Source organism: Sus scrofa, chromosome 15 (assembly GCF_000003025.6).
Source record: "Sus scrofa isolate TJ Tabasco breed Duroc chromosome 15, Sscrofa11.1, whole genome shotgun sequence".
Classification (NCBI taxonomy): domain Eukaryota; kingdom Metazoa; phylum Chordata; class Mammalia; order Artiodactyla; family Suidae; genus Sus; species Sus scrofa.
Window position 1 is genome coordinate 111,256,194 of NC_010457.5, and position 56,435 is coordinate 111,312,628.

Consider the following 56,435-nt stretch of genomic DNA (forward strand, 5'->3'; position numbering starts at 1 on the left):
AGAAAACTCTTCAGCTGAGTCCAAAAATATGGCAATGGCTGATGGCAGCCCTGGCATCAGTTATTCAAAACTGTGCTTGAAAGTAAACAAAGCTACAGTTCCTTCTACAGTCTGATCTGGCTTTTTGCGAATGGTCTGCCCTTCACCACTCATCTGTGACCCTCTGTGGCCAACGAACACTCCTTGGGTCAGAAGGAAACTGCTGGAATGTTTTCTCATGGTCCTCAGCTGAAAGCCTCCTTCCTCCCCATTCACCCTCTCCCATTTCTCTACCGCATCTGCCTTTCTTTCTCAAACAAGCTCTCTCTTTTCTCCGCCCCTACTTTGGAGGCTTTTTCAAAACTCATTCTACTTTGAAGTCCATCTAGGACAGATCCCTCCCCCTTTTATCCACTCAACCTTTAACCGCAAGCATCACAGGTGAATGAATGGGCACACGATGAAAGAAAAACAGAAGCCAGCGATTGCCAATGATACAGACTAAATACTTTATTAGTTCCCAAAGGAGAAAATGGTAGCTGTGAACCTATTTTAGTATAAATCCACCACCCTCCGCAAAGAGCCTGCCTTCGCATCCACGGCCCCCCAGTCCTGGTAGCGCCTGTATTCTTGGGGCCGCAGCAGGTACTGCCGGCCACAGTAGTTGGGCATCTCGTAGAGGACCCAGCAGCCCTCCAGCACGTGAGGGAGCGGACCTCGCTCAGGTGGAAGCGGTCCTGGATGCAGGAGCAGTCCTCGCTCAGCTCCATCATGAGGCCTTTGTGATCCTCTCGCTCATACAGCCGCAGCCTGTGGGAGCTTGTCTGCTCGGTCCACAGGGAGAAGGAACAGACAAAGCAACCAAGCAAGAGATGAACTTGGCAGGTTGGGGCATGAGATGGTCAACGTCAAAACTAAGACTCTGAAATAGCTGTGAATGCTATGTAGGAATCTGTGTTCTACTAGCATTTAACAAATATTTGCATGCTTATTTTTGATTTCTTCTGTAGGAGATGGAATTTTCAAGGTCTGGGTTAGAATCCATCAAAAATGCAAGTATATTGATTCCTAACTCTTAATTCCCTAATTTTTTGATTCCTAGGTAATAACTCAAAGCTATTGTTTGGGAAGAAAATGCATTTTGCCTATATTTTAATATGCATATAACCTCCCAAATTTATACACACACACACACATTTACCACTAAAATAGAATTTTTTAAAAATCACATCCTTCATTGGAAAATTTGTTTAAATAATCTGAAATGAGAATTTAACTGATTTTCCAAATTGATAAAGATTACCTTTTCCACAATTGGCCAATACTTTTGAATAGCCTATACTAACCATGGCGCTTTCCGTGTTTACTAGTCTGCAGTGGAAACTAATTTGTTCACTATCAATTCCTTTACTATAGTTCGAAATTAATTGGTTAGAAGTATTGTTGCCTTGTATGCCCAACCAGCTTCCCACTTGCAAGTTTTGTTTTATATCCCACTATGACGTTACATTTGTTACAGACAAGTTTTGATGAACCCAATGGCAGCAAAAACTAAAAACAAAACTGACTCCCTAAGTGAATTCTTCCTCATATTCTCTGCTGTTTTCATGGCTGTATCTACCTGGGCTTTGGCAGCTACCTAAAGCCCATTTAACCCTTCGGTGTTTTGAAAGGAAAACCTCCCTCACCCTAACACCCATCATAGGCGCTCAGGGGGCAAGATTGGAATCAAGCCGGACTCACTTGGGGGATGAGGCGGCAGGAGCGGATGGAATCATTGACGCCCATCCACTGCTGGTAGTCGGGGTAGTCGCCGCGCCGCAGGAAGTACTGGTGGCCCTGGTAGTTGGGGCGCTCATAGAGCATCCAGCAGCCGCTGTCCACGCGGATGGAGTTGCAGCGGCTGAAGTAGGGCTGCAGGTTGGGACAGTCGCTGCTGCACTCGTAGCAGCGGCCCTGGAAGCTCCGGTCCTCGTAGAAGGTGATCTGCAAAGGAGGAATAATTCAAAATTAAATCATTTGCTCCCCATAATAGATCTTGTATTAAGGCCTTTTCTTCTTCTTCTTCTTCTCCATTTCACTCGTGTTCCGCTTACCTTCCCCATGGCTGGATGACACGGGTGACGCGAGTTCAATGGGATGGGGCCCCGGCAGCGCGGCGGGTCTATATAGCAGAACGGCTGCTGCGTTGGCAAGAACAACACAAAAGGGGCCCCTGGGGGTGAGTAAGGGGATTTTATGGATCCCTTTACACGCTGCATTCAGTGGAAATGCCTGTCATTCTCTAGTATGTTCTAACGCTGTCCTGTACGGGTTCTCGATGAGTCCCTAGAGTTGCTTTTATTTGGATTCATGGTGTTTTGTAAATTTATCAGCACATCTGTCTGAACCTTTGACCTGAAACTCACCTCTCTATACATATGATTCAATTATGCCCTGTGTATTTTCTGGGAAAAATCTATGCCTTTGTGGAAGAGGCTCAGAATTCCAGAGAACCTGTGGGTGAAGCAGAATACCTGAGGCACTAATTTTCCTGAACGACAGAGACCACCAAGCTCTTAAAACCTCTTTCTTTACAGGATTTGTCAATCCAGTGCAGAACACAAACCTGCATTCTGATCTTTGCTAGTTTTAACTGTGTTGACCCAAGTCTTTTAAGACATAACTAATCAGTTCCTCTTTGGTAAGTGCACTTTATGTAACTGAAAATCACCTCCTGGTAGCCAACTCGTGATAGGAAAAAAGAACAGAAAAGAAAGGTTTTTAGGGCCCTTGGGTTCAAGACTTAGAGATATATTGCTTTATAAATTGCTTTCCCTTTGCTGGGGTAAGGCAGTCAAGTGGTGGATTCAGAATGTCCACTCAGTAGCCGTGTGAACTTGGCAAGGCACGTGGACTTTCAGAGCATGGGTTATTTCATAGTACTTCTCTCATGGGGCATAGTATATTGCATGAGAAAGAGAGAGAGAGGGAGGGAGGAAGGAAAGAAGGGCAGTCTCTAATATTTGGAAGCTGGCCTGACCCTCAGAGCTAGGCCATATTTCCCCATTAGACATAAACAATCTCACAAAACACTAACTTCAGGCCAGGTTACCCTAAGACCATGATGAAATGAAACATGAGAAGGCCACTTCATGATTCTGTCTAAGCACAGGCAAAAAACAAAGCCAACGTGCCACCCACAAAATACCAGACGCCTCCTCTCTCATGGCTACTTCTTTTCAAGGGCAGCTTTATCCTAGCTCTTTGCTCCCTTCCCCAGGAGTAGATTTATCAAGATACCCAATCATAAAATTACCCCTGCAGTCTGACAACACCCAATCCACAGGGAACTTGCCTGCCTTTTTGGACACGCCCTCAAGTCAGCCAACCAAAGTACAAATCCCATCATAGTTCTTTCTAACAGCCTCTTATGAGCCAATCCATGCCTCCGCATGGTGTGTGATCCCCTCACTGTAACCGGTTAACAATCCTGCTTGCTTCACATCGGGTGTTTCTGGTGGTCTTTGGCTAAAGGACACTGACATGAATAAATGGGATTATGTGCTTCATGTTTTTAGCACACACCTGGGCACAAATGAACACTGAAGGGGTGTTTGATGGCAGTCACAGTGAGATGTTACTAAGGATGACTTCAGCCTATTGCTCTCTCTCAAAGATATTCCCTCTTCTCAAAGGTGCCTGAAAAATGTCTCCACTACAGAGCCATTTTGTGGTTTGAAAAAAAAATGGTTAAAAGAATTTGTAAGGAACATTAGAAATCACCTAGTGATTTTCAAACTCTAGAGTGCATAAGAACCACCTGTGCTTATTTTAAAAAGTAATTACCAGGCCCTGACGTCTTCTGAGATTCTGCATCATTAGATCTGGAAAAGACTCTAGGAATCTGCATTTTGAATCAGCACCAGATTGTTCTTGGAACAAACTTTGAAAAACTCTAATTTTTTCCTTCCCGCTCCCTTTTTAAAAAAATGTATAGTTGATTTACAATGTTATGTTAGTTTTGAGGGTACAGAAAAGTGATTCGGTGATATATGTGTATATACATATCCTTTTTCAGATTCCTCTCCATTATAGGTTATTACAATTCCTCATTTTTTTGATATGGAAAACATGTTTTAGCTATCCCCAGTTAATGTTTTATTAGCAATGATATATTCTAATATTCTTCTTCTACCTGTAGGCAGAAATGCTCTCTGCTTTGTTCTGAAAAGTCTCACATGTATATGATGAGTGGCTCAAAGCAGAGGTAACAGCACGTAAGTGACTGTGCTGGTAAAAACAGGAAAAAAGATAAAGGGGTCAGAAGGTGAGTATTACTGAACCTTAGCCTTGCCTCAGAATGGCATAGTCTTGACATTTCTCCCAGGGTGATGCCAGGATGATCAGGAGCAAAACACACAGAGTCACACTACCGCTGACTGACCGAATGTTTATTTCCCCCCAAATGCACATGTTGGAAGCCCAATCTTTACCATGATGCTATCTAGAGATGGGGCTTTTGGGTGGGAACTAGGTCATGAGGGTGGGGCCTCCTGATGGGGTCATGGGAAGAGCCCTGAAACAGCTTTTTTTCTCTCTCTGGCAGGAGAGGAACAGGCAGGAGCCTGTCTGCAGACCAGGAAGTGGGTTCTCACCACCACTGGATCTGCTGGCACCCTGATCTTGCACTTCCAGCCTGCAGAACTAGGAGGAATAAATGTTTGTTGTTTAAGCCACTCAGTCTATGTGTGGTCCCACTGTCTACTTGGTTCTCCAAGCATCTTGTTCATACCAGTGTAATGGTAGTTATCACTTATCTACCATTTTATTTAGACATCTATTCTTTGAAATACATGAAGAGAGTCCCATGAGGGCAAGGACTACTCCATCTCTACTTTTTCTTTTTTGTCTTTTTAGGACTGCATCTGTGGCATGTGGAGGTTCCCAGGCTAGAGGGTCGAATCAGAGCTACAGCTGCCGGCCTACGCCACAGCCACAGCAACACAGGATCTGAGCCATGTCTGCAACCTACGCCACAGCTCATGGCAACGCCAGATCCTTAACCCTCTAAATGAGGCCAGGGATCAAACCTGAATCCCCATGGATGCTAGTCAGATTTGCTGAGCCGTGACAGGAACTCCAATCTCTCTTCTTTTTCTTTCTGTTGAAGTGTAGTTAATTTAAATGATGTATTAGTTTCAAGTGTACAGTAAAGTGACTCAGTTATACACACACCCACACCCACACATGTATATATTCTTTTCAGATTCTTTTCCATTCTAGGTTATTACAAAATATTGAGTATAGTTCCCTGTGCTCTGCAGTAGGGCCTTGTTGTGTACCTAGTTTCTTAAGTTTAAATTTTATTGAAGTATAGGTGTGTTTACCTCTTTTATGTAGTAATATATGTAACTCCTAGTTTATCTCCATTCCCACCCTCCGCACCTCCCCGCCCCCGCCCCATCCAGCCTTACTTTTGTATTCTCACTAACTGGCAAACTGAACTGGCATGTAAAGGTTACTCCATGAATGTCTGGGGGCTATGAATCTTGTTGCCTCATCTGAAATGCATCATTGTAATAGTCCACGGGACCTATTTCAAATGCTCGGCACAACAGGCCTACACACTCACATCAAAGTTCAGCATTTGCATCTCAATGTGTAGGATGACACAAACACCCCACATTTGATCTATTTAATGAGCCTTTATAACAGGCAAGATGAGCAGGCAGAACCCAGAAAACAGAAACGTTGTGTTGTCCCCTAAGTCCTCCACTCCTTCCTAATTCTGTCTAGTTTTTATGTCTCCCGAGATGCCAAATTCGTGTTACAACAGCAGTGACCGATTCCAGGATTTTGCTAGTGTCCGAGGTCCAGTCACCAGTTGCTGACTTAACCACCCACCTGCTTGCTTCCTAGGACTTAATGCAGCATTTGTATCATATGTGTGCTTGGCTGAATGAGAAGAAGTCATCTGGTTGGCAGCCATGTAGAACAAACTCTCCCAACAAGTAGCTTGGGTAAAGGCCAAGGACCACCAGCATAGTACCAGCCTCTGGGTCTCTTTCTCAGCTCATCTTGATGACCATTGAATAGCTGACAAGAAGATACGAAGCAATTATTGGCCTACCTCCGCTTAACTCCTATGGCTATTCCTCTTGGGACAAATAGACTTTGATGTTAAAAAAGTATCCACGAGGATGCGGGTTTGATCCCTGGCCCCGCTTGGTGGGTTAAGGATCCTGCAATGCCATGAGCTGTGGTATAGGTCACAGACACAGCTTGGATCTGGCATTGCTGTGGCTGTGGCATAGGCTAGTGGCTGCAGCTCTGATTCGACCCCTAGCCTGGGAACTTCCATATGCCACAGTTGTGGCCCCCCCAAAAAACTTTTATTTACACACACACACACACACACACACACACACAGAAAGAGAGAGAGTTCCCACTGTGGCACAGTGGGATAAGGATCCAATATTCCCGTAGCTACGGCTTGAATTCAGTCCCTGTGCTGGGAACTTCCATATGCCGCAGGTGTGGCTTAAAAAAAATAATACATTTCTTCTTGCTTAAGCAATAGGTGGTTGTGATTGCCGGTGTTGCTTTAACAGACCCACAAAGAAGACAATTTGAACTCTGAAAGTCTGGAGGGGAGGGAAGAAGACACCTACCAACATTGGGACCTAATCCTATATGGCAGCAGGGCAGGAAAACTGGAGAGGGAACCCATACGAGGGGGATGTTTTGAGCGTGTAGCTCAATGAAATTGGTCCTTGATACTCTTTTATGGAATAGCTGCTACTTCAGTTTCTTTGCTTGGAGCTTGTATAAAGTTAATCAGGCCAGAAGACACTGTAGATTCAAAGGAAGAAAAGAGGGAAAAAAGAAAGAAAAACATTTAATATCTGGATTCACTACAAACTAGGAAATACAGGAAATGCCAGTGTGTGTAGGGTATGTAGGCTGCTGCCTGGGTTGTCTTGAATTGTTGCTTCATCTTAATGGGGAAGATGTTAGTGGAATCTTGTAGATATCCTTTCTCTGCTTTCACCTCTCCAAGGTCCCAGTGCTGAGAGAGAAGACAGAGAGAAGGAAAGAGGGTAGATTAGGCGTTAGTTTGGGAGTTCCCACTGTGGCTCAATGGATATGAAACCGACTAGCATCCATGAGGATGCAGGTTCGATCTCTGGCCTCGCTCAGTGGGTTAAAGATCCAGCATTGCTGTTGCTGTGGTGTAGGCTGGCAGCTGCAGCTCTAATTGGACCCCCAGCCTGGGAATTTCCATATCATAGATGAGGCCCTAAAAAGCAAAAAAAAAAAAAAAAAAAAAAAAAAAGGAGTTAGTTTGGGCATAATCTCTTCCTCTGGCCACTCCCCATGGTTGACCTTTTTTTTATGCTGGGGTTGGAGGGTAGATAAGATTCTCTTTGGCTGGAGTTCCCGTCGTGGCGCAGTGGTTAACGAATCTGAGTAGGAACCATGAGGTTGCGGGTTCGATCCCTGGCCTTGCTCAGTGGGTTAAAGGATCTGGCGTTGCCGTGGGCTGTGGTGTAGGTTGCAGACACGGCTTGGATCCCGAGTTGCTGTAGCTCTGGTGTAGGCTGGCGGCTACAGCTCCGATTCGACCCCTAGCCTGGGAACCTCCATATGCCTCGGGAGCGGCCCAAGAAATGGCAAAAAGACAAAAAAAAAAAAAAAGATTCTCTTTGGCTGAGCCCCAGGGAGAGAAGCAACTTGTAAACTCAATTGATAAATCCAGGATCTCTAATTTTATGCAAGCTTTTGGTTCAGGTGTTTCAGGACAATTGCCATGTCTGAAGTCTGTGATTTTATGGCTACGGGCAAATAATGTAAAACGGCACTCTGAGAAGCTTTTGGCTTTCTAATTCATGTTTGCTGTGCTATTATTGGCAAACAGAGGACACTGGCTACCGTCTCTAAGAAGCCAACTGTAGTGTTGGGAGTTTAAAGGTTAAAAAACTGGAATTTCAGAACAATAAATACCAAATAATACAAGAATCTGACAGTTGTGCAGGGGAGGAACCTTTATAAATAGCCCGCCCATATGCCCCAGTTTGCCTGCAACTGTCCTGGTTCATGCCTCTTACCCTAGGGTTTGGATGTGGAGACCTTGAGTGTGTGGGATGGAAGAAGACTCTACAGAAATGAACAACTATGTGAATACAGCTAAGAACAAAGAGAGGAGCAAGGAAGGGAAGGAAGACCAGGCCATCCAGCGGCAGGTTGGAGCTTACAGACTGACCAGGGCTGGGCCGTCTCATATGAAACTTGATATTATTGTGCTTTGATGATCTAAACATGCATCTCTCCCCCAACAATGTCTGTAATAAACCTGGCTGCACACAGAAATGCTTTATGGGAGAGGTGATGCAGGAGTTAAAGGAAAAGGCACTATGCGTCCCATTTGGGTCCGTGTAGGGGGAGGGGAGGGAGCGGGCACATGTGGGAGATCAGATGATCCATCCAATGATGAGGCAGGAGTTGGGAGTGGAGAGTGACTGGGAAAAGCATAAACAACTCATTTTCTCTCCAGAATACAAGACACATCGGGAGAAGTGGGTACACAAAGTCTTCCACCTGCTGTGAGATGGGATTTGGGCCACTTACTAGAATCTCCAAGAATGGGGTATTTCAAATGAATTTTGACCTGAAGCCATCAGCTTCGTTGAGGAATTTTTTTTCTTTTTTTTTGTCTTTTTGCCTTTTCTTGGGCCGCTCCCGCAGCATATGGAGGTTCCCAGGCTAGAGGTCGAATCGGAGCTGTAGCCGCTGGCCTAGCCACAGCCACAGCAACTCGGGATCCAAGCCGTGTCTGCAACCTACACCACAGCTCACGGCAATGCTGGATCCTTAACCCACTGAGCAAGGCCAGGGATCGAACCCGCAACCTCATGGTTCTTAGTCAGATTCGTTAACTGTTCGACAGGAACTCCTTATTGAGGAGCTTTTTTTTTTTTTTTTTTTTTTTTTGTCTTTTTGTTGTTGCTATTTCTTGGGCCACTCCCGCGGCATATGGAGATTCCCAGGCTAGGGGTTGAATCGGAGCTGTAGCCACCGGCCTACGCCAGAGCCACAGCAACGCGGGATCTGAGCCGCGTCTGCAACCTACACCACAGCTCACGGCAATGCTGGATCCTTAACCCACTGAGCAAGGGCAGGGACCGAACCCGCAACCTCATGGTTCCTAGTCGGATTCGTTAACCACTGCGCCACGACGGGAACTCCGAACGCAATCAGGGTTTTCTTTTTCTTTTCTTTTCTTTCTTTCTTTCTCTTTTTCTTTTGGTTTTTAGGGCCGCACCCGCGGCACATGGAGGTTCCCAGGCTAGGGGTCAGTCAAATAGGAGCCGCAGCGATGGGGGATCCCAGCTGCATCTGCATCTGCCACCTGTAACCATAGTTCATGGCAACACCGGATCCCAGCCCACTGAGCGAGGCCAGGGATCGAACCTGCATCCTCATGGATGCTAGTCGGATTCGTTTCCGTTGCGCCACGATGGGAACTCCCTCATTGAGGAGCTTTTTAAGAAACAGCCCTAAGAACTGAATCTAATGACTGCAGGATGTTATCAAGGACATTGTTTACTCAGTATCTTCCTTCCTAGGACCCACAAGAAAATTTTCCTTTATGTTTCAGTACTGGGAATGGTTTGGCTAGTCTTGAATGATGGATTTATTTGTCTTACAGACTCTGTCAGTCATGGAACTGAACTTGTTTTGCTGTCTGTGTCCAAATCTGGCTCTATCTTCAGCCAACGAAGTGCCTTATAACACCCAGTTTGGGCTCAGACTTCACCGCTGGCTCCCTCTCTCTCCTCTCACTCTCTCACTCTTGTTTTTCTTCAGGCTCAATTGCCTCATTCACCTGTTTTTTATTTCTTTCATTTAGTATGTTGTAGTTTTTTTTTTATTGTTACTGACTTTAATCCATTTTTTAAAATAAAGGAAACAAATCAATCAGACTTCTCCAGGAAATGTCAGTGTCTTATTTTTGATTTAGTATTATTATTTCCCATCAATGGTTGTAGTACTTTACTTTCTATTAAAATGATAGGAGGCTGCATTTTTCCTATGTGCATGTGGTTTTCGTAAAAATCCTGCAATTATTCTACAAAGCACATGCAGCAAAGAGAAGATGAATTCTGTTTGGATGTCTGTTTGCAGGTATTGGGGATGGAATTGGGAGAAAGGGGATGGAGGCTGTTAGAAGGGTAATGGATGCAGTAGGTGAGAGCGACCGTTTTGCCGATTTGTTTGTGGAGCTAAAGTAAGAGTCTAGATGCTGAGAATGACTTTCCTTATCACTTAAGACTTCGGCTCATAGGGAAGATCACCTAGAGGGGATAATTTGAGGTGTGTTTTTTTTTCTAATTTATGTCTTATTTTCTTTTTATGGCTGTACCTGCAGCATATGGAAGTTCCCGGACTAGGGGTTGAATTGGAGCTACAGCTGGAGCCTATGCCACAGCCACAGCAGCACTGGATCCTTAACCTACTAAGCAAGGCCAGGGATCGAATCTGCATCCTCAGGGATACTCTGGCAGGTTCTTAACCTGCTGAGCCACAATGGGAACTCTTGAGGTGTTTTAATAAGTACTTTCCTGTCATCATAACCAGATATACCGTTGTGAGACTAACCACAAATGGCTTGAACCCAGTCAAGCTGAACTTTGAGCCTACATGATCTAGTCTTTACAAGAAGGCTGGCAATAACATCCTCTACTTAATTCCCCTTATTAGATGTTTTTTGCTGTCTTGAAAACATGTGTCATCATGTTTGGCCAAGTGCCATTATTGCTTATGGAGGCCGAAGAGATGAAAAGAAAGGCAGGACTCTTTTAGTGCCAGAAACACAAACTAAATCTTTTATTAGCTCCTAAAGGAGAAAAATGGAGAATGTAAATACTTCAGTAAAAATCCATCACTCGTCTTAAAGAACCAACTTTGGCATTCATGGCCCCCCAGTCAAGATATCTCCTGTACTCCCCAGGCCTCAGCAGGTACTGCCTTCCCCTGTAGCTGGGCATCTCGTAGAGGACCCAGGAGCCCTCCAGCACATTGAGGGAGTGGATTTCATTGAGGTGGAAGCGGTCCTGAAGAGAGAGACAATCATCTGTGATCTCTGACATCTGTCCCCTGAAGTCGTCTCTCTCGTAGATCCTCATTCTATAAGTGCCGGGATGCTGGGGTGGCAGACAGAAAAGGAAAGTAAATGAGTACCAGTAGAAATGAAACGTCTGGCCCCTGCACCTCCCTGGTCCCACCTGCCCAGACATTCTCTTAGTCCCAGCTTGCTTCCAGCACAATCACGTTGCAGAGTTAAGGAGCTTTCCTAGCCCCCCATCACCTGCCTGTGAATCAAGCAATGTATGGACTAAGCCTGGAACAGACTCTGTCCTTGGGAAGGAAACTTTGTCTAAAATAAGATTGATCATTTGAGAGTTTGTTATTAAAGTCCTTCTCAAAGGAGAAAAATGAGAGGCATGGGAAGTAAAGCCTCATTTGATATATTATCCTTATAAAAAGGAATCAACCTTTACCTATTTTCTATAAGACTAATTTTTGGTTTTCCCATACATGATGGAATATAGGCTTATTAAGCTCCTGGAAAGAATAAGATGGCACGAGCCTCATTTTCAGTTCAGATTTCAACCTATGTGATGCTTAAGCTTCCTTTCTTGCCCCTACGCCCCACTTTGTCCCCTCAGCAGCAGGCACCACCTTCCTGAGGCTCTGTTTGGATGATACTATATTCCATACCCACCCCCAGCCCTCCACCCGCCACACACGCCCACCCATTCTTCTAAGAACTCTACCATTGCTCTCCAGGAAATACCCAACCTCTACCTTTAGTTTTGGATGTGGTCTTTCCTCTAATTTCTACCCCTAAGAGCACGAATAGGTAGTGACCATAAAATTGGAATAGAAACCAGGGGACCTGTCTTCTCTAGAGGATAATCCAAGAGACCAGCAAGCCAAAGCAAGCACAAGCCTTTTGTCAAGTAAGCAGACATGGTGGTACTGATATATTTTGATATATTAGATTCCTGAGTTGAGGCCACTTGAAATGGACCATTTTTAAGCAATTCTATCTTGAACAAATGATCATTTCAGTCTCTTCTATGTCCTGCTTTTTCCTAATGAGTTTCTGATGTTTCGATTTTTGATTTCATTTAAAACATAAAACTGGGAACATGTACAGGGTGCAGGAGGGCAGGGGGGAGCCATCACAGGCTGTTTTCTGAGACACGCTTCTGGAATGAACTGCACGCCCTGGGCTCACGTCTTTCTGCTCTCTCGTTGGAACGATTTGGTTGAAGAGTGCTATTTTTTAATGGCTTTGTTTGCCAAAAGACAAAAACAGACCCACACTCACATGCGGGATAAGGCGGCAGGAGCGGATGGAGTCATTGACGCCCATCCACTGCTGGTAGTCGGGGTAGTCGCCGCGCCGCAGGAAGTACTGGTGGCCCTGGTAGTTGGGGCGCTCATAGAGCATCCAGCAGCCGCTGTCCACGCGGATGGAGTTGCAGCGGCTGAAGTAGGGCTGCAGGTTGGGGCAGTCGCTGCTGCACTCGTAGCAGCGGCCCTGGAAGCTCCGGTCCTCGTAGAAGGTGATCTGCAAAACAGAAGATGTGGGAGCATGGGGCGATTTGCCCGCGCTGAAGATGCCGCGACAGCGCAAAGGTGGAGCCGCGGATCGCAGGCACTTACCTTTCCCATTTTGGAGAGAGGGCGCAGGAGGTGTTCTCCGGGTGCTGTGTGGGACTAGGGGGAGTGCCGCTGTATATATAGCAGCCCTGATTGCTGCCTCCGCAGGAAATCACACAAAAGGGGCCCATTTCGGTGAGTAAGGGGATTTGCCAGCTCTCCGTTCCCCCGCCCCCTGGTCATTGGGGTTAGCTGAATGTTTACTCTCATTCTCTCTGGTAGGTTCGGGTTGTTCTCATTCACTAAAGCTGTTATTGCCACCAAAATGAAAAGACTCTTTAGAAGATCGAGCGAAATTCTATCCCCATGCTTTTATTTTATAGCCTGCTCTGCTTTAATTGACTCCTTTAAGGTAATTAAATGAAGCAATGTGTTCTGCTCAGGGACTCGTTTTAAAACAAAAATAAAAACAAAAGTTCGTGAAAACCAGAATTTAAATAATAAAAAATCTCAAGGAAGAGGGAGTCAAGTGAAGCCGTCTGTGAAAGTGCTTTGAAAAGCATAAAGCTTAGATCAAATTCAAGATCATGGGTGTTGTTGTTTTGGGGCCTATCCTGAGAAAAGTTAATACTTGACTGTACATTTGTGGGCTCCCTGAGACTGGGAATTATCTCTTGTTCCTTCCTGCCCCTGAGCCCTAGGGCAGGGGGTGGGCACACAGCAGGCCCTCAATACTTGGTTTTGACCTGAAGCAAAGCAGTTAGTTATAACCTTCCTCCCTGTCTCCTATCTCCCTGGGAGCTTATATCCTTCCTTCTGCTGACAGTTGGCCCAGAGACTTGCTGGCTCTGTGGGGTCCCTGTCCTCCTTCACATATCCTAAGATCAGGAGTTCCCGCTGTGGAGCTGTGGGTTAAGAATCTGATTGCAGCAGCTCTGTTTGCTGTGGAGGCATGGGATCTGTCCCTGGCCCTGCACCGTAGGTTAAGGATCCAGTGCAGGGTAGGTCACAGCTGAGGCTTGGATTCAATCCCTGGCCGGGGAATGTCCATATGCCACAGGTGCAGCCACAGAAGAAAAACAAAACGTCCTAAGATCTGTCTTTTGGCTTCACCGTGATATCTCCTGCTCATTTGAAAAGGGCATGTGAGTTAGTGTAAGGAATAAGGTAGAAACTCTCAAGGTACCACAACCACTACCTCCTCAGACTTTTGAGATGCAGGACAGCATTCAGGCCAAACAACAGGGCATCTCGATAGTAAGGATGTCACAGTGTGGTATGGGGACCCCAAAGTCCCTGAGATGCTTTCAAGGTCAAAACAGTTTTCATAATAATACCAAGATATTGTTTGCTTTGTTTACTCTTATTCTTTCACAAGTGTATAATGGAGTTTTTCCAAAGGCTTAACATTATTCAAGAGATTTGTTAGAATGTAAAGCAATACCAGTCTTTTCATTCATTGCTTTTGCTTTGGAAAATACAGTTATTATTCATAAAGTGTGTTGTTTTTGTTAACATGTAATACGTTTACTACCCAAGGCTCTTCCTATAAAAAGGGAAACCCACCATAGGTAGGGGTCTCTCAATTGGAATAGAACCAACACAGAATCCAGCAGATACCCAGGCCCTGGCATGACCCTCCGCAGAATGACAAAGAGTATAGATGGATATAGGCCGACTCCAGTCTACTTCATAGCCTAGCTCCTGTGACATTGTAGAATTCATCCCGATCTCATGCAAAACTGGTGGCAGCATTAACAGAGCCTTGAGGCAGACCATTCTATTAAGACATTTTAGGGATCAAATAAAACACCTAGAAATAAAACACAGCTGTCCCTCGTTATTCATGGAGGATTGGTTCCAGAACCTCCATGAATACCAAAATCTGCAGTTGCTCGAGCCCCATATTTAAAATGGTGTAGCATTTGCACATAACCTATGCACAGCCAACCATATACTTTATTTATTTTTAGGGCCCTACCCGAGGCATATGGAGGTTTCCAGGCTAGGGGTCGAATTGGAGCTGCAGCTGCCAGCCTACACCCCAGCCACAGCAATGCTGGATTCTTAACCCACTGAACAAGGCCAGGGATTGAGCCTGTGTCCTCTGGATAATAGTTGGGTTCGTTACCCCTGAGCCACAACAGGAACTCCTTCCCATGTGCTTTAAATCATCTCTAGGTTATTTATAATACCTAGTACAATGTAAATTCTCTGAAGACAATAGTAAATACCTTTCAAATGATATGGGAATAGTTGCCAGTGTGAGGCAAATTCATTGTGTTTTGAAACTTTCCGGATTTTTAAAAAAATATTTTTGATCTGTAATTGGTTGAATTCATGGATGCAGAACTCGCAGAGACAGAGGGTTGACCGTACTGGTTCAGGAGATTGGTGAGAACATTAACCTTATCTGCTGATTTCAAAGTCCTGGGAAAGGTTGAGTCAGAGGCCTGCACATGAAGCCTTTCAGTTGTATAGTCAGCTTCTAATGTGAGAGCATCAGGGACCTGGCCTGGGTCAGGAAGGGGGGTGAGTGGTGCTTCTGGGGCCTGCATCATTGGCTGGTGGAAGAGCAAGTGCTTGCAAAGGACATTACCGGTGAGCACCTACCTCACCTAGCCCATGCCTTTCTTTCACACTGCTTCCTCTAAAGCTCTTTTTCCCCCCGTGATACTCACAAGCACCGTGAAATTATTGAATAGGCCCCATTTCTGAAGAACACATTCATGGGGCAATGGCTATATCCATCCATCCATCCACAGGCCTGCAGTTTCTATTACTGCTCTTATAATTGTGTAGTTGCTTATCCTCCCCAAGCCTCAGTTTTCTCATTTGTAAAAGAGAAGGATAACAAAAGTGATGAGACAGTGGACTTGAGAAGACACATGGTAAATTATAAAATCATGGCAGGGGTAAATATAAAATTATATATTTATATTTTAATAAATGCTAAAGAAGCCCAAGGCTGAATCAGGAAGAAATAAAAAATATGAACAGACCAACCACCAGTAATGAAATTGAGTCAATAATAATAAAAAAAAAAACCTCCCCAAAACTAAAAGGCCAGAGCCAGAGAAATAGATGAGGGAGACTAGGAGGTACAAACTTTCAGTTACAAAATAAATGAGTCTTGGGTATGAAACGAACAGTGTGGGGAATATAGTCAATATCTAATATCTTTTTTTTTTTTTTTTTTTTTTGTCTTTTTGCCTTTTCTAGGGCCACTCCCAAGGCATGTGGAGGTTCCCAGGCTAGGGGTCTAATTGGAGCTGCGGCCACTGGCCTACACCACGGCCACAGCAACGCAGGATCCGAACTGTGTCTGTGACCCACACCACAGCTCATGGCAACGCTGGATCCTTAACCCACTGAGCGAGGCCAGGGATCAAACGCGCAACCTCATGGTTCCTAGTCGGATTCGTTAACCACTGTGCCATGATGGGAACTCCAATATCTAATATCTTTTATGGCGACAGATTACAGCTAAACTTATCCTGGTGATCATTTTTAAATATTGAATCACTGTTTTCTGTGCGGGAACTAACATAGTGCTATAGGTTAATAATACTTCAAAAACAAACAAACAAAACTCATAAAAAAAGAGATCATATTTGGGGTTGCCAGAGATAGGAGGTCAGGGTAGGTGGAGGCAGTCAAAAGGTACAAACTTCCAGTATAAAATAAACAAGTCCTGGGGATATAATGTATAACCTGACAAAGATAATTAACATTGCAGTAAGTTGTCTATGCATGTAATTAAGAAGGTAAATCCTGGGAGTTCCCGTCGTGGCTCAGTGGTTAACGAATCTCACTAGGAACAATGAGGTTGCAGGTTCGATCCCTGGCCTTGCTCAGTGGGTTAAGGATCTGGCGTTGTCATGAGCTGTGGTGTAGGTCGAAGACACGGCTTGGATCCCGAGTTGCTGTGGCTCTGGCGTAGACTGGTGGCTACAGCTCCAATTCGACCCCTGGCCTGGGAACCTCCATATGCCGTGCCCTAAAAAAGCAAAGAAAAAAAAAAAAGACAAAAGAAAAAAAAAGAGAGAGTAAATGCTGAGTTTTCATCACAAGGAAAATATATTTTTTCTGTTTCTTTTATGTTGTAAGAGATAATGGACGTCCACCAACCCCATTGTCATCATTTTATGGTCTATGCAAGTCAAATCATTATGTTTCACACCTTAAACTTGTGCAGTGCTGTATGTCAAGTATATTTCAATAAAACCAGGGGGAAAACTCAAAACAAATACAGAACAAAAAAAAAAAGAGGTTAATAAATCAATGCTTGCAATAAAAAATGCTAAAGTTGATAATATTAATAGCATCCCTTGGTAATCAATTAAAAATAAATGTGTTTCTGTAGACTCACAGACATACAGAACAGACTTGTGGTTGTGGGGGGTAGGAGAGGAGGGAATGAAGGGACTGGGATTTGGGGCTGAGTAGATGCAAACTATTACATTTAGAATAAACAATGAGGTCCCACTGTAGAGCATGGGGAACTATAACTAGTTTTGGAATAAAACATGGTGGAAGATAATATAAGAAAGGTAATGTGGAGTTCCCGTTGTGACGCAGAGCTTCAGCTGCCAGCCTATGCCACAGCCACAGCAATGCTGGATCCAAGCCACATCTTCGACCTTCACCACAGCTCATGGCAGTGCTGGAACCTTAACCCACTGAGCGAGGGCAGGGATCAAACCTGCGTCCTCATGGATACTAGCTGGGTTCATTACTGCTGACCCACAATGGAGACTCCCTGTATGAATTTTTATTTTTATTTTTTATTTTTTTGACTTTCATATGTTTTTATTTATTTATTTTTTTTTTTTTTATTTTCCCACTGTACAGCAAGGGGGTCAGGTTATCCTTACATGTATACATTACAATTACAGTTTTTCCCCCACCATTTCTTCTGTTGCAACATGAGTATCTAGACATAGTTCTCAATGCTATTCAGCGGGATCTCCTTGTAAATCTATTCTAGGTTGTGACTGATAAGCCCAAGCTCCCGATCCCTCCCACTCCCTCCCCCTCCCATCAGGCAACCACAAGTCTCTTCTCCAAGTCCATGATTTTCTTTTCTGAGGAGATGTTCATTTGTGCTGGATATTAGATTCCAGTTATAAGTGATATCATATGGTATCTGTATGAATTTTTAAATCAGCAGTATCAACTTCTATGAAGAAGTTAACTGGGACCAAGGACTATTTTTGCTTCTTGTAAATTTGTAGAAAGAATTAGCCTTCTGGGAGAACAGCTTGACTCTAGTGGAAAGAAGTCCAAGAGAGTATGCAGGATAACAAATAGCTCTACTTCATTCTACATAATTGAGTCTTTGACAATTGAATCTTGATAAAAGTTCATGATAGGGTCCAAAATAAAAATGACTACTTTGCACTGTTGAATTTGGGGGAACACTGAGCATACATTAATTTCTTACACTTACATGTGTACAATCATTTAAAGATTACAAAGTGTGCTCACAATCTTTCCCCATCTTTTTATCATAATTATCCTGGAAACTAGTGAGGCAGGAATTTATTATCACCTGTAGTTTTCAATAAGGCAGTTTAGGCACAGAGAGAATAAGAAGTGACTTGCTCAGAGAGATAAGCTAGTAAGAGTTAAAAGCAGGAGAGTCCCTTAAAAACTAGTCTGAGTTGGTCACTAGACTAGTAAATAACAGAAGCTAAAAACTCAGGCCCTTTAACTTTTTTTTTTTTTTTTTTTAATTTTATAACTGCACTCGAAGCATATGGAAGTTCCTGGGCCAGGAACTAAATCCTAAAGCTGCAGCTGTGACCTATGCCACAGCAAGGCTGTATCCCCTAACCCATTGTGCTGGCCATTGAACCCGAGCTTCGGCAGCCACCTGAGCCACTGCAGTCAGATTCTTAACCCACTGCACCACAGCAGGAACTCCCATGAACCTTTAACTCTTAATTTAACACTTCTCGTACCAGATGACCTCATCAAGGTGACCCAACTTTCTTGACTTTGAGAGTCTGCTTAAAACCCCCTCTCTTCACTCCGTGTTTCTTGGCTAATCTTATCTGAGTCTTCAGCTGCCCTGATCTCTCAGCAATCCCTTATCTTTGGTGTCCCAGCCACGAGTGGCTCTATATTTTCTCCTTGATATGGGTTTAGTAGTTTCTCATTATGTTGCTTCCCTCTCTCCCTCAGATTGTGGGTTGTAGAAGCTGAGTCAGCGTTTTATGACCTGAGTGGGGACTTCATATACAGCTGCCTGATCAGCAGGAAGGAAGCAGACCTTCCACACACTTGACTTCAGGGTCAGGTGAGTTGCCAAGGGTCACCATTTATTAAAATTCAGTGATTATTTAAGATGAACAAGAGTCACTAAGTGCTGGGAACAGAAATTGTATATTTAGTGCATTTCTATGTGGATCTGAACAAGAAAAACACAGCCTAGTACAAATCGAGGGCCCACTCGGGCATCCAGGGCTCTCCAGTCGTGGTAGCGCCTGTAGCCCCCTGGCCGCAGCAGGTACCGCCGCCCCAGGTAGTTGGGCATCTTGTAGAGGACCCGCCAGCCCTTCAGCACGTGGAAGGAGTGGACCTCATTGAGCCAGAAGTGGTTGTGGACGCAGGAACAGTCCTCTGTGAGCTCGGATACCAGGCCTCCCTAGTCCTCTCACTCGTAATACAGCCTTATCCTGTGAGAGCTGGTCTGTTGGGACAAGAAACCAAAGGCAAAACTAAGCTGTGGGCATCTTTGGTATCAATAACCACGACTGACGCAGCCTGCAGCTTCATGAAACAGAGTTTTCAGACCATCCCGTCATGTCTGTATCCTCTTCTACATTGTTGGTCTGAGAAATTAGGGAGGATATTAAAGTAACATTTACCTGACCAGGGGTCTATCTTGTGGAAGAAACAAGCATCGGGAGTTCCCGTTGTGGCTCAGTGGTTAACAAATCCGACTAGGAACCATGAGGTTTCGGGTTCGATCTCTGGCCTTGCTCAGTGGGTTAAGGATCTGGTGTTGCTGTGAGCTGTGGTGTAGGCTGGCAGCTACAGCTCCAATTAGACCCCTAGCCTGGGAACCTCCATGTGCTGTGGATGCAGCCATAGAAAAGATAAAAAAAAAAAAAAAAAGAAACAAGCATCGAAATAAAGTCAATAAACAAGATCCCTTTGTAAAAAGCCATCTACTCACAACCGTATTTAGTGAGTCTGCAGAGAGGATTTTAACTCCCTTTTCCATTATGACTGCATATAACTGAATCCTGTTAAGCTGGGGTTTTTTTAAGAGTCGGACATGGGTTTTAAGTCACTTTTGTGTTCGTCGTTTACAGCAATTCGTATTTACTCTGAGTCCACATGCTTGACATTTTGCCAGGTTCCTTGTACCGCTTGGGTTTCTCGTCTCAAAGAAATTCCTATGTTGTTTGTACCTCATTGGGAATCTGCAAATTTCTCCAGCCCAGTTTTGGTTTCACATCTTGAATCTACTTGCCACCCCACATAATTTGGTGTCATTAGGATGTAGAAACATAAGCTCCACGTGCTTAAAGGACGTGAAGCAGCACTTTGGTGGGGACCATGGCCCGTGAAGCCCTAGTTAATGATCTGTCTCTGACCCTAGTAAGAAATTAGTTGAAAACAACTGCTGGAATACAAGGAACAACTTACAAGCTGAAGCATATTATTCCAGTTTCTAGATCCGAATATCACAGGGAATGTATTGAAAACAATTGCCAATAGTGTCAGAATGCATTGTACCTATGTTGGTCTCCTGTAGTCTGTTAGTGGGTTTTTTGTTTGTTTGTTTGTTTTTCTTTTTAGGGCTGCACCTGCGGCATATGGAAGTTCCCAGGCGAGGGGTCAAATTGGAGCTGTAGCTGCAGACCTACACCACAGCTCACGGCAATGCCCCATCCTTGACCCACTTAGTGAGGCCAGGGATGGAACCAGCATCCTCTTGGATCCTAGTTGGGTTTGTTAACCGCTGAGCCACGACGGAAGCCACTCCCTGCTAGTGTCTTCATCACTGAAAAAATAATGATTTTTCTTTACTGAACAAGGACATTTTTATTTATAAATTAGGAATCAGCTAGATACTAACAAATTCAATTTTAGGAGCTATGTTGTGATTTATTGCACCTAACACAATCTGTCTGATTTTTTTTTAACTGCTTTACTGAAATGAGTTTAAATGTTCCATATGATAATATAGTACAGACAATTGATTTTTTTTTAAATGCTTGAGAGTCAGACATGGCAATTTTGCTGTGAGCACTAGTCCTGAGCTGAGACAAACTGACTTCTGTAAGCAAGAACTTCTGGCCATGGATTAGCGAGGCTTTCACGGCAGTCAGGTTGACGTAAGACTCGTATAAGGAATTGGGCAGCAGCAGCGGATGGAGTCATTGACGCCCATCCACTGCTGGTAGTCGGGGTAGTCACCACGCCTCAGGAAGTACTGGTGGCCCTGGTAGTTGGGGTGCTCATGGAGCATCCAGCAGCTGCTGTCCACATGGATGGAGTTGCAGCAGCTGAGGTAGTAGGGCTGCAGGTTGGGGCAGTCGCTGCTGCACTCATAGGTCCTCGTAGAAGGTGATCTGCAGGTGGAAAACAGGAAGTCAGCTGGATGGTAGACCCCACCCCACATGCACAATAGACATTCCACAGGCATGGTAGGGCCCCTCAGTTGGCTCACCTTTCCCACGATTGTTGACAGCAGATGATCAGCGTCCAGTGTGATGGGACAAATGTGGCAGCTGGTATATATAACAGGACAGCTGCTGTGTTGGCAAGGACAGCACAAAGGGGACCTTGGGGTAGTGTGCGAGGGGATTTTTATGTTCTTCTCTCTTTTTTTCATTTTGGATCATGGGGCAGGGGGTCTCATTCTCTCTGGCCTTTTCGGGTTCTTCTCACTTGTTCCAGTGAAAGGAATTGAAGTCGCAGAGCCATTATGACCTTGGAGATAAAGGATGCACGTCTCAGCCTATGCAGCTCTCTAGAAATACATTATGCGCCCAGTGTTTTGTAAAGTTTGCCTATGGAAACTGCTAAGATGAAGTCAGTGGTTCTCTCTGGGGTGATTCGTGACAATCCTATGAGTTCCAAAAGAACTTGAAGTGCTAAAGCAACAACAACAAAAAATCCTCTAACTGAAAGACAATTACATTTCCTAAATTATCTCATCAGTATTATATGGTTTTGGTAAAAATATTTTGTGTATGTTTAGGTAAGAAAAAAATATATACATATATATAACAGTGTATATATATAAGCCAAAATATCAATCATGGTTACCAACAAATGGCAAGAGATAGGGTTTTTTTTTTTTCTTCTTCCTCTTCTTTTTTAGGGCCACATCTGTGACATAGGGAAGTTCCCAGGCAGGAGTTGAATCAGAGCTGCAGCTGCTGGCCTACACCACAGCCACAGCAGCACTGGATCTGAGTAGCATCTGTGACTTCCAAGGAACTCCAAGATATAGGTGTTAGTTTTATGTTTTCATCTTTAATTTCCTATTATTTAAATACATATTACTTTTGTGACATAAAAAATAAATTCAATTTGTGTATTGAATTTTCAATTTGTGTATCTATATATATACACACATAGAACTTTGAGTTGCTGGTGAAAAGCAACTCATTTTGAAATTAACCACATTTTGTCTTGACAGCAAACACTTCTCCTTGGGCTAAAAAGAGATCTCCTAAGACTCTATGAGATGCTCTAAGAGCAGGAAAATACATAGGATCCTCCCATTCCCTCTCCCCACAAACCCATCCTCTAAGCTTGCTTTTTGTTTTCAAAACCAGCATCATGATTGAAAAAATTAATATTGTTAAAATGGCCATACTACCCAAAGCAATCTACAAATTTAATGTGATCCCTATCAAATTACCCATGACATTTTTCACAGAACTAGAACAAATAATCCAAAAATTTATAGGGATCCATAAGAGACCCAGAATTGCCACAGCAATCTGAGGGAAAAAAACAAGGCAGGAGTCATAACTCTCCCAGACTTCAGACAAAACTGCAAAGCTACAGTAATCAAAACAGTGTGGTATTGGTACAAAAACAGATATATGGATCAATGGAACAGAATAAAGGGCCCAGACACCTACAGTCAATTAATCTTTGGCAAAGGAGGCAAGAATATAAAGTTGGAAAAAGACAGTCTCTTCAGCAAGTGCTGCTGGGAAAATTGGACAGCTGCATGTAAATCAACAAAATTAGAATACACACTCACACCATGCAAAAATTCTCTGACATATATCATACAAATGTTTTGATAGGTCAGTCTCATAAGACAATAGAAATAAAAATAAAAATAAACCAATGGGACCTAATCAAACTTAAAAGCTTTTGCACAGCAAAGGAAACCATAAACAAAATGAAAGACAACCTATAGCATGGAAGAAAATATTTGCAAATAATGCACCAGCAAGGGATTAATCTCTAAAACATACAAACAACTCATACAACTCAACCACAAAAAACAACCCAATCTAAAAATGGGCAGCAGACCTAAATAGACATTGCTCCAAAGAAGAGGTGGATGGCCAATAGGCACATGAAAAAAAATGCTCAGCATCACTAACTATTAGAGAAATGCAGATCAAAACTACCACCTCACATCCGTCAAAATGGCCCTCATTAATAAGTCTACAAATAGCAAATGCTGGAGAGGTATGGAAAAAAGGGAACCCTACTACATTGTTGGTGGGAATGTAAATTGGTACAACCACTAGGGAAACAGTATGGAGGTTCCTAAGAAAACTAAAAATAGAACTACCATTTGATCCAGTAATCCCACTCTTGGGCATATATCCAGACAAAACAAGAATTCAAAAAGACACACATACCCCTGTGTTCACTGCAGCACTATTCACAATAGCCAAGATGTGGAAACAACTTAAATGTCCATTGACAGATGAATGAATTAGGAAGATGTGGTACATATATACAATGGAATACTACTCACCATAAAAAAGAACAAAATAATGCCATTTTTAGCAACATGGATGCAACTAGAGATTCTCATACTAAGTGAAGTAAGTCAGAAAGAGAAAGACAAATACCATATGATATCACATATATGTGGAATCTAAAGTATGGCACAAATGAACCTATTTGCAGAACAGAAACAGACTCAGAGAACAAACTTGTGGTTGCCAAGAGGGAGAGGGGAGGGAGTGAGGTGGACTGGAGTTGGGTTAGTAGATGCAAATTATTACATTTAGAATGGATAAGCAATGAGGTCTTACTGGATAGCACAGGGAACTATATCCAATTTCCTGGATAGACCATGATGGAAGATAATATTAAAAAACAATGTATATATACATATGACTGAGTCACTTTGCTGTACAGCAGCAATTGGCACAACGTTGTAAACCAAGTATACCTTAATTTAAAAATGCAAAAACAAAAAAAAGAAGAAATACACACACACCCCCAAACTAGCATCATGATTTGCATGAGTTTTCTCACCCTGAAGCATCACTGTTTCATAGGACTCAGGTGACTGCTTCAAATGCTTTTTCCATTGCTGCTAACCTACTGATTTAGAAGCACTCCTTGGATATGCAGTGGGAGAGGATGACTTCGGTCCCCAATTCTTTTGTCATCCTCTGTGTATGTAGAAAGAAAAAAATGTTCCATTGCAACTAGCAGAGCTAGATGAGAGAAAACTAGGCAGAATCGCATGAAGCTAGACAGGGACCAGAGGATCTTCCTAGTGTGCAGGGCTACTGGTAAACCTTAGTTACAGCCATAATTGAACCAGTATGGAGAAGGCTGCCTTGGTCCCCTCAGCCACCATACCATCAGTTTCAGCAAAAGTCAATGAGCCACACACCAGTTTTGGCACACTTAAAGTAAACCATTCCTGAGTTCCCATCGTGGCACAGCAGAAACAAATCTGACTAAGAACCATGAGGTTGTGGGTTCGATCCCTGGCCTCGCTCAGTGGGTTAAGGATCTGGCATTGCCCTGAACTCTGGTGTTGGTCACAGATGTGGCTTGGATCTGCCATTTCTGTGGCTGTGACGTAGGCCGGCAGCTGTAGCTCTGATTGGACCCCTAGCCTGGGAACCTCCATGTGCTGTGGGTGTGGCCCTAAAATAAATAAGTAAAGTAAACCATTCTGCAAAAAGATGACACATCAAAATCTGAAGATGGTATAATTTATTCCCACATTCATTTGGTCACATCGTTACTACACCTATTTATAAGCATAGCTATGTGCCTAATCAGCATTTTTGGAAAGGTGATGAAAGACTACACCAGTTTTTCTTTTGATGCTTTATTGAAATGAGTTTAAATGTTTCCATATGAGAACATACTAAAGACAATCAATGACAGGTCAATTTTATTTTGGATTGCATCTTTGGAAAACTGCCTCCTACTCTAATATTCTGCAATGTTCAGTGCTAACCTTTTGTAAAATGTGCTACAAAGCCAGCCTGCCCTGAGATGGGAATAGTATATATTCTCCACATCCTCCAATCACAATGAAGTAGTATAAGATACATACTTTTTTTAAACCACAATATAGCCAAACAACATGATTCTAAGAGAAGAAAGCTCACCATCCAAACAACATTTCAATGCACTTTGTATCAGAAACTAATTGCAAAGAAAATATTCCGGCAAGAGTCGCAATTCTAACATGATGGTTTTTTCCTCTCCCAGAGATTTTATTGTGAACTCTCATGGTGCAATTCCAAGTTGCTAAGTCACCTGCAGAATAAAAAGATGATGTTGGTATCAAGCACATTAATTTGACACGGAACAGACATCAGCTTTCAGGCTACAGGGAGATAAGGTCAAATAGCAGATGCTAAGTAACTGACAAAGATGAATTAAAATAAAAGTGGGTACAAAAGAATTTCCATAGACCTGATCTCAGACCTTTGGAAATTGAGTTATGTTTCTCAACTAAATACAATATATAATCCCATATTGGATCATAAGCAGAAGGTAAAAATGTATAGAAAATAATATTATTGAGTCCACTGACAATAGTATTTGGTCAATTGATAAAACTGATAGACAGTAGTTAAAGTATCACTGTTAGATTTTCTGAGGTTGATAATCATACTGCGATAATTTAAGAGGATGGCTGGATTCTTGGGAAGTTCATTCTGAAGTATATTGGGGTAAAATAATATGGTGTATATAACCTCAGAAAAATATGTATATATATACATAAAAATAAAAATATGTATATAAAATATGTATATATATAAAAATATGTATATATATACATAAAAATATGTATATAAAAATATGTATATATACATAAAAATATGTATATATCTATAAAATATGTATATATATTAAAATATGTATATATATATACATAAAATATGTATATATATATATCTATATACAGAGAGAAAGAGAAACAAAGAGAGATTGAAGAAGAGAATGAGAGAGTGAGACCGAGACAGAGAGAAAAATGGTAAAGATACTGCAGCAAAATGTTATCTGCTGAATCTGAGTAAAATGCATATGAGGGTTCTTTGTACTATTTTTGCAATGTATCTCTAAGCTCAAAATTATTTCCAAATAAAAATAATAATAAAAGCAATACTTCTTTTCACTAACCATGCCCAAAGCAAATCACTTTTTTGCCCCTTAGCAGTTGTGCATTGTGCTTGTACCATATTATCTTGAATATTTTTATGTACTGCTTTGAATATAAGACAACTTAAACTTCTATTGCACTCTCTCCATTTCTGAGAGGGAAGCGTTGACGTCTCCAACTCGGATAGTGTAGTCATCTGTTTCTCCTTGTAATTCTCTTAGTTTTTACCTCACGTAGTTTGACGCTCTGCTGTTTGGTGCACACATACTAAGGATAATTATGTCTTCTTGGAGAATTGACCCCTTTATCATTACGTAGTGCCCTTCTTTTCATCCCTGATAACTTTCCTTGCTTTGAAGTCAGTTCTATTTGAAATTAATATAGCTTCTTTTCTTTCTTTTGATTAGTGCTAGCATGATTTATTTTTCTCCATCCATCAATCAGTATGGACAGGGCACAGTGGTTTGAAAGCACTCACCTAAGGACCATTCACTCACTGCCACTAATCAACAATAATTACTGAATGTTACTGCCTGCAAAGCACTTTATATACATGTGGGAAGTAATAAGGGAATAAAAGATCTGCTTCCATCAAGAAGCCAACCGTCTTCAATGGTTATGGAAGAAACCATACAGGGGGAGTTCCTGTCTTGGCTCAGCAGAAACAATTCTGACTAGCATCCATGAGGACACAGGTTCCATCTCTGGCCTTGCTCAGTGGGTTAAGGATCCAGCATTGCCGTGATCTTCCATGGAGACGTGGCTGGGATCCTGCATTGCTGTGGCTGTGGTGTAGGCCAGCAGCTGTAGCTCAGATTCAACCCCTAGGCTGGAAACCTTCATATGCCATGGGTGCAGCCCTAAAAAGACAAAAAAAGAAAAAAGAAACCACACAGGGAATGAAACTATATTTTGAAAATAACATACTAAAGAGTAAACTTGAGAGCTAAATTTTCAGTACATAGAGTGCATAGATAAACCTCAGGGGGCTATGAACCACTGTTTCAGAGATCTCTATTCATGATTAAGTTTAAAGTCCAGATTATCTGTGTGTGTGTGTGTGTGTGTGTGTGTGTGTGTGTGTGTGTTATTTCTGGAGTTGTTCTTTTTTAAAATTATTTTCTGTTGTTTTGTTTTACTGTCTAAAGCTTGCTATCTTCAAACTCATATTTTAAAAACTAATATCATCTTACTTCAAAAAAGATCTTTAGTTACAAAGATATGGTTTGAGAAAAGCTATACCTCCAAGTTTCATTATAGCAAATGCCTTTAAAAGAAAACTCGATATAGTAAATATTTCCTAATAGTGTGATTGCTTTGTTACTAGAATAACACATATGAAATCCCTGATGTGACCAAAGATTTCAAGCAGTTCTTAAAGCATTTGCCATAATAAGGTTACATTTTTAATCAATCCATAGTTTGCTTTCAGAAAACCTGAATAAATCCTGAGCCCTGTGTGGCCCAGTTTATTCAGAGATTCACATTTTAAAAATGCATAATAAAAGAACCAAACTTTTTTTGGCTGCACCCGTGACATGCAGAAGTTCTGGGCCAGGGGTTGCACCTGCACCACAGCTGCAACACAAGCCAGAGCAGTGACAACACCAGATCCTTAACTTACTGAACCAACAGGGAACTCCTTAGAGGAAGCAAACTAAATAAAAAGGAATTTCAATTTTCCCTTGTACTTCTTGAGGCAAATCCAATTCAGATCCCAATGATTCTGTTTTCACAATTCCCCCTTCTCCTTTCCCTTTCCTTTTAACCATCCAGAGTCTCTCATTCAATAAAACCTTAAACTATCCCAGCCAGCCAGCCTGGACAACTTTTCTGATTCTCTCCCAGCTCAGCTTTTATTATGCTGACATCTTGGTCTCTCTGACTTCTTTTAAAATTTCCCTTCTACTTTTCAGATTACAACTAAGAGCCCAGAGCTGGACCAGCAAAGAACCCTCCTTCCTTTCTCCTTCCTTTCCAGCCCTGTGCATTTCTGACCATTCTCTGAATTCGGCAACATAAATGTCCCAGGAATCAGATGCACAAGGCAGAGGTGGCAGTGATGCAAAGCCAGCAAAGATAAAATTCTCATTAATGAGAAAGGGACCGAGAATAGGAGCGTCTGATGCAGACATTAATAAAAATCCTCTCTCAACACACTTATTTGAATCAACAGAAAAATAGCTGATTAACTATGGGGGATATTTCTCAAATGTGAAAACGATAATAATGGTCAATATTTATTTAGGGTCAATATTTGCCTCATCTCTTAACATGCATAATATCAGTTAATCATTTCAACAACCTTAAGAGGTAAGCACCATTAGTCTCCCCATTTTTCAGAGGAGGAAACTAAGGCCCAGAGAGGTTAAGCCACCTGCCTGAAGTCACAGAGCCAGTAAACAGTGGGCTTTAGTTTCAAACCCAGAGCATCTAATTCCCAAAGGCTAGACTGTTCACCACAATGTAAGTCAAATTCTCCCAAAACACCTGGTATCATTGTGGTTCAGTTTGGATTTTTGGACTTACTTTGTTCTTAGGCTGTGTGTTCAAAGACAATTTTTTGGATGATTTCCATTCCATGGCATTTGCTCTCCTCGTAGAGCCGCTGGTGGCATTTTTATTCATTGCTCCCCTTCCTAACTTGACACCTAAAAACACATGTAGTAATCATATCTGTATTAAAAACATTTTTTTTTGTCTTTTTGCCTTTTCTAGGGCCCTCCTGCAGCATATGGAGGTTCCCAGACTAGGGGTCTAATCAGAGCTGTAGCCACAGGCCTACGCCAGAGCCACAGCAACACCAGATCTGAACCGCGTCTGCAACCTCCACCACAGCTCACGGCAATGCCGGATCCTTAACCCACTGAGCAAGGCCAGGGATTGAACCTGAAACCTCATGGTTCCTAGTCAGATCGGTTAACCACTGAGCCACGATGGGAACTCCCTAAAAACATTTTTTAAAATGAGTCCACCCATGGTTTTAGATTCTTCCCTTCTGGAATGCTTTGCTTCCATCACCAAAGAGTCTGAGAAATGACTTCCTTGATTTTGATGATGGAGGAAAACCCAAGTCGTAAATGCTCCTGATGCTTTTAAATTCAACCAGCCAGAAAGATGGTATTGCCATAACAACTTTGACCTTTCTTTGTGAGCTCACCTCCTAGTTTTACTTAAATTTCTCTAAGTGATGGAAGTAAACAGGCTTACTCTGTTTGCGGGCATATTCTGCTGCTTTGGGCGCTGTCAACATGGCAAAAGGGTGCAAGGAGAGGCGGAAGGGTGGAGCTCGGGGAACCTGAAAGGAAAACAGGCTTACTTTTAAAAGCTGCCCCCATTCCGTGCTATTAGCACCTGCTGGTTATTACACTTGTTTCAGAACTGGGCTTGTTTATCCAACCCATGGTCCCTATGCATTGCTAGCTGTTGAGGCTCATTTCATGGGTCCCACACCTTCCCACACTGCTGTTCTTTGCTTAGAAGTCCTTTTCACACACTGATGCTCATGGTTCCCGTTACCCGGAGTGGTCTTTTCCTCCTCTTCTGCCCAGAAGCTCCTACTTTTCCTTTGAGATATGGCTCAAATATCACCTTTTCTGAGAAATGGGCCCATCTCCCCACCATCTCTCTCCGGTGCTGGCCCCTCCACCCCCCCAAGGCCGAATTATCCGCTCACTCATCTGTGAACCAAAGCACATTTCACATGAAACACCCCAGTGTCTTAAAGTGAGCTATACCCTGCCGTCTGCTGCAATGCCCTGGCAGCTTCCTCAAGGATTGCCTCTTTCATCATTCATTCATTCAACAAACTCCCAGTGAGCAGCTACTGTGGGCCAGGCCCTGTTTTATGAGCTGTGGTTAGTAAGACAGACCAGATTCCTGCCTTTGGGGGGCTGAGTGAGGAGAAAAAAACAATCAACTATCAGACTACCAGGGTAATCTTATATTGTGGCAGTTCATCAGTGAAACAAGGGGATACGCTAGCAAGTTACTGGGCAACCACTCACTTCGGACAGAAAGGACAGACAACATGAGTTAAACAATAAAAGAAGTTGTGTTCTATTTACAGACAGGACGTTTCATAGCCACCTCAGCTGGGACACTTCTAGATTTGACCTCGGTCCTTTATTCAAACGGCGCACATATTTATTGAGCATTTATATCATGTCCAGCATTGTGAAGTATTAAACAAAAGCGTGAATGATGGCTTCTAACCTTGAGAAGTGCGTAATCTATTCAGAAAGGTGAGCTTAACTCTCAGAAAGCAATTGAAAGTAGGCTCTGTATCAGTGTGTGGAGTAATGATGGCTGAGAGAACAGCCCAGCAGGATGCTGTCTACCAGGCGTAAGAGAAAGAGAACTGGCTCATACAGCCTTCTCTCTTTTTTTTTTTTTTTTTTTTTTTGTCTTTTTGCTATTTCTTGGTCTTGGTTTTTTTTTTGGTCTTTTTGCTATTTCTTGGTCTTGGGCCGCTCCCACGGCATATGGAGGTTCCCAGGCTAGGGGTTGAATCAGAGCTGTAGCCCCCGGCCTAAGCCAGAGCCACAGCAACGCAGGATCCGAGCCGAGTCTGCGACCTACATCACAGCTCACGGCAACGTGGGATATTTAACCCACTGAGCAAGGGCAGGGATTGAACCCACAACCTCATGGTTCCTAGTCGGATTTGTTAACCACTGCGCCACAACGGGAACTCCCTCGTACAGCCCTCTTGATGGACTTCTGCACTTAGGAGACTCAAGACAGGCTTTTCAGGCTCCAGTTTCCTGCCCATTGGGAAAGAAAGAACCCGAGGAGTTTAAAGGTCACTTCCAGCTCACATGTTCTATGAGTCCTGATAATCTGATGACTCACACAAACAGCTAATATATCTTCCAGTGTGGTTTATATTAAAAAGTAATTTTTTATGGCTGCACCCATAGCATATGGAAGTTCCCAGGCAAGGGATTGACTCCAAGCCGCTGCTGCGACCTACACCGATAGGCGCCACAGCTGGGCAATGCTGGATCCTTTAACCCACTGCACTGGGCAGGGGATCAAACCCACGCCTCGGTAGCAGCCTGAGCAGCTGCAGTCAGATTTTTAACCCGCTGCACCACAGCAGGAATCCTGAAAAATCATTTTTAAAGCGGGATGAAATCGAAATCCTAAACCTAGAATTAATCATATGCTGTTGTGTGTGTGTGTTATGCACTGTTGGAGAAAGTATAAATAGATCTAACTTTTCTAGAGGGCCATTTGGCAATACATACCAAACTTTAAAATATGCCTAATACTTTTAGGAATGAATCCCAAGGAGATAATCAAGCACAGGTATTATTTTAGGATAAACTAAATTATGCTGCAGTTATTTTAAAAAGCCTCAAATCTCAATGGATTAAAAAAGATTTATTCCTTCTCTCATGACCTGATCATAGGAGGTAAGGCCTTATGACCTCCTTATGGTCACTCAGGGACCCAGGTCACATGGAAACATAGGCCACTCTTGACGCATGATTCCATGATCAATAGAACAGAAGATAAGATTGAGAATCGGAGTTCCCGTCGTGGTGCAGTGGTTAACGAATCCGACTAGGAACCATGAGGTTGCGGGTTCGGTCCCTGCCCTTACTCAGTGGGTTGACGATCCGCCATTGCCGTGAGCTGTGGTGTAGGTTGCAGACGCGGCTCGGATCCAGCCTTGCTGTGGCTCTGGTGTAGGCCGGCAGCTATGGCTCCGATTAGACCCCTAGCCTGGGAACCTCCATATGCTGCGGGAGCAGCCCAAGAAATAGCAAAAAGACCACAAAAAAAAAAAAAAAAAAAAAAAAAAAGAAAGAAAAAAAAAAAAAAAAAAGATTGAGAATCAAGTACTGGTCTACCCAGAATATCACAACCCACCTTGCTAAGGACATTGGCCAAAGCATTAGGAAAGCCATGCCTGACTCAAAAGTTAAGAAAGTTCAATTCTATCATGTGTCTGGGAGTAGAGAATTTGCCTACTTGTGAACTGCCTTAAGGACCACTACGAGCATTAAGCTATATATGTATGAGGTTATCGCTTAAAGTTGCTGTCCACTGCAGGTCACAGTCTTAAGTCTAGAATTAAGTAATCCAGGCCTAGAACAGCTGTTCTAGGTAGTCATCAAGAACCTAGGCCCTTCCTAGCTTCTCCCTTCATCATCCACAGTTTACAGCTTTCATCCTAATGATCACAATACGGCTGTTCTACCTCTAGCCATCACATCTGAGTTTCAGGCAGAGGGTAGGGGGAAAGATAACCATAGCTTTCCTGGGAGTTTTTCCACACATCTTCCACTTATGTATCATTAACCAGAATTGGGTCACAGCCAGCACTACTGCAGGAGACTTTGGGAAGGTAGTGAGGGATTTTCTTTTCTTTTTTCATTTTACTTTATTTAAAATTTTTTTTTTCAGGTGCTCTTTTTTTTTTTTTTTTTTTGTCTTTTTGGGCTGCACCCACAGCATCGGGAAGTCCCCAGGCCAGGGGTCAAAACAGAGCTGTAACTGCTGCTCTACACCACAACTCACAGCAACACTGGACCCTTAACCCACTGATCAAGGCCAAGGATCGAACTAACATCGTCATGGATCCTAGTCAGATTTGTTTCCGCTGAGCCACGAAGGGAACTCCTCATGTGTTCTTTTTTTTTTAGCTTCATACTTACTTATGGATATCTTCATTGTGTCACGGTAAAAGCATTCTTGCAATTGTTATTTCTCGATTCAAGACTTATTGAGTGCTAAATTACGTCCCAAACACATTCCACAGCAATTTCTTCTACCTGGAAGGGGGAGGAGGCGCTCACAGGGGGATGTGTAAAGGCCCGGAGGCGCTCACACAGAAAGGCCAAGGCAAGGGATGCATCCTAAAGGGATGAAGAGCATAGTAGGATCTTCACCTGCTTTGAGCAGTAACTTATTAAAACATCATTTTGGTCTCACTCACATGGAGGGTGAAGCATTTTGATCCTAGATGTGAAGGCAGTTGAACATATGTTTAGGACAATCACATTTTCCAAAGTAAAAGCAAAGCATGTTGTCTCGAAAAGCAGTTTGTACCTGTCCAAGAAGTTTTGCAAGTGTGATTGGGATATTGCAAAATCATATTTTCTAAACATTTTAGTGTTTATGTTGAAAAAGGGCAAATTTAAAGTGGGAAGAGTACTGAAAAATCTAGGACTTGATGGATTATATCCTATAGCAGTTTTTCTAAAAATTGAGGCTCCATATAAATAAAAAAGAAAAAGACAAATGACCCAACAAGAAATGGACAAAGATTTCAATGGGCACTTTACAAAAGAAGAAAAAAACAGGGAGTTCCCTTTGTGGCGCAGTGGTTAACGAATCCGACTAGGAACTATGGGGTTGCGGGTTCGGTCCCTGTCCTTGCTCAGTGGGTTAACAATCCGGCGTTGCCGTGAGCTGTGGTGTAGGTTGCAGACGCGGCTGGATCCCGCATTGCTGTGGCTCTGGCGTAGGCCGGTGGCTACAGCTCTGATTGACCCTAGCCTGAGAACCTCCATATGCGTGGAGCGGCCAAAGAAATAGCAAAAGACAAAAAAAAAAAAAAGAAGAAGAAAAGAAGAAGAAAAAAAAACATATGCATAATTCCCGCTGGCCTTCAGGGGAAAGTGAAGTAAGACCACAGTGTACACTTAAAAGACTGACAAACTTAAAAAGCAAAAAAAGAAACTTTAAAAAGCGAAAAACATCATGTGATAACCAGATAATCTATATTACAGATAGAAGCGTACATTGGTACAATTATTTTGGAAAATAATTTGGCTTTTAAAGAGCTGAAGGAGTTCCCGTCGTGACTCAGCGGTTAGTGAACCAACTAGCATCAATGAGGATACGGGTTCCATCCCTGACCTTGCTCAGTGGGTTAAGGACCAGGCATGAACTGTGGTACAGGTCGCAGACGTGGCTCGGATCCCGCATTGCTGTGGCTGTGGCATAGGCTGGTGGCTACAGCTGCAATTAGACCCTTAGCCTGGGAACCTTCATATGCCGCGGTTGCAGCCCTGAAAAGGCAAAAAGACAAATAAATAAATGAATAAATAAAGAGTTGAAGATGCACATACCCTGTGACATGGCCATTTCACACGGAGGCATACGCCATACAGAAGCGCTTTACTAGGCACCAAAAGACATATAAAAGAGATAATCCAAATGTCTAAAGCAGAAAAATACATGAATAAATTGTGGCATATTCTGCCAATGGACTACTACCTGCAGTGAAATGTACAACAAGATGGATGAGCTTCTGCAAAATAATGGTGAGTGAAAAAAGAAAACTAAAGAATAATACCTTTACTTCATTTCATTGATATTGCTTCATATATACGTACTGCTTTTATTTCATTACATACAATTCAAAGAACATGGAAAACTAAACAATATCTAGATTAGAAATGCTTAGGTGGTAAAGCTACAAAGAGGATGATAAACATATAATCTGAAATAGTAACATATAATCTGAGATAGTAATCTGGGATTGAGGCCCAATCCCATTGAGCCTGCTGTGGCTCAATGAGATTGGCAGCATCTCTGCAGCACCAGGACACAGGTTTGATCCCCAGCCTGGCACAATGGGTTAAAAAGAATCCAGCATTGCTGCAGCTGCAGCATAGGTGGAAACATGGCTCAGATCTGATGCCCAGGAATTCCATATGCCTCGGGGCACCCAGAAAAGAAAAGAAAAAAAAAAAAAGTAAGATAGTAGAAACCTGGGGCAAAAGGAAGAATGTGGGATTGGAGAGGATACAAAGAGAGCTTCAGAACTGTTAGCATCCCATTTCACACACTTGGTAGAGTTGCTTATTTGCTTGGTCTTCATGCTTTAAATATATATTGTAAGTTTTCTTTGGGACATAACCGATCCTGAGGGGAGTGGCGACATGGCATAGTGGAAATGAATCCGACTAGGAACCATGAGGTTTCGGGTTTGATCCCTGGTCTTGCTCAGTGGGCTAAGGATCTGGCGTTGCTGTGGTTGTGGCGTTGCCCGGCAGCTGAAACTCTGATTGGACCCCAGCCTAGGAACCTCCATATGCCGTGGGTGGGGCCCTTAAAAAAAGTAAAAAAAATTAAAAAAAATAACTGATATTGAAAGTCTGTCTTTTAATCCCTCATTATGGAGATCTGTCAGTACTGAGCTTTTGGTTAAACCTAGGTCCCTCCCCCTATCTTGAAAACACTTGTGCACTTCTGTGCAGTTCAGACCGAGTCAGCATCCTTCAAGAAGACACTCAGGAGATTATTGGAGTCAGTGCCTGGTGGCCGGAGCTGCAGAGGTGTGTGAGGGTGAAGGATGGGCTTGCTGCAGAGACCAGGCTGCTATGGATGGCCTCCTGTGGATAGGAGAAGGAGGCTGGCCAGCCTGAGTGAGGGTGAGTTTGGAAATAATAATATTAATATTGCGGGGCCTCCGGTGCCAGCAATTTAAAATTGAACAGGACCTCTTATATTTATCTGAAGCTAATTGCAAATAACCCACGTTTGTGTGAGACCCGAGTTAAATTTTTATTTCATGGGTCTAAATTCCTCAGCAGAAAAATGGCTCCCTCTGAGCAAAAAAACCAGCTTCCTCTCAAGGGCAGAGCTTAAAGCTAATAGGATTGAACAGTATTGGGTCCATGAGGCCTTTCTGTCACCAGGTGGCAGCAAATAGTCCTGAAGAAAGCTATCAAGCCCACACACACTGTACCCATGAGGTACCAAGTGGTCAATTCTAGCAGCCAGAAATCTACATAATCTGATTAGTATTCAACAGGGCTTTAAGCTCTAGCTTGGAAGGGATTTCAGCTGTTGCTTAGGAGACATTTTATGTGAAGGAATTAAAGGTCATTCAGATACATGTAGCAGTTAGAGAAGAACTTTTGTTAGCAATGATTTTTTTGAAGAGTAATGATTTTTTTTTTTTGAACAACCACACCTACTAGTTAAAACCATTTTTGGCAATCCCAAAGGAATGTCTTAAAATAGCCCTTACAATTTAATCTTTGAAATGCGACCTTTCCGTGATGAGGTCCTGCTAATTCCTTATTTAAGATGCAGAAGGGGTGCTGGAGTAGAGCTGAGAAAGAGAAAGGCCTGCACTAACATCCTTGAGGCAGGGAGGAGCTTGTGAGGTCCATGTGGGCAGAAGATCCTCAGATGCTTATATGTGCAGCTCAAATCAAGTCATACCCTTTGTGATAATTTGTTGTCTTGAATAGGCAACGTTTATATTGGATACAAACTATTGGTTATAATGGATGTGTGATGAGCTATTTAATTTTTGAATATTTAAAGATGATTTTGCCTTTTAGGGTACATGCGGCAAGGCTGAAAGACATTTTTGCTGGTCATATCTGAAGTAGGGGTGGGAAGCTATTGGCATCTAATGGGTAGAGGCCAAGGATGCTGCTAAACATTCCCACAATGCACTGGACAGCCCTGACTCCATCCCTACACACACGGCAAAGAATTATCTGGTCTGAAATGCTGAGAACCCCTGATTTAGAGGAATATAGGGGTAATCAGATATATTCCCTGCCTCTGAGTGCCAGAACCTTAACCATAGCTGTTATAACTCACCTCATTTCCCATGGCAACCCCATCTTCTGGTCCCTATTTTTACAAATGAAAGTGAGGCTGATAGAGCGGCATATGGAGGTTCCCAGGCCAGGGGTCTAATCGGAGCTGCAGCTGCCAGCCTACACCACAGCCACAGCAATGTAGGATCTGAACCGCGTCTGCAACCTACATCACAGCTCATGGCAAAGCAGGATCCTTAACCCACTGAGCAAGGCCAGGGATCAAACCCGAAACCTTGTGGTTCCTAGTCAGATTCGTTAGCCACTGAGCCACAACGGGAACTCCAGAAGCACAGGATTATTCTTATAGCTGGTGGAGCTGCGGTTCAAATTCAGGCAACCTGACTCTAAAATCCTCATGCCTCACCCACAAACTATCTTTCATGTACAGGACACTCATATACTATAATGATAAACAAACACAGATTTATGAAGGAAACCCTTGAAACTGAGTCCCCCTAACACTAAGTTCCTCAGCTGAGTTTATGACTAACATCTCTATTCAAAAGGTTATTCCTTTTCTTGGCCAATACCTGTTCCCCTCAAGACTGAGGACTGTCAAAGGAAAGGGGAATGGAAAGCAAGCATGACCCTGCGGGGCCTTCCCAGGTATAAAGGCCTTTCTGTGTCCCCTGTTTCTTGTTTGTGGGAAAAAGGTTTCACTTCCTAGACCTTCCCCAAGTTCCAAAGGGCAGATGCAAACTGTTACTTATTAAAGGAATGCGGGAGGGCAGGAAGAAAAAGCAGTGCAGCCTGGGCTCTGGGCCTGGTTCCTCCAGGGATGAGCACTACAATTTGATCCAGATCTCTGAGTTCTGCAGGAATCCAGAAGGAGGATGGTAATTTCAGGCTGAGTACAAGTCTGGGGAGCCCAGGCTGGTTGGAACCAGAAGGCTGATGATTGACATTTCTGGAAAACCATCCAGGTACCTTCCCACCAAGCAGTCAAAGAAGGGCTACATGCCCTGTGGCCCTCCCCTCCAAATTTTGCCCATAAAACCTTTTTTCCTGAAACCCATTGGGGAGTTCAGATCTTTGGAGCTTGCTTGGTTCTGCAATAAACTTTTCTCTGCTCTAAACTCTGTTTCAGTTGCTTGGCCTCACCACAGGTCGGGCCCGTGAGCTTGAGTTTGACAATATGCCCTTTCTGAGGAGATGATTTATTTGCCTTCTGAGCTTGTCACTATGTAGTCCATGTGTACATCTGGGCTTTTTTGCTATTGGTCACTGATTGTGAGGACAGAGATGGAGACAAAACAGAGATGGTGGTGAACAAAGGCTCTTTAATGAATGAGTAAAAGGCTGAATGGATGATGGATGGATAGAGATTTGCCAGCCCACTCTAAACAGCATGGCTGTTTTGGCCTTTTTTTTTTTTTTTTTTGTCTTTTCGCCATTTCTTGGGCCGCTCCCACGGCATATGGAGGTTCCCAGGCTAGGGGTCGAATCAGAGCTGTAGCCGCCGGCCTACGCCACAGCCACAGCAACGTGGGATCCGAGCTGTGTCTGAGACCTACACCACAGCTCACGGCAACGCTGGATCCTTAACCCACTCATTGAGGCCAGGGATGGAACCTGAAACCTCATGGTTCCTAGTTGGATTCGTTAACTACTGTGCCATGACGGGAACTCCTGTTTTGGCCTTTTTAATGAACCTGGTTCCTCTGAGGTACTTGGACACCATGTTTGCAAGCCTTCTGGATGGATAACCCAGGTGAGACTGGAGGGCTTCACAGCTTCATTCTTTTCTGGATGGGATTTTTCCATATTTGCTCTCTGTCCACTTGCATTGAAACCAACCAACCAGAGTGCCTGGTGCCTGCCCTAGACCTCCCCCAGGCCCGGAAGAGGAGGGTGAGAACACGTGATGTCTGAAACAGAGGGGCCTGGGCTCAGATATTTATGTGTCTCTTTTGGGGTGAAAGTGGTTTGAGGAAAGGTGAGAGGATGGAAGCCTGGAAGGGAGAAAGAAAAAACAAACAGGAATGAAGCAGCATGGTTTGCTTGGCTCTCTAAGAACACAAAAGAGCTGGACTTTCTTTAGAAGTCAAGAACAGCTTGGTCTCTGAGGAACACAGGACTTGGGGTGGCTTATACCTCAACCAAGGTCAGGTGCAGTATAAGATATAAGCCATCTTATTTGACTTTCTCACCCTTAATCCCCTGTACCCTCCACTATATCAAATGAATGAATGAATGAATGAATGAATGGTTAGAGTTGAAACCAGAGTGATCAGAGAGGAGGGGCTGGTTTCCTCTGTAGTCAAGGAAACTTGCGTCTCAGGATCAGGCCAGGTTACACAGGAATTAAGTGAATGGACCGCTGGATTCAGTTACAACACTTCTGAGTCAATGCTTGACTCTTAAGCTGGTCCTGGTGGACTCCTGGCTTCATATGACCCCACTGCTTGCAATATGTCTGCAGGTAAAAGAACAAGAGAGGCAGGTGTGCTGTGGCCAGAGCCCCTGCTCTGCCCTGGCCTCCCTTCCCTGGTGGGGGCATCGAAAGGGACAGAGTGAGCAGCTGTGACAGTGTGAACAGAATCCTCTGTGAGGGTGGGGTTCTCCCAGTTTCCCCCGACTCCCTCTGCACACCAGCCCTGCCCACACCACCTGCCCTTTCCCCTTCCCGTTTCCCCTTTTGTTATCAAGACGGAAAGGGATCAGTAGGTAGCTCACCTCTAAATAGAAGCCCATACTTTTTTTCTTTTTATTTAGGGTTGCGCCCATGGTATGGGTTCCCAGGCTAGGGGTTGAATCGGAGCTGCACCTACCGGCCTACACCACAGCCACAGCAAACGTGGGATCAGAGCCGAGCCTGCGACCTACATCACAGCTCATGGCAACAGCAAATCTCCGACCCACTGAACGAGGTCAGGGATCAAACCTATATCCTCATGAATACTAGTCGGGTTCATTACTGCTGAGCCACAATGGGAACTCCTGGAAGTCCATACTTTATATGTTTACTAAACGTTCATACTTCCATAAATAATAAAACCTGAACTTGTTGTAAAGATCATTCAGAACAGTCCATTTTTTAAAAAATTAAAAAAAAATTTTTTTTTGGCTGTGCTTACAATGTGTATAAGTTCTCAGGCCCGGGATCAAACCTGAGCCATAACAGTAAGCCAAGCCACAGCAGTGATAACATGGAATCCTTAACCTGCTGCAGGACAAGAGAACTCCAGAATACCCCATTTTTAAAAAATCAGTATATGGAAGCCCAAAGAAGGAAAAAGACCTGGTCAGAACTCAGCCGGGGTCTCTGGACTCCCAGATTTTTACTTCTTCTACTATACTGATTTCTAAGTAGTCTTGTGGAAGGAGATGCAGCCTCAGTAAATTAGATAATTTAACATGAGAAGGAAGCCCACAGTATTTTGTGGGTTTTTTTAGGGCCACACCCACAGCATATGGAGGTTCCCAGGCTAGGGGTCAAATCAGTGCTGTAGTCACCGGCCTACACCACAGCCATAGCAATGCAGGATCTGAGCTGCGTCTTCAGCCTACTCCACAGCTCACGGCAGCGCCAGATCCCTAACACACTGAGCAAGGCCAGGGATCGAACCTGCATCCTCATGGATACTAGTCAGATTTGTTTCTGCTGCGCTGCGAAGGGAACTCCGGAAGCCCATAGGTGTTGTCCTCATTCTGGAAGTTATAGTACATCATACAAGAGAGCGCTTGGATTTGCCAGAGCCACAGTATAGAAAGTGTAAGGGAGAAATTCTGTTCGTTAGCAGCACAGGCAGAATCTTGACTCCAAGGCTGGGGCTCTCTTGGCTCCCTCTATTAGGCCTTACGTAAAATGCATTTGTTACTGTGAATGTAGTTCTCTACATAAGGAAAACACCTTACATTTATTACCCAAGTAAGATATCCCTACAGCTGGTTGTGTACATTTTACAGACAGCTGTTATTCCATGCCTGAAAATGCAGCATTATGAATTAATGAAATAAAGAAATTCTCTCTAAAATTCCCTTTTATTGATGGTCTCAGGTCATCCCTACCTTGGCAGTTCCAGAACTGGCAGAAGCATCAGCCCCATAAATTTTAAAGACTTCCTCAATTGGGATACTGTTCTGTTAAACAACAATAACAATAAAAAAATGTATTATCAGATCATGGCTTTTCTTTTATTACAAAACAAAACTCAACAACAACAACAAAGACAAAAAGACCAAAAAAAAAGGGAGTTCCTGTTGTGGCACAGTGGTTAACGACTCCGACTAGGAACCATGAGGTTGCGGGTTCGGTCCCTGCCCTTGCTCAGCAGGTTAAGGATCCGGCGTTGCCATGAGCTGTGGTGTAGGTTGCAGACATGGCTCAGATCCCGCGTTGCTGTGGCTCTGGCATAGGCCGGTGGCTACAGCTCTGATTGGACCCCTAGCCTGGGAACCTCCATATGCCGCGGGAGCGGCCCAAGAAATAGCAACGACAAAAAGACCAAAAAAAAAAAACTATTTTAGCTCTGGTACATTCAGTACCATGCCTGGAGAACATGGGTACTCAACAAATAACTTCTATATAAATGAATAAATCAGAGTATCCTATTATTTATGTGTTATTTCCCCCCCTTAAATGTTTTCACAATGCAATGCAGAAGTCAGTCTTTTTATTAATCTTTAAAAATGAAGAAATTAATAAATTTTAGTAAATTCTAAATTTTTAGAAACATTGGTTGAAAAGTAGAATAAATATTCATTAATATACAAATGCACTTTGTAGATACAAAATCTCCAGATATGCAAATAATGGTCTTTTCCTTACCATTAAGATTCCAGCAAAAGATGATAAAATCATTGCTTCTCGTTCTCTGTGGTTTGGATATATGGGTCTACCCCGAAATGGCATTTTCCTAAGGAGGAATATGAATAAATAAGAGGGGGGGTTATTTTTGTTCTTTTTGACACATGCTAAGGTTGTGACGATAATCAGAAGTAATAAGTGTCAATGGCTGTGTGTCATGTGTTTATTCGCAAAATTGATACGATTAATCCATCATCAGTTAAGTATACCGTTCGAATTTGGAATCTTCCAACAGTAGTGATGAATTTGCACTCATCTATCCATGTTTCTGCAACTATCAAACACTGGCAGACTGGCCCCTATTGTGGACAATTATGGTTTCCTGTCCTTGTGGCAATTTGCTGGGGTAACTGCTTCATCCCATTGTAAGCCTATACATTTCTAGGGAAGCTGACAACACCTTAGAATCCAAGGATGGCGAACATACTGTGGACTAAGGTAGTCAGTGTATTCTGTCCCCAACTCCACCCCAGATAAGTCAGAGCAAACAGAGCCATTAAGACACAATTCTGTGACTTAAAAAATTCCTGGAGTTCCCATCATGGCTTAGTGGTTAACGAAACTGACTAGAATCCATAAGGACACAGGTTCCATCCCTGGCCTTGCTCAGTGGGTTAAGGATCCAGTGTTGCCATGAGCTGTGGTGTAGGTCGCAGGTGCAGCTCTGATCCCACCGTTGCTGTGGCTGTGGCGAAGGCTGGCAGCTACAGCTCCAATTCGACCCCTAGTCTGGGAACCTCCATATCCCTCGGCTGCAGCACTAAGAAGACAAAAGGAAAAAAAAATCCATTCTCAGGAGTTCCCTGGTAGTCTAGTGGTTAGGATTCAGTGCTTTCACCACTGTGGCCCAGGTTCACTCTCTGGTCTGGGAACCGAGATTCTCACAGCAAGCTTTGGCATGCCATGGCCAAAAAAAAAAAAAAAGAAAAAAAAAATCCATTCCACCCTGGCCTGAATGTTGTGAGAAAGTGGGCTGGAACTATGAATCGTGTCTACCCAGAGGAAAAAGCAAAGAGATAGATCCTGGTGAGCTGGTTTGAGTTTTGAATTAAGCCATGCCTAGTGGACCTACCCATAGATTTTTCAGAGGCAGTAAATCAATCCTTCCCCCTTCTCTCTCTCTCTCTCTTTTTTTTTTTTTTTTTTTTTGCTTAAGTCTGTTCAAACTAGATTTTCTGCTTATTACAACTAAATGCTGCTGTTAACTGATACAACTATCCAGGACCAGGTGTGTGTTCTAAAGCCATGGAACAGAAACAACTGGCCTCTGGAATAAGCCATTCAGTCCTGGCGTCATTAGTTTCATGTTCTTCCCAAATGAGTGGCTCTGCCTGGCACACATGGAAGAAGATGCCAGTAATTTTGAGAAGGATTCAAACAGCTGTGATTCTAACTGCTCCGTTCAGGTACCCATCAGGTTAAATGCTTAAGAAGTTGTGTTTGAAAGTCCTTAGGAAAAGGTTGCAAACTTTAACCAGAAAATTGACCATTAAAAAAAAAAATCGAGACATGTATGCAATAAAGCAGAGTTATATTTCTAAGGCAGAACATTCTATGCAAGAAAGATGTGCATCTGACAGAAACCAATTAACAGAGATGCAAAATATGTCAGCAACATATACACCTTCTTTGAATTGATGACCATGGGGTTTCTAGCTGGAGAGAGAGATTCACCCAGCCGTATTTTCAAATCAGAGTGCCTCCTGGTGAAAGATGCAGAGAGAACTTCCCCTGTCATCACTCAGAGTCACACATTAAAACAAGACAAAACGGAGTCCCCATCATGGCTCATCAGGTTAAGAACCCCACTAGTATCCATGAGGATGTGGGTTTGATTCCTGGCCTCACTTAGTGGGTTAGGGATCCGATGTTGCCCTGAGCTACAGTGTAGGTTGCAGATGCAGCTTGGATTTGGTGTTGCTGTGGCTGTGGTGTAAGACAGTGGATACGGCTCCGATTCAGCCCCTAGCCTGGGAACTTCCATATGCGACAGGTGTGGTTCTAAAACAAAACAAAACAAAAACTCTTCAACTTACACTTCCTCCCATTCCAGCCAAGTTAAATCTTCTGAGTGATCCACCCATTGCAAAGCAGCACTGATGGCCAGGTCATAGTGTGCCTGGAAGTAGGAAGCACAGGGAGCAAGGGAGTGGGCTGAGGCATTGGCCAAAAGCATGCCCTGGACCCAATGACAGGAGCACTGCCAAGCCTATTCTACTCTTTTGTCATGTCCACAGCGGGGAGGGCCATCAGCTGTGTCCAGTAACATGATGCTCAGACAGAAATAACTAGCATTTTTCAGGCATGACATTTACCTCCCACTAGAGCAGTTTGTTTGTGTGTGTGTGTGTGTGTGTGTGTGTGCGCACACGCACGCGCATGTGCGCGTACAGACCAAAAATGAAAGAATAGATTCATGGAAAGAACTCTAAACTAGGAATAAGGGAATCTAGGTTCAAATCTAGATATTGCAACAGCTCGTGGTACTATATTCTTGGGTGAGCAACTGATGTTCTCTGGGCCTCAGTTTCTTTGAATTATAACATAGAAAAAAGTGGAGTTCCCTGGACCTGGCCTTGTCACTTGTGGCTCAGGTTCAATCCCTGGCCCGGGAGTTTTGTCATGCCACAGTGCAGAGAGAAAATCAAAAAAGAAAATGAAGACAGTGAAGGTGAAGGAAGAGGGACATAGAGACCAATTTCTAATTCTGTGGGTAGAACATCAGAAACACACTCGGGGCGGGGGTGTCTACCCGGGGAGCTGGGGGACTCCCAGGAGGCTTCAGAGCTGGGGCTTGAAGGATGAGGAGAATTTCCAGAGGTGGAGAAGGCCTTCCCAGGTAGAGGGTCCAGCAGAGGTGAGAACTGGGCGTAGACCAGGTTAGGTGACTTGCTAAGAGTCTCCTATGCAGGAAAAAGCTAGGACAAGTTGGGATGTTCATTCCTTTCCTACCAAACACATTTGCTGGTGATTCCTAAGCGTACTCACTGGTTATCTATCAAAACAGTCCTTCTTTCCTCCCGATCCCCAACTCCAGAAAGGGGAAGATCAGTTTTGGTTTTGCGTTTTTCAATGGGTTCCAAGGCTTTATCTAACTCTAATATTCTAATCATACAACAATTACATTATTTGCAGTGCAATTATAGCAGGGTGGTTATTTCTTTCAGGGATGAAACCAAACCTGAAAGAGGGAACGAAGGAAGAGAGGGATGGAGGGAGGGAGGAAAGAGGGAAGGAGGGAGGGAAGGAGGAAGGAAGGCCAGGAGGGGAGGAGGGACTGTGATCACTTGTTGAAACAGAATCCAAAGATTGTTGCCTGGACCGGGAGCACTGGCCTCATTGACTTGCTCATTAGAAATGCATATCAGCCCCACCCCAGACCTCCTGAATCAAACCGGTCTTGTAATGAGATCTCATTAAAATTTAAGAAGCACTTATCTAATTGATTTAATTTCTCCATTTCATACATGCACAGGGATGTAACTTAGAATGCCAAGCCTTAACTGCTCCTTCAACCCCGGGGAGATCAGACAGGATGGGGGGAGGGGAGGGGGGCAAGTGGTCCCTTCTTCCTCATCGGGCCCGAAGAGTGAATGGGTAGCATAGAAAAGCTGAGGGCTCACTAATCTCTTTTGAATTAGATCTTTACACAGTTCCCTTAATTTATGATGTGAACTTTCATTACAGAACATGAATCTGAATTTCAGCATGCAGAGCAATAAAGTTTAGGATTAATCACGTCTTTGGTTTTCTCCATTAATGAAAATGTTTTTAAAAATGATTATGTTTGAGAACTACATGAGAGTTACTCTCCGCAAAACGTTTGAAACATTATGTACATCATAATTAATCTTGTACTCATTTTGCTTTTTAAAGTGCCACAGCTGCGGCAACCCTGGCTCCTGAACCTGCTGCGCCGCAGCGGGAACTCCCTCGTGACTTTTACTTTCCCATTCTTTTTGCTTTCAGTTTAATGAGTTGAAAAGACCCATGGACAATCCTAGGATGAGAAGATGAGGAAGCGGACCTTCTGGGGGATCTAGATTAGCCTCGTTTATGATAGACATTACGTCCTTGTTCTGTCCCCTTAATACACACGTGACATAGACGTGACTCACGGCAGCAAGAACTTTCTTTACCATATCATCTAGAAAAGTGAGTTGTCTTCTTCCTTTTGGATCAAATTCATTCTCCCGGAGTCTGATGCCAATATAATCTCTCCTTAAAAGCAAGAGAGCAGGATTGAACCAGTGGGAATGTCTCAGAAGCTCCATCTACAGACGATTCCTTCCCAATCCCGCCCTCCTCCACCAAATAGAAGCAAAGTCACTCATGGCTCTTGTAGCTGAATGAATATTCATTTTGATTTAAACAGCCATTCTGCAACCCTGCAGGTGTAAAGTATCTAAATTTAGTGAAAAATCACATTTATCGAAATATAAACTCATGTGGAACAGAGTCTCTAGGAAAGCAGGGAGTATGATAAATTCCCATAGGCAGAGCAGATTGTACAAAACCGAAGGGCTTGAGAACCACTGTTTAAAATAAAGATTCCCTTGCTGCCCTTGCTAAACTCAGGCAGAATGTCCAGAGTCGATAAATTCCAGATATATGCCATTCCACAAAGATGTGCTCTTTGGCCCGAAGACTTTTTTCCCCATTAGAATGCAGATACCCTTAGAGGAGTTATGCATAAAAACATATTAGTGATTCCACTTTACTGAATCTTACCAGGTCCTTTCCTAATGGACGTTTAATCAGAGGAGGGGAGAATATGGCCCTGAAAGGTGAGCAGAAAGGGTGTTACCCTGGGAAAGTTGGGAAGAGGCACTGGATGTAGGCAAAAGGACTCCTGGGTCTCCAAGGTAGATCTCACAATATTTTGTTAGGACCAGTTCTGTTTGTCAACGTCTTTACCAAACACTTTGGGCAAGTTCCTGTACTGGGGATAAATTTGCTTTTGGTTTCTAAAAGCTCTTCTTCTGAGTCATTAAGATATTCTAGATAGCTGAAAATTCTTGAAGTTTTGTTTTGGAATTCCAAAACATCTTATTGAAAGTAGCTTAAATGGATTCTTTGGATGTAAAATGAACTTATATCAGTTTTGAAATTCTAGTTCTTTGGATGAGATATGCAGAGGAATTGGAATTCGTAATTATGGTTTGTGCTTTATTAGGCTGGCCTCCAAAAACATACATGTAAACATATATGAATTCATAACAGTTTACTGCAGCATTTCTTAAGGATTTGTTAAAAGACAATTATCTTAGTAGGCAAAGAAAGGACATTTAATGGGGACTGTGATATGGTCTCTGATAAAAAGTGTGTAATTGTTGTACTACAGTCATGAAATGGAACATAACCTTTTTCCTTCTTATAGTACAGTCTGTGATTTTCACCAAACTGTTAACAAAATACCAAGTCAAAGAAAAGCTGCTACGGGAGAAAAACATTTTCATGGGAAAACTTAATATTTTCTTTATGTGTTTAAAAAATTCAAATGGCAAAAAAAAAAAAGAAATTCAAATGGCAAAAAGTGGAGATGAATCATTTAATCAGTAAGACGGACAATAAAAGAAGCAGAAGCTGCAGCTTAAATGCTGGGCCCCTGGGTACCTTTTCCAGAAATCTCTCCTATACCTTTTTACCAGCCAGGCCCATTAAAAGGCATACCTTGCCCAGTGCAGGCTGGGGCTGTGGACTCAGATCTTAGGCTCTAGAATGGAGATGCCTCGGATGTGCATGCTGCTGGCAGAAACATCCTGCCAAGATTCAGCATCCTGCTTAGGACCACATGTGAGGCCTCTTGGGCAGGAGACAGAGGCCAGATCATCTGAATTTCTCTTAGAGCCCAGACACAGATTCTCCCTTCGGCTTTTACCCACCCCTGCAATATCCAGCCATCTATGACATAATACCCATCAAATGCTGAGTGTCATAAATGAAAATTTTCCTCAATCAGACTTACAGGAGCTTTTTTATTTCCTTCTTTAGGAGCCTTCTATCCATGTTAAAGGCTTGTCCAGCTGAGCAGGTATCTGCAGTTGCACTGCACCTGTTATCCTTTGGAAAGACCCAGCCTCTCGAGCCTGGAAGCTACAGCAGCGAATGAGAGAGAATCTGAGTTAGGGATGCTATCACTCCTAATACCAGTCATGGAGTCCTAAGCTCTGGAAGGGATCCGAGAGTGTGCAGGCCTCTTGCCAGCAGGTACCAGGTCAGAAGGCTGTCTGGAGGCCAGTACACAGTACTTTGAGTTTATCTGATGCCTATAATTCCTTCCAAGTTGTCTTTTTTTTTTTTTTTTTTTTTCCTTTTTTGGCTGTACCTGCAGCATGTGGAAGTTCCCAGGCCAGGGATCAAATCTGAGCCGCAACTGTGACCTATGCCACAACTTTGGCAATGCTGGATCCTTAACCTTCTCCATCACAGTGGGAGCGCCCCAAGTTTTTCTGATATTCATCATTTACTTATCCTTGCAATAAATGAGCAAGTAGGAAACAAAAACAAATCTAACTGGTATCCATGAGGACATAGGTTCGATCCGTGGCCTTGTTCAGTGGGTTAAGGATCCAGCGCTGTCATGAACTGTGATGTGGGTCACAGATGTGGCTTGGATCCTGAGATGTTGTGGCTGTGAAGTAGACCGGCAGCTGCAGCTCCAATTCGACTCCTAGTGATGGATAATTTTATAAGTCAACTTGGCTGGGCCACTGTGCCCAGATGTTTGGTCAAATATTATTCTGGTTGTTTTGTGAAGGTGTTTTTTGGATGAGACTAATATTTAACTCAGTGGACTTGGAGTTCCCATTGAGGCTCAGTGGGTTAAGAATCCTACATAGTAAGATGGTGGAATGGAAGGACTGGAGCTCAACTTCTCTCCTAAAAACAACAAAATTCACAACTAAAGACTGAGCAATCTCCACCCAAAAGGACTGGCAACCTTAAAAAAGATATCCTACTCGAGAAGAAAAAGAGGAGGCCACATCAAGAGGTAGGAGGGGCGATTGCACGATATAAACAACCCCATACCTCCTGGGTATGAAGCTCCACAGACTGGAAACTAACTGGTTCACAGAGACTCACCTACAGGAGTGAGAGTTCTGAGCCACACATCAGACCCTCACATGTGGGGACCTGGCACTGGGAGAAAGAGCCCCTGGAGCATCTGGCATTGAAGGTCAGTGGGGCTTGTGTGCAGGAGCTCCACGGGACTGGGGGAAATGGAGACCCCATTCTTAAAAGGCGCACACAGACTTTCACGTGCACTGAGTCCCAGGGCAAAGCAAAGTCTCCAAGGGAATCTGGGTCAAACTTGACTGCAGTTCTTGGAGGACATCCTGGGAAAACAGGGGTGAATGTAGCTTGTTGTGAGGGATAGACATTGAAAGCAAAGCTCTCCGGGATATTCAGCAGCTTGCCTGTCTCTGGAGGTGGTCATTTTGGGAAAATCTGGCCCTACCCGTCAGCCAGCTGCTGAGAAGCCCCTGGGCAAACAACAATCCAGGTGGGATCACAGCCCCACCCCTCAGTACACAGGCTACCTAAAGGCCCCTCAGGCACACAGCTGCCTCGAATCCATCCAGAGACTAAGCCCCACCCACCAGAGGGATTAGAATCAGCTCCACCTACCAGTGGGCAGGCATCACCCCCCCATCAGGAAACCTACAGCAAGCCCCCACCCTGAATTCAGCCACAAGGAGGGCAGACATCAGAAGTAAGAGAGGCTACAACTCTATTATCTGTCAAAATGTCACCACACCAAAAACCTATAAAAATGAAAAGACAGAGAACTATAACTCAGATGAGGGAGAAAGGAAAAACCCCGAAAATCAGCTAAGCAATGAGGAGATTCTTAGCCTCCAGGAAAAAGATTTGAGACTGTTGATGCTAAAGATGATGCAAGACATTGGAAATAAACTGGAGACAAAGATGGATAACTTACAGGAAACACTGATCAAAGAGATACAAGACATAAAACTTAAACAAAAGGAGATGCAAAATACAATAACTGAAATAAAAAATTCACTACAGCAGCTAACAGCAGAATACAGGAGGCAGAAGAACGAATAAGCGAGATGGAGGACAGATTAGTGGAAATTACGGATGCTGAACAGAAAGGAGAAAAAAGATTGAAAACAAATGAAGAGAGTCTCAGAGAACTCTGGGACAACATGAAATGCAACAACATCCGTATTATAGGGGTGCCAGAAGGAGAAGAGAGAGAGAAGGGGACAGAAAAAATATTTCAAGAAATGATAGCCGAAAACTTCCCTAACATGGGGAAGGAATTACTCACTCAAATCCAGGAAGCACAGTGAGTACCATATAAAATAAACCCAAGGAGGAATACACCGAGACACATATTACTCAGACTGACCAAAATTAAAGAGGAAATCTTGAAAGCAGCTAGGGAAAAGAAACAAGTAACATACAAGGGAACCCCAATAAGGTTATCGGCAGATTTTTCAGCAGAAATTCTGCAGGCCAGAAGGGAGTGGCATGATATACTTAACATGATGAAAGGAAAAAACCTCCAACCAAGCTTACTCTACCCAGCAAGGCTCTAATTCAGATTTGAAGGAGAAATCAAAACCTTCACAGATAAGCAAAAGTTGAGAGAATTCAGCAACCCTAAACCAGCCGTACGACAAATACTAAAGGAACTTCTCTAGGCAGAAAAGAAAAGGCCACAACAGGAAACAAAAATTCCACAAATGACAAGGCTCACCAGTAAAGGTATGAAATCATCCATGCACAATTATACCACCAAAATCAGAAATCATGAGAAGAGGTGGGTACAAATGCAGGACACTAGAGATGAACTTGCAATTAAGAGACCAACTTAAAACAACCTCATATACATATAGACTCTTATATCAAAACTTCAGAATAACTGCAAACCAAAAATCTACAATTGATACACAAACAAGGAATCGCTGGAGAAGAAATATATCTCATAGTAAATAAGTGCATAATCCACCATGAAGGGGGTCATTTGACATCATTCTTGGAATGCTGAAGTCTTCTTAGATCTGATTCTGATTTCCTCTCCATCAAAGAATTTATGATAATTATAATTAAATAATGCAACTGTACAATTAAATAATATAGTTCTACAATTGTATTATCAATAAACATTTCTCTCCATGGTACAATGTAAGGTCTATAATGTCTTGTTTATCACATCAGCTAGAATGGTATAATGCCTATATTGAAGAATCAATAAGATGTGACAAATTGTGAGGACATATTTATATAGTTACACTATTTTTTAACCAATTTATGCATTTTATATTTTACTTTTTTTCAGAGGGTGTATTATTTTTGTTATCCTTACCAGTTAAGTTATTCTTTTTATTATGCTATATAAAATATTTAATGGTTAAAAAAAAAAAAAAGAATCCGACATAGTGTCTTTGAGGATGCGGGTTTGATCCCTGGCCTCACTCAGGATGTTAAGGATCCAGCATTGCTGCAAGTTGCAGTGCTGCAAGTTTGTGGAGTAGTAGGTGGTTGCAGCTCAGATCCTGCATTGCTGTGGCTGTGGCATAGGCTAGCAGCTGCAGCTCCAATTCTACCCCTGGCCCAGGAACTTCCACATGCCACAGGTTTGGCCATAAAAAGAAAAAAAAAATCAGTGTGATTTGAGTACAGCAGATTACTCTCTGTTATGTGGCTGGGCCTCATCCAATTAGTTAGCCTTAAAAGAACACACCCGTCCTGAGCAAGAAGGGATTCTGCCAGCAGCCTGCCTTTGGACTTGAATTGCAACTCTTTCTTGAGTCTCCATCCCGCCAGCCTACACCCTCAGATTTTGGACTGGCCAAGCCAACCACAATCACACAAGCCAATTCCTTAAACTAAGTTTCTCTCTATGTATATATACATACCCTACTGGTTCTGATTCTCTGGAGAACCCTGACTAATACACATGTAAGAAATTTGTTAACACTTAATCGACTCTGGGATTCTAGGTCCATGATTGTTCATTTTATTTCCTTCTATACTTTTGAAATTTTGCATGTGGTTTTAGATCGCTACTCTAAAACGGTTAGACAAAAACTTTAGAGATTTCTTTTTTAATTATAACATAAACATTACTTATTCAGCTGGCCAACTATAATCAGAGAGGAAACAGGATGCTACTGATTAAAAGAAATTCTTCATCTAATCCGTTTAATTGTTTTGGATTTTTATTACTACAGCTACATCTGCTAAGGCTTTGGATGGGATGTAGAAAAGGGAATGCAGTTGCAACATTCTATCGGGAATGGATTAACTGTAAATAACAATAATAATTGTTCTCTATGGGAGAGTCAATTGGGAAAAGATACTGCAAACCAGAAAGGTTACCTTGTGGCTTAGACGAGGAAAAGACTGGACTGTGACTTAGACTGGACTGGAGAGGCCAATGCCAAAATGTGGAGTCCACGCGCCATTGACTGGTGGGGCTATGGCCAAGCCTCCTAACTCTTCTGCACCCTAGTCTCAGGAGTCCCCTAAAATGTGATGAGCCTGGTTGGCACGCCCAGAGAGCCTCTCACCGTAACATCCCACAACTCCATAAAGGCTAGCATGTGTTATCATTCTTCTTTTTTTTTTTTTTTGTCTTTTGTCTTTTGTTGTTGTTGCTATTTCTTTGGCCGCTCCCGTGGCATATGGAGATTCCCAGGCTAGGGGTTGAATAGGAGCTGTAGCCACCAGCCTACGCCAGAGCCACAGCAACGCGGGATCCGAGCCGCGTCTGCAACCTACACCACAGCTCACGACAACGCCGGATTGTTAACCCACTGAGCAAGGGCAGGGACCGAACCCGCAACCTCATGGTTCCTAGTCGGATTCGTTAACCACTGCGCCACGACGGGAACTCCTGTTATCATTCTTCTAATGCAATAATTAAAAAAAAAAATTGGTAGTAGAACATTTGTCCTACCGCAATCCTTGACTGGGGTGGGAGGTTACTTCCTTTTTTAAAAAGTAAAGATTTAGCATTTGGTTTAACTGGTTCTTTTTTCTAAGTCTGAACTAGCTCTTTGAATTTCAGCCACTCAAATTGTAAAATATGAGTCCTTGGTTGTTGGGACAACTTCCTCTTAGACCCATCTCCCCTCTCCCTTACCATTCAAGGTGGCAGAAGATGCAAAGATTTTTAAAATATGAGCATCTTCCATTCCCACTAGGCTGGACGTCAGGGGACCCTGTGAGACCACCTTGGACAAGTGAATTTGCTTCTCTGTGTTTCTCCTCTGTAAAACAAGCATTGAGTGATTGGAGAGGTCCCTGCCAGCTGTCCAGTTCAGTGACTTAGATACATTAAGTAGTTACGCTTGGTTGAGAGAGGGTCATTTGCACAGACTCAGTGTAGCTTGGGTTTGAATTCAGCCAGCCACCCTTTTTTTCTGTCTATAGCGTTTTAACAAAAACAAGAGTCTGGCTGGGAAATTCAGATAAAAGAGCTACTGGAAAGATGTCAGCTGTCTGAGGCATTAGCTGTTTCATAGAAACTACTCCCCCTAGAAGTCACAGCCACCTTTTCTACAGGAATAGAGAGCCTTGCCAGAATATTTGCACCCTCCCTGCAGGTTCCTGCTTTGCACCCAGCATCTACGGTACAGTTCTCTCAGCCTGTGTGCTGTTAATAGATTCCCCTTTCAGAACCTCACAATTGGAGTCTATTCCAGGGCTTTTGTTCTCTCTGTGCTTCGTGCTGCAGGAGGCGGTCTTGGTTTGGCAGCCGGGAGGGACTGGTGTTCACAGACATCCGGAAAAGTTTTTTGTTTTTTTTTTTTTTGGTTGCTAGGAGACAGTGACTGAATGAACGTAGTTTGTTTTTTAAATACCACCACACAACCTGGGGCGGGCGGGCGGGGGGTGGGGGTGGGGATCGTATGGTTGGGACAGGTCCTGACCTGGAGTTCACGGCTCCTTTTAACCTGAGCAGGCTTCGGTTTCCCAAACAAAGGATTCAGGGAAAGCGATCCGAGCCACCCCACCCCCGCCTCCAGGGGTTTTTGTAGCCCGGGCTGCAGACCCAGGAATCAACTAACTGAGCAAGGATTTCGGGGAGGAGGGGGGCGGGGGGCAGGGAACCTCTGGCCCCTCACACCGGCTGATTCTACTGGTGACCGTGGACACGGGCGGGGGACTTCCTGAAGAACCATCACCATTTCTCTCCTGCTAAGTGGTCTCCCTGCTCACACACTTCAACACTTCCTCCCTTAAAGCTTGCTGGTGGGTCCCCGCTGCTCTTAGAGTAAGATCTAGACGCCTAACCTTGGCTGTGAGTGAGCGTCTTCCACACCCCAGGGCTGCAGTCACTGCCACCTCACCCTCATTTTCACAGCTCTCCACCCACCAAGTCTCTTGCTTACCCGATATTTCAGGCGTGATATGAGTGACAGTAACACTCTGGACTTAGATTTTTATGTGGAATTTATATTGTACTCAGAGCATTCCAGGTTTTGTGAGCCTGAAATTTATGCAATTTGGGAACCCTCTTTAAGAAAAAGAATGCACAATTGTGACTGTAAGATTGAATGTCTATTTAGAACTATTCATCACCGCAAGTTACACATTCTAAAGGTCTAACAAATACCACAAATATTAAAAATGTAGAAAAATCTCAGTATTAATATTACTTTTATTAACTCATCAACATATCCTAAAATCTTTCTTTTCTTGCATACGCTTTGATTACCTCTTTTTTTAATGATTTTTATTTTTTCCATCATAGCTGGTTTACAGTGTTCTGTCAATTTCCTACTGTACAGCAAAGTGACCAGTCACACGTACATATATACATTCTTTTTCTCACATTATCCTCCATCATGCTCCCTCATAAGTGACAAGATACAGTTCCCAGTGCCATACAGCAGGATCTCATTGCTTATCCATTCCTCTTGAAGTGACAAAGATTTTGTAATAATTATTTTCTACAGAGAAATTGGAAAGGCAATTCAGTGTTTCCTCTAGTGTGGCTGTTTACAACTCATTTTAAATTATAATTAAAATATTAGAAGAAACTAAGAGTTATTTTTTAGCATACTGATTTCATGTTTGTAATTTCTCCATTATTCTATTTGCCAAGATTTTCTGCTGGAGAGATGCTCCTTCCCCAGGGCAACCCCTGGAGAACTTTCGCCTTGACCTTGCTAGGCTTTTTCATCCCTGCCCTCCTCTTCCTGTCAACCCCACCCTACACCCATCCCCATCCCCACCCCCACCCCAGGGGAATCTGCTTCAGCTGGTCCAACTCAGCCAAGTATTCCTGGACTCCAGGGCTCCCCGCCCACCCCAGCGTTAGTCCTTGGAGACAGAGAGAAGGCTCAAGTGCTCAGTGGTCCATTAGGGACAGACTGCTGCCAGCCCCAGTGTTGGCAGAGGCAATGCTAGCAGTGTGCCTGTTCTGCCACAATGCCAGGACCACCCCTGGGGCATGGAGAGTGACCCCTGGCTGAGGCCATGCTGCCTCCTTCCTGCATCCCCCCGAAGAACATGTCCAGCCTTGGCAGGACCCAGGAAAATGAGGGGCCCTCCACCTTGGCTGCTCTAGCTCACCTCTTTTTAGCTGCAACTGTGGCATGCAGAATCTCCCCGGCAAGAGACTGAACCCAGCCACAGTAGTGACAACACGGATGCTAGGCCATCAGGAAGCTCCAACCCACCCCCTTTTTAAGTGTGTTAATCTCAGAATATTAAAATAAAAACAAAACTACTTTTATACCACAGTGAGGAAATCCTCCATTCTCATAGCCTGTCTTTGAGGAAGGTATAAAAATAGTATCCATGTTTTATACATAAAGAAACCAAGGGATGGAAATTTTCTGGAGAAATTCATTTTATGGGGTCTGACTTCCCAAGCACTGCATCTTCACCAGACATTTTAATGTCTTCTTTTAATTTTCTAAAATTCCTAAAAGAGTCATGATATTGACTATATCCTATCATATAGTATATTGATACTGTGGAAATTGAATTACACTTTCATAGAATATTGATATGAATTTTTCATCTTCATCAAAATTTATATTTAAATTACTGAAAAAAACCAATACTACCTCATAGTATGATAATGGAATAATAGCTGTTATTACTTAACTTCTGAACTTTATTTCTCTCTTCTCTAAAACACAGTGAGAATCTACCTGACAGGTTGTTCCAAACATTTGAGACAAAATTTCTAGGCACTTTCCTGGTGGTCTAATGGTTAAGATTCAGTGCTGTCATCTCTGTGTCCCAGATTGAGTCCCTGATGGGGGAAACTGAGATCCTGCTTCAAACTATCAAAAAAATTATATATATATAAAATCAATTATACTTATATAACTATATCTATAGAAAATATATATTTGATCTGGGACATTATAGGTCTTTCATAGATGGTGGTTATTTTAATATCATAGTGTTTGCATATTATTCAATTGTATTTATTTATCTTTTGCTCTTTAAAAGTACTCTCTGCGGGAGTTCCCATTGTGGCTCAGTGGTAAGGAACCTGACTAGTACCCATGAGGATGCGGGTTCGATTCCTGGCCTCGCACAGTGGGCTTAACTGTGGATAAGTGGATCCTTAAGATCCGATCTTGCTGTGAGATGTGGTGTAGACCACAGACCCACTCGGAGCCCACTTGAAGCCCGTGTCGCTGTGGCTGTGGTGTAGGCTGGCAGCCCCCTAGCTCCTATTTGACCCCTAGCCTAGGAACTTCTATATGCTGTGGGCGTAGCCCTAAAAAGATTAAAAAAAAAAAAAAAGTACTCTCTTGGTGGGTTAATGTCAAATCTTATTTTGATAGTAAGCTCCTACAATGTAAACATT

General features: G+C 43.2%; 4 protein-coding genes and 1 long non-coding RNA gene across 8 annotated transcripts; 1 reads left to right on the forward strand and 4 right to left on the reverse strand.

Moving 5' to 3' along the window:
- Positions 514-2,098, reverse strand: LOC110257071 (gamma-crystallin C-like). Its single transcript, XM_021075636.1, is given in 4 exon segments — positions 514-683; positions 686-803; positions 1,723-1,965; positions 2,076-2,098. Coding segments are annotated over 4 exon segments (522 nt in total). The 5' UTR covers positions 2,085-2,098; the 3' UTR covers positions 514-531.
- LOC100156107 (gamma-crystallin B) lies at positions 10,878-12,705 on the reverse strand. Of its 2 annotated transcripts, XM_021075463.1 has the most exons (4): positions 12,697-12,705; positions 12,355-12,601; positions 11,636-11,645; positions 10,878-11,148 (listed from the first exon to the last, which is right to left on the reverse strand). In XM_021075463.1, exons 1-4 carry the CDS (start codon positions 12,703-12,705, stop codon positions 10,890-10,892), a joined length of 525 nt encoding a protein of 174 aa, XP_020931122.1. In that variant the 3' UTR covers positions 10,878-10,889. The 2 variants fall into 2 exon arrangements, with proteins under 2 accessions (XP_020931122.1, XP_001928677.1); XM_001928642.5 differs by lacking the exon at positions 11,636-11,645 and having other exon boundaries at positions 10,878-11,165; positions 12,359-12,601.
- On the reverse strand, positions 19,028-21,298 carry LOC100623645 (gamma-crystallin A). Its single transcript, XM_021074737.1, is given in 2 exon segments — positions 19,028-19,316; positions 20,988-21,298. Coding segments are annotated over 2 exon segments (600 nt in total).
- Positions 24,802-47,722, reverse strand: C15H2orf80 (chromosome 15 C2orf80 homolog). 3 transcript variants are annotated; one of them, XM_003359627.4, is made up of 8 exons: positions 47,586-47,722; positions 45,757-45,838; positions 43,654-43,736; positions 41,579-41,666; positions 40,819-40,890; positions 29,432-29,519; positions 28,751-28,872; positions 24,802-25,371 (listed from the first exon to the last, which is right to left on the reverse strand). In XM_003359627.4, the coding sequence occupies exons 1-8, from the start codon at positions 47,624-47,626 to the stop codon at positions 25,363-25,365; spliced, it is 585 nt and encodes a 194-aa protein (XP_003359675.2). In that variant the 5' UTR covers positions 47,627-47,722; the 3' UTR covers positions 24,802-25,362. The 3 variants fall into 3 exon arrangements, with proteins under 3 accessions (XP_003359675.2, XP_013839884.2, XP_013839885.2); XM_013984430.2 differs by having other exon boundaries at positions 45,736-45,838; positions 47,586-47,720; XM_013984431.2 differs by lacking the exons at positions 24,802-25,371; positions 28,751-28,872; positions 29,432-29,519 and adding an exon at positions 37,054-39,223 and having other exon boundaries at positions 45,736-45,838; positions 47,586-47,720.
- Positions 35,531-47,728, forward strand: LOC110257036. The gene is made up of 3 exons (XR_002339196.1): positions 35,531-35,616; positions 45,587-45,772; positions 47,612-47,728. It is a non-coding gene; the product is annotated as an uncharacterized LOC110257036 (long non-coding RNA).

Bases quoted from the DNA above. Each gene is read 5' to 3' on its own strand.
- C15H2orf80 (XM_013984430.2), bottom strand. From the start codon at position 47,626: ATGGATAGAAGGCTCCTAAAGAAGGAAATAAAAAAGCTCCT. The intron at 40,891-41,578 runs GTAAGGAAAAGA...GTTGTTTAACAG, and splicing joins CTTTTGCTGGAATCTTAATG to AACAGTATCCCAATTGAGGA. The intron at 28,873-29,431 runs GTAAGCCTGTTT...ATGTGTTTTTAG, and splicing joins AGAATATGCCCGCAAACAGA to GTGTCAAGTTAGGAAGGGGA.
- LOC100156107 (XM_001928642.5), bottom strand. The intron at 11,166-12,358 runs GTGAGTGTGGGT...CTGCCACCCCAG, and splicing joins CCTGCCGCCTTATCCCGCAT to CATCCCGGCACTTATAGAAT.